We start from the raw sequence: 72,089 nt of genomic DNA on the forward strand, positions 1-72,089 counted from the left end.
GAAATTTAACGTCCACTGTTCAAAGTGCCGTCGATGTGCACAAGAGGTGATCGAGACGTGTAACCAGTGGCACCCCGTACCATCACGCCGGGTGATACGCCAGTATGGCGTTGACGAATACACGCTTCCAATGTACGTTCAACGCGATGTCGCTAAATACGGATGCGACCATCATGATGCTGTAAACAGAACCTGGATTCGTCCAAAAAAAGGACGTTTTGCCATTCGTGCACCAAGGTTCGTCGTCGAGTACACCATCGCAGGCGCTCATGTCTGTGATGCAGCGGCAAGGGTAACCGCCGCCATGGTCTCCGAGATGATTGTCCGTGCTGCTGCAAACGTCGTCGAACTGTTCGTGCAGATGGTTGTTGTCTTGTAAACGTCCCCATCTGTTGACTCAGGGATCGAGACGTGGCTGCACGATCCGTTACAGCCATATGGATAAGATGCCTGTCGTCTCGACTGCTAGTGATACGAGGCCGTTGGGATCCAGCACAGCGTTCCGTATTACCCTGCTGAACCCACCGATTCCATATTCTGCTAACAGTCATTGGATCTCGACCAACGCGAGCAGCAATGTCGCGATACGATAAACCGCAATCGCGATAGGCTACAATCCGACCTTTATAAAAGTCGGAAACGTGATGGTACGCATTTCTCCTCCTTATAGGAGGCATCGCAACAACGTTTCACCAGGCAACGCCGGTCAACTGGTGTTTGTGTATGAGAAATCGGTTGGAAACTTTCCTCATGTCAGCACGTTGTAGGTGTCGCCACCGGCGCCAACCTTGTGTGAATGCTCTGAAAAGCTAATCATTTGCATATCACAGCATCTTCTTCCTGTCGGTTAAATTTCGCGTCTGTAGCACCTCATCTTCGTGGTGTAGCAATTTTAATGTCAGTAGTGTCAGACGAGTGGAAAAACTGGTAGCAGCCGACCTCGGCGAGGATCAGTTTGGATTCCGCAGAAATGTTGGAACACGTGAGGCAATACTGACCCTACGACTTATCTTAGAAAATAGATTAAGGAAAGGCAAACCTACGTTTCTAGCATTTGTAGACTTAGAGAAAGCTTTTGACAGTCTTGACTGGAATACTCTCTTTCAAATTCTAAAGGTGGCAGGGGTAAAATACAGGGAGCGAAAGGCTATTTACAACTTGTACAGAAACCAGATGGCAGTTATAAGAGTCGAGGGGTATGAAAGGAAAGTAGTGGTTGGGCAGGGAGTGAGACAGGGTTGTAGTCTCTCCCCGATGTTATTCAATCTGTATATTGAGCAAGCAGTAAGGGAAACAAAAGAAAAATTCGGAGTAGGTATTAAAATCCATGGAGAAGAAATAAAAACGTTGAGGTTCGCCGATGACATTGTAATTCTGTCAGAGACAGCAAAGGACTTGGAAGAGCAGTTGAACGGAATGGACAGTGTCTTGAAAGGAGGATATAAGATGAACATCAACAAAAGCAAAACGAGGATAATGGAATGTAGTCAAATTAAGTCGGGTGATGCTGAGGGAATTAGATTAGGAAATGAGACACTTAAAGTAGTAAAGGAGTTTTGCTATTTGGGGAGCAAAATAACTGAGGATCGTCGAAGTAGAGAGGATATAAAATGTAGACTGGCAATGGCAAGGAAATCGTTTCTGAAGAAGAGAAATTTGTTAACATCGAGTATAGATTTAAGTGTCAGGAAGTCGTTTTTGAAGGTATTTGTATGGAGTGTAGCCATGTATGGAAGTGAAAGATGGATGATAAATAGTTTGGACAAAAAGAGAATAGAAGCTTTCGAAATGTGGTGCTACAGAAGAATGCTGAAGATTAGATGGGTAGATCACATAACTAATGAGGAGGTATTGAATAGGATTGGGGAGGAGTTTGTGTCACAGCTAGACTAGAAGAAGGGATCGGTTGGTAGGACATGTTCTGAGGCATCAAGGGATCACCAATTTAGTATTGGAGGGCAGCGTGGAGGGTAAAAATCGTAGAGGGAGACCAAGAGATGAATACACTAAGCAGATTCAGAAGGATGTAGGCTGCATCAGGTACTGGGAGATGAAGAAGCTTGCACAGGATAGAGTAGCATGGAGAGCTGCATCAAACCAGTCTCAGGACTGAAGACAACAACAACAACAGTGTAATAAAAGCAGCACAGTTCCCATTTTGTGTCTTCAACCATAATGGTTTAACATGTTTAATGTCAAATATTTAACGCTGTAACTACTTTGGAATATAATCAGCTGTTTAAAGTGCGATTACAGTTCTATAAAGAATCGTGGTAATCATCTAGTGGTGCCACAGTTCTTTTTATTTCCGTGCTCGCTAAGAAAATTGGATGTGTAATTCCGCCTTACGCAAGATAGCTTTGGAGTTTTGTTTTACTCAGACTTGTTTCAGCACTTTTTATACTACCTTCCGTGGGTTTCATTCCATTCTCTAAAATTGTTGTTACATCTTAACGTTTAGAAAAAACATTTGGTATAAAATATTTACATTTGACAATGAGGTGATTGTTGTCAATTATTATACATTATTTGTTTACAGTTCACAGTTGAGATACGTTTTACTGGGCTGATGCATTGTACGTTGTTTATTACAATATCTCTAAAGTTGTGGTATCATAGCTTATTTGGAAAAGGGTGGACATATGCATTAGTTTACATACCTTCCATGAAACTACTGAATGTTTGTGCTGGTAGGTGTGAGTCTGCTACACAATCTACAACTTTTCATCTGCAAACAGCAAAACGTAATTTTTATTTTTGTTTATAATGCATTTTCGAACAAAAATGAGTATGTATCGCGTTGTTCTGCACGTTACTTCCATACTCATTTTCGTTCGGAAATGCATATTAAACCAAAAAAAAAAATTACGTTTTGCTGTTTGCAGATGACAAGTTGTAGATGGTGTAGCAGTCTCAGATCTACCAACATAAACATTCAGTAACTTCTTGCCCGCCGTTGTGGCCGAGAGGTTCTAGGCGCTTCAGTCTCGAACCGCGCGACTGCTACGGTCGTAGGTTCTAATCCTGCCGCGGTCATGGATGTGTGTGTTGTCCTTAGGTTAGTTAGGTTTATTAAGTAGTTCTAAGTTCTAGGGGACTGATGACCTCAGAAACCTCAGAAGTTAAGTCCCATAGTGCTAAGAGCCGTTTCAACCATTCAGTAACTTCATGCAGGGAATGTAAACTAATGCATATATCCACCCTACTCCAAATAAGCTAAAAACTGGAACTTTAGACATATTGTAATAAGCAACATACAATGCACCGTCCCAGTATTACAAATCTCGACTGTGAACTGTAAACAAACCATGTATAATATTTGACAACAATCACTTCATTCACAAATGTAAATATTTTGTAAGAAATGTTTTCTCTAGACGTTAATATGTAATAACAATTTTACAGAAACGAAATAAAGTAATCCATTGAAGATGGCACAAAAAGTGCTGAAACAAGTCTGGTTGGAACAAAACTCCAAAAGTGTCTTGTATAAGGCGGAATTCCTCATCTAAAGAGTCGTGGATGAGGGTGGGGAGAGAGGCGGGGAATGTAGTGATGGTTAGCGAGACTGGCGTTCCCCACGATTGGCAAAGCTTTCCCGTTCGAGTTCCTGTTTGGCACACAGCTTTAATCTTCCAGAAAGTTTCAAATCAGCGCACACTATCATCATTCTGGAATGAAGTACACGCATTTTAAGAATGAGCAGAATGAAAGTAAAGCACTATGACTTACAGGGTGTTTCAAAAATGACCGGTATATTTGAAACGGCAATAAAAACTAAACGAGCAGCGATAGAAATACACCGTTTGTTGCAATATGCTTGGGACAACAGTACATTTTCAGGCAGACAAACTTTCGAAATTACAGTAGTTACAATTTTCAACAACAGATGGCGCTGCGGTCTGGGAAACTCTGTAGTACGATATTTTCCACATATCCACCATGCGTAGCAATAATATGGCGTAGTCTCTGAATGAAATTACCCGAAACCTTTGACAACGTGTCTGGCGGAATGGCTTCACATGCAGATGAGATGTACTGCTTCAGCTGTTCAATTGTTTCTGGATTCTGGCGGTACACCTGGTCTTTCAAGTGTCCCCACAGAAAGAAGTCACAGGGGTTCATGTCTGGCGAATAGGGAGGCCAATCCACGCCGCCTCCTGTATGTTTCGGATAGCCCAAAGCAATCACACGATCATCGAAATATTCATTCAGGAAATTAAAGACGTCGGCCGTGCGATGTGGCCGGGCACCATCTTGCATAAACCACGAGGTGTTCGCAGTGTCGTCTAAGCCAGTTTGTACCGCCACAAATTCACGAAGATTGTCCAGATAGCGTGATGCAGTAATCGTTTCGGATCTGAAAAATGGGCCAATGATTCCTTCCTTTGGAAGAAATGGCGGCCCAGACCAGTACTTTTTGAGGATGCAGGGACGATGGGACTGCAACATGGGGCTTTTCGGTTCCCCATATGCGCCAGTTCTGTTTATTGACGAAGCCGTCCAGGTAAAAATAAGCTTCGTCAGTAAACCAAACGCTGCCCACATGCATATCGCCGTCATCAATCCTGTGCACAATATCGTTAGCGAATGTCTCTCGTGCAGCAATGGTAGCGGCGCTGAGGGGTTGCCGTGTTTGAATTTTGTATGGATAGAGGTGTAAACTCTGGCGCATGAGACGATACGTGGACGTTGGCGTCATTTGGACCGCAGCTGCAACACGGCGAACGGAAACCCGAGGCCGCTGTTGGATCACCTGCTGCACTAGCTGCGCGTTGCCCTCTGTGGTTGCCGTACGCGGTCGCCCTACCTTTCCAGCACGTTCATCCGTCACGTTTCCAGTCCGTTGAAATTTTTCAAACAGATCCTTTATTGTATCGCTTTTCGGTCCTTTGGTTACATTAAACCTCCGTTGAAAACTTCGTCTTGTTGCAACAACACTGTGTTCTAGGCGGTGGAATTCCAACACCAGAAAAATCCTCTGTTCTAAGGAATAAACCATGTTGTCTACAGCACACTTGCACGTTGTGAACAGCACACGCTTACAGCAGAAAGACGACGTACAGATTGGCGCACCCACAGACTGCGTTGTCTTCTATATCTTTCACATCACTTGCAGCGCCATCTGTTGTTGAAAATTGTAACTACTGTAATTTCGAAAGTTTGTCTGCCTGAAAATGTACTGTTGTCCCAAGCATATTGCAACAAACGGTGTATTTCTATCGCTGCTCGTTTAGTTTTTATTGCCGTTTCAAATATACCGGTCATTTTTGAAACACCCTGTATTTTTCTTATATTTAGGTTGTGTTGCCCATAAAGGTGTCACTGATCTATGAAGATGTATCAGCAATGTGGTGTCGTCCGAAGAAAGAGGTATGAGTTAAAGTTGGTATCCCATGCTAAGCAAAGTGCCACAAACTAAGTCACAGTCGTAGCCAGACTCTGCCACGTATAAGAGGTGTCGACAAAGACACGCCCTCATGAGGTTCCGTATTGTAATATTAATATCTATTTCGATAGCTCAAATAAACTTACATTCGATAATCTAACCATGCAGGTTCATAAAACCCATCTGTGTTAAAATTTCTTAGATCGTCGCTGAGCAGCGACCACCTGATATTTCAAAGAATACCTTACGCGCCACGACGCGGAATACGAATTGTTCATAAACTGTATCGATAGAGATATTTTGTGTTCCTTATTTTTTGACAGTTGAAGAATTGTAAGCCTCTTCTGTTAACACAGTCGTGATATTTTTTAAAGACGGCGGACGCGTATATGGCGTGGTCCGCAAATACTAATTAGTTATTATAAAATATTACTATTGTTCAGTGCTATGTAAGAATTTGTGTGTGCATCTAAGATGAAATCTCTAAGATGTTAAAGGACTTTATTTAAGGAAACAGCCAGACAGATAGAAACTTGAAATTGTACGGAGTCTATTGTTATCAATACTGACTGAGGTAATTATGTAAGTTATTGTGCTCTCAAATGCAGTAGTGCCTGCTCATTACTTAAAGTATTTCTATGCTATCCATCTCCTATTAATAGCAACAGAAAAACGGTATTTTTACAGTTTTCATACGGCTACCAGGGACCGACTGCATGTCGGCAAACGTAGTTAAGGCAGAAGGCGCATTGCCATTTACCTTGTTTGTGATTTGAATCCAACTTCTTTTAACGTGTGGTGTAGTATAGCAAAGAAAATTTCCAGCTCTGTCTGGTCCCTTAGGTTTCTCTGTTCGTAGTTGCTATGTCTCATATCCGGTCGTGATCGAACATCATCGCGACACAAATAAATTAAGTGGCAATGCGAACTCTGTTCTTGATCTTGAGAACGCTACTCCTTCTGCAAACGATTTCAGGTGACATATAAACTATGACATACAGTACTTAATTTTTTTGAAAAGTCTTTGCTCTTCCCGCCAAGAAGTGGTACAAAACTCACAACAGATTTCTAAATCTTCACAAGAGAATAATAATTTGATCAAAATATAAATATCTTTTTTAAAAAAGAAATGCACCACACTTTCGTATGCCGCCGCTTCTGGAAGTCTACTTACGTCAGAGCACAGTCCCACTCTTTGACAGCCGAGTATCATAGCAGCGTTATCGCAACTCAGACCTAGAAGCGAGCTAGTGTCATTATATAGAACAGCGTGCCAACGTTTATACCTAAATGCAAAGCGATATTTGACTGTCATTCAGTACTGTACAAAATAATAAACAGTTATCATTGTGGCAAATGGTTCAAATGGCTCTGAGCACTATGGGACTTGTGATAAACCTTTTGCATTTCCTTTATGTTTTCGTCTTCCTTAAAGGCAAAGAGACAAGATGAAGCGGTAGCCCATCATAGAGCCTATGTCTACCGTCATGTATTTTTTGACTTTCAGTTGTTAATAAACAGAGGATTTTTTCTGGTACCGGTAGGAGGAAGGAGGGATTCGCGCTCAGCTAGTGAAAGAGTGAGAAGCACGTCAATTTTTTAGCGAGTAATTGTAGACCGCCATTTTGGGGTCGCTATGAATAAGTGAGGAGTGTGGATTTCATATGTGCACCGTTTAGAAAAATACAGTATTGTTTTATTAACAGAAAGGTCGTGTGAGTTGTTATTTCAAATAGTACAATAATTACAATAACTGAAGCCTACCTGTGTACTTTGGAAAATTACGAAGATCCGATAAGCTTAATAGGAACACGGTCAAGACTTCAAAGGTGAACGCGGCGACCAAACGTAGTATTATAAAGAATGGTAAGCACAAATCTACAGCGGAGAAAGAAACTACTCCGCCCTGCAAAATAATATGAACTAATACGGACTTATTTCCAGGCATAGCTCAGCTTATTGTGCTTGTCATTCACGCCGAAAAATTAATCTCATTAATTCAATACATTTTAAAAAGCCACGCATTTTATTATCATCTATTCCATTATTTTATTATACTATAGACTCAACTTCTGTGGTCATAAGTCCCCTAGAACTTAGAACTACTTAAACCTACCTAACCTAAGGACATCACACACATCCATGCCCGACGCAGTCGCGCGGTTCCATACTGTAGCGCCTAGAACCGCGCGGCCACTCCGGCCGGCTAGTTATCATTGTGTTCTGTGACAAAATATATTGTGGTATTACCCAAAGACTGCAGTGCCACAACGAAGTCGGCAATACACATTGATACCACAGACATAAGCGATGTCATGCAGTGACGAATGGAAGGCGCACGTAGACACGCCCCCCATCTCAGTACTGCAGCGCCATCACATGGAGGTCAATATGGAGCCCAACATGGGCACATCCTGCCCAGCTTGTGACCTGATGTAGCAGTCAACAGCATCAAGTTAGGACACCAGTGCTTCATGAGTCTCAGGTGGAACTGTACTTTTGTGAATGTTGAACAAGTACTTCAAAAGAAAAGTTAGTAACTGCGTTCATAAACTGGTGCTCAACTGCTCAAATACCGTTGTAAATTTTTGGCTGATTAATAGCAATGGATTCTATAAAGTTTTTTACATCATTTTATCGTTCTTGTAATAAAATGAACTTACGTTTAATATGTTTTGGTTCCTATCAGCCTTCTCCCAGAGTTATCAAAGAGCCCACAGTTATGACCAGATGATGGTTGTTTAGTCAGACCATAACATGTATGTTATGCTTCCAACTTAAGTATTCTGTATTTAAGAGTTCTTCTGAACTGATCTAATATTCTTTTTATGTAACATATAAGAAGCTATCAGCCTCGTTGCAGTACTTATGTACCGCATTTTTAAAATGTGACTATGCCTATTCAGGCTCTTTTAGTTTTATTTCTAGACCATGCCCTCTTAGAAGAATTGTAGATTCAGTATATCTTCTGAAGAAGGCTCAATTATTTGGGCTGAAACCTAGGTAAAGGTTGGTTTCATTACTGCAATCGAGGCTGATAACTTCTTATATATTAGATTATCACGACTGCTGACTGTGCTTCAATGTAGAAAGTACAATTTTTTTTTTGGCAATCGAGGCTGATAGTTTCTTATATACTAGGTTATCACGATTGCTGACTGTGCTGCAATGTTGAAAGTACAATTTTTTTTAGCAATCGAGGCTGATAGCTTCTTGTACGGTCTATTAGATTATCACGAGTGTTGAAAGTACAAATTTTTTTCGCAATCGAGGCTGATAGCTTCTTGTACGGTATATTAGATTATCACGATTGCTGACTGCGCTGCAGTGTTGAAAGTACAATTTTTTTTCGCAATCGAGGCTGATAGCTTCTTATATATTAGATTATCACAATTGCTGACTGTGCTGCGATGTTGAAAGTTCTTTATATATGTCGTAGTAACCGCATGACCTCCTTCAGAAGTAAAACTAGCGAACTGTCATTTAGGCTCGGTTAGCATATACGACAAGCGCAGAAAAACGTAACTATTCTGCGAAGTGTAATAAAAAAGTAATGGGAATTTCTTTAATTTCACAGGCTTTATACGTCCGATCTTCAAAAATTCTTTTTTATCTTGTTGGTATAAATGTACCTCATCTACGCTTGCGTTTTCAGCTGTTTTGGATATTTGGTTTATTTTTGACGGTCGAAAAGGCTATACGTGTTTTCCAGTGCTCGGTGAACTTTTGTTTTCGAAAAGAATGGATCAAATAATTTTCATTAAATTTTGCTTGAAAAATGGAATAAAGGGCGCCACCGCATTAGAAATTTTGACAGTGGCTTTTGGCGAATGTACTATGAGTATGACAAGACTCTACGAGTGGTATAAATGTTCTACACAGCATCGAGAAGGCGTTGAAGATGGCGAACGTCTTCGACGCCCTAGCACATCAGTTACTGACGACAGTGTGGGAGAAGTAGGGAAAATAGCAATGGAAAATTGCCGAATTACCATCTCAGAGGTTGCTGATGATGTCAGCATGTCCTTTGGCTCATGGCAAGCAATTTTATCGGTTGTTTTTGCCTTGAAACATGTACCAGCGAAGTTTGTTCCGAAACTGTTGAATTTCGACCAAAAACGACGTCACGTAGACAGGAATTGCTGAATGAAGTAGAAACGATCCAGAACTGCCAAAAAAGCTTGTAACAGGTGGCGAAACATGGGTATGCAGGTATGACGTCGAAACCGAGGCCCAATCGTTCCAATAGAAACTGCCTTAAGTGCATCCCCACTCTGTCGATCTGCTGTCGTCGACTTCTGTGAGGTAAGATATTGATGTTGTTATCTATTGTATATGCCCAACTTTTCGTTGGAGCTGCCACAAACATTTTCACTGTAACGGCGAATAAATTTCGGGTTTTCAAACTAATAACTAATGTTGACTTTTTTTTCAGTCGATCACTCTTGATTTGTTGGAAATTTGTGATAAGTTTCTATGGAACCAAACTGCTGAGTTCATCGGTCCCTAGACTAACACATTACTTAATCTAACTTAAACTAACTTACGCTAAGGACAACACACAGACCCATGCCCGAGGGAGGGCTCGAGATCCGTCACAAAGTGCCCTATACCGCGCGGATATGCCGCGCGGCCTTCATTTGTTGCTGCTTTACCGAAGACAAGATAGTTAATAATGTCTTGGGATGTAAGTTATTATTCCAACTTCCTATTTCCGACGTTACTACTTACCCGCACTGTTTCTAATGATTATATTACACTACCGGCCATTAAAATTGCTACACCAAGAAGAAATGCAGATGATAAACCGGTACTCATTGGACAAATATATTATACTACAACTGACATGTGATCACATTTTCACGCAGTTTAGGTGCATAGATCCTGAAAAATCAGTTCCCAGAACAACCACCTCTTGCCGTTATAACGGCCTTGATAGACATGGGCATTGATTCAAACAGAACTTGGATGGCGTGTACAGGTACAGTTGCTCATGCAACTACAACACGATACCTCAATTCACCAAGAGTAGTGACTGACGCATTTTGACGGGCCAGTTGCTCGGCCACCATTGACCAGACATTTTCAATTGGTGAGAGATCTGGAGAATGTGCTGGCCAGGGCAGCAGTCGAACATTTTCTGTATCCACAAAGGCCCGTACAGGGCCTGCAACATGCGGTCGTGCATTATCCTGCTGAAATGTAGGGTTTCGCAGGGATCGAATGAAGGGTAAAGCCACGGGTCGTAACACATCTCAAATATAACGTCCACTGTTCAAAGTGCCGTCAATGCGAACAAGAGGTGACCGAGACGTGTAACCAATGGCACCCCATACCATCACGCCGGGTGATACGCCAGTATGGCGATGACGAATACACGCTTCCAATCTTCGTTCACCGCGATGTCGCCAAACACGGATGCGACCATCGTGATGCTGTAAAAAGAACCTGGATTCATCCGAAAAAATTGCGTTTTGCCATTCGTGCACCCAGGTTCGTCGTTGAGTACACCATCGCAGGCGCTCCTGTCTGTGATACAGCGTCAAGGGTAACCGCAGCCATGGTCTCTGAGCTGATAGTCCATGCTGCTGCAAACGTCGTCGAACTGTTCGTGCAGATAGTTGTTCTTGCAAACGTCCGCAACTGTTGACTCAGGAATCGAGACGTGGCTGCACGATCCATTACAGCCATGCGGATAAGATGCCTGTCATCTCGACTGCTAGTAATACGAGGCCGTTGGGATCCAGCACGGCGTTCCGTATTACCCTCCTGAACCCACCGATTCCATATTCTGCTAACAGTCATTGGATCTTGACCAACGCGAGCAGCAATATCGCTATACGATAACTCGCAATCGCGATAGGCTCTTTATCAAAGTCGGAAACGTGATGGCACGTATTTCTCCTCCTTACACGAGGCACCACAACAACGTTTCACCAGGCAACGCCGGTCAACTGGTGTTTGTGTATGAGAAATCGGTTGGAAACTTTCCTCATGTCAGCACGTTGTAGGTGTCACCACCTGCTCCATCCTTGTGTGAATGCCCTGAAAAGCTAATCAGTTGCATGTCACAGCATCTTCTTCCTGTCGGTTAAATTTCGCGTCTGTAGCACGTCATCTTCGTGGTGTAGCAATTTTAATGGCCAGTACCGTATTTCTGTCCGGTTGGAAATGAAATGTTAAATAGCTTTTCAGTCACCATTTGCGCTTCGTAATACACTCCTGGAAATTGAAATAAGAACACCGTGAATTCATTGTCCCAGGAAGGGCAAACTTTATTGACACATTCCTGGGGTCAGATACATCACATGATCACACTGACAGAACCACAGGCACATAGACACAGGCAACAGAGCATGCACAATGTCGGCACTAGTACAGTATATATCCACCTTTCGCAGCAATGCAGGCTGCTATTCTCCCATGGAGACGATCGTAGAGATGCTGGATGTAGTCCTGTGGAACGGCTTGCCATGCCATTTCCACCTGGCGCCTCAGTTGGACCAGCGTTCGTGCTGGACGTGCAGACCGCGTGAGACGACGCTTCATCCAGTCCCAAACATGCTCAATGGGGGACAGATCCGGAGATCTTGCTGGCCAGGGTAGATTACTTACACCTTCTAGAGCACGGTGGGTGGCACGGGATACATGCGGACGTGCATTGTCCTGTTGGAACAGCAAGTTCCCTTGCCGGTCTAGGAATGGTAGAACGATGGGTTCGATGACGGTTTGGATGTACCGTGCACTATTCAGTGTCCCCTCGACGATCACCAGTGGTGTACGGCCAGTGTAGGAGATCGCTCCCCGCACCATGATGCCGGGTGTTGGCCCTGTGTGCCTCGGTCGTATGCAGTCCTGATTGTGGCGCTCACCTGCACGGCGCCAAACACGCATACGACCATCATTGGCACCAAGGCAGAAGCGACTCTCATCGCTGAAGACGACACGTCTCCATTCGTCCCTCCATTCACGCCTGTCGCGACACCACTGGAGGCGGGCTGCACGATGTTGGGGCGTGAGCGGAAGACGGCCTAACGGTGTGCGGGACCGTAGCCCAGCTTCGTGGAGACGGCTGCGAATGGTCCTCGCCGATACCCCAGGAGCAACAGTGTCCCTAATTTGCTGGGAAGTGGCGGTGCGGTCCCCTACAGCACTGCGTAGGATCCTACGGTCTTGGCGTGCATCCGTGCGTCGCTGCGGCCCGGTCCCAGGTCGACGGGCACGTGCACCTTCCGCCGACCACTGGCGACAACATCGATGTACTGTGGAGACCTCACGCCCCACGTGTTGAGCAATTCGGCGGTACGTCCACCCGGCCTCCCGCATGCCCACTATACGCCCTCTCTCAAAGTCCGTCAACTGCACATACGGTTCACGTCCACGCTGTCGCGGCATGCTACCAGTGTTAAAGACTGCGATGGAGCTCCGTATGCCACGGCAAACTGGCTGACACTGACGGCGGCGGTGCACAAATGCTGCGCAGCTAGCGCCATTCGACGGCCAACACCGCGGTTCCTGGTGTGTCCGCTGTGCCGTGCATCTGATCATTGCTTGTACAGCCCTCTCGCAGTGTCCGGAGCAAGTATGGTGGGTCTGACACACCGGTGTCAATGTGTTCTTTTTTCCATTTCCAGGAGTGTATTTCATAATCGAATCTTCCGTCATCCAGAGATGCAGCTTGCAGCTTTCTTATGGTTATCGTTGACAAATGCAAACGCTATTGTGGAAATACCTTTAGTTTTTTTATTAAAAACATTTAATAATAATTAAATGATCATGGATGATTGCATTTTGTATATAGAGAACAGGAGAGCTAATCCTACAACTACACTCAGCATTTACGGCAAGTAAAATGTCCGTGATATTCATAGTTCGTCACTCAGAGATATTATATAGCAAGGACTATGGCCCACTACTATACTTCGATACAGTCATTCAAGCTTCGAATGCTTTTACTTTCACAAAGCTAAGTGTCGAATTCCGTTCTTATGTTCAATTTAATGTCAAGAATAAGATTTTTACTCTGCAGCGGAGTGTGCGCTGATATGAAACTTCCAGGCAGATTAAAACTGTGCTGGACCCAGACTCGAACTCGGGATCTTTGCCTTTCGCGGGCAAGTGCTCTACCATTTGAGCTATCCAAGCACGACTCACGCCCCGTCCTCACAGCTTTATTTCTGCCAGTACCTCGTCTCCTACTTTCCAAACTTGACACAAGCTCTCCTGAGAATCTGCAGAACTTGCGCCCCTGGAAGAAAGGATATAGTGGAGACACGGCTAAGCCATAGTCTCGGGGATATTTCGAGAATGAGATTTTCACTCTGCAACGGAGTGTGTGCTGATGTGAAACTGGCAGGAATAAAGCTGTGAGGACGGGGCGTGAGTCGTGCTTGGGTAGCTGAGATGGTAGAGCACTTGCCCGCGAAAGGCAAAGGTCACGAGTTCGAGTCTCGATCCAGCACACGGGTTTAATCTGCCAGGAAGTTTCATATCAGAGCACACTCCGCTGCAGAGTGAAAATCTCATTCTGGAAACATCCCCCAGGCTGTGGCTAAGCCATGTCTCCGCTATATCATTTCTTCCAGGAGTGCAAGTTCTGCAAGGTTCGCAGAAGAGCTTCTGTCAAGTTTGGAAAGTACGAGACGAGGTACTGGCAGAAATACAGCTGTAAGGACGGGGCGTGAGTCGTGCTTGGGTAGCTCAGATGGTTGAGCACTTGCTCGCGAAAGGCAAAGGTCCCGATATCGAGTCTGGGTCCAGCACACAGTTTTAATCTGCCAGGAAGTTTCAATTTAATGTCCCTTCGTAAAGTCCACAGATCCAAATACCGGTTATTCGACATGTAATAAAGTTTAATACCGAGCGCTTATTTCTCTTGCGCACAAATTCCTCAGATATTCTTAGACCGTGGCCTTACAGCAAAGATCTACCTAGACCTCGATATAAGTGTCAACGTTAAGTCTCTCCCGTTTAAATTATCTATAGCCACTTTTCTTTCAGTTTAACAGAAGTGCCATGATCCCTTCCGTAGCATATCACAGGGAAATGCCAGCTATCTCGCACGTCGCAGCTACGTAGACTTACTCAGAGCGCAGAAAACAATACAAGAGAACAAACAATACCCGCGCATGATAACAAAAGTAGCCGCGTTGAACCCTCTTTGGCTTCCCTGAGGCACTACTTTGCTGCGATTACAAAGTAACGTGCAGCGGACAGTAGAAGGAGCAGAGTGGTGGGGGGCGCGTCGTTAAGTAGCTGCCTACGTGCCGTTTTCAGTGTACGCCATGGCGTGGTCTGGTGTACATCGTGCCTTCGTAGTGGAAGATTTTATTCAAAATGGCGAATCGCCTATTAATACTCAACGTGCTTTTCGCGTTCGCTTTGCGCTCGGACGACGGGACCCTGTTCCCGATAAGAAAACAATTTATTCTTGGGTTGCTAACTTTCGTGAGACAGGTTCCGCATTAAAAAGGAAACCACCTGGACGACCACGGACTGCAACAGGCCCCGGAAATGTTGATGCAGTTAGAGCTTCAGTTCAACAATCTCCTCGACGATCCGCTAAAAAGCATGCGGCAGCATTACGGATATCTGATCGAAGTGTGAGAAGAATCTTGCATCGAGATCTTAAAATGCATCCTTACAAAATTGTAACTACGCAGGAACTGAGTGAACGAGACTGTGGTGTCCGTGTAAGTTTGTGCCAAGACCTTCTTCGGAACATTCGTCCCAACGATATTGTGATTTTTTCTGATGAAGCACACTTTCACCTTGCCGGAACAGTGAACAGCCAAAATTGCAGGTACTGGTGTGAACACAATCCCCAAGAACTTCATCAACGACCACTTCATAGCCCTAAAGTAACAGTATGGTGTGCTGTTTACAATTCCGGAGTGATCGGTCCTTACTTTTTCGAAGAAAATGACAGGAATTTAACCGTGAACAGTGAACGCTATTGTGCCATGCTCCGCGACTTTCTCCAACCGCAACTAAGGGAGCTTTTTGGTGAAATAGAGAACGTGTGGTTCCAGCAAGATGGTGCTACTGCCCACACAGCGCGGCAGTCACTGGCATTGGTGAAGGAAATGTTTCCTGGACATGTGATCTCGTTGCGTGGAGACATTGGCTGGCCCCCACGATCGCCGGACTTAACGCCCTGTGATTTCTTTCTTTGGGGCTATTTAAAAGCAAAAGTTTATGAACAACGTCCACAATCTTTACGAGCCCTGAAAGAAGCAATTACACAAGAGGTTGAAGCTATTCCACCTGAAATGACTCAAAGAGTAATGAATAACTTCAGGGAAAGACTCAAACAGTGTGTCGACAGTGCAGGAAGCCATTTAAGGGATGTTTTATTTAAAAAGTAAGACCATAAGAGTATTTTCTAAAATGGCATAATATGTACTTTTATTTAGTATAAATAAAATTGTTCTACCTTATTTGGTTTTGTTTTTATTAGCTTTCCTTAAAGGGGAGGTTTTTCTGCCGGACCTTGTATATCCATAATTTTAATTAAAACTTTTTCAATGCTATTAATTATTTCCGATATTATCGATCACCTCTCCCCTGTATGGGAATAAGCCTGATAATATTGTTCTCAATTAAAAGAACGGTTATAAGAGCTAAGACCGAAAAACATTCGAACACATATGAAGGCTCCTCCCACTGTTTACTTCGATTACAGTGGGATAATGCCTCATGAGTTGTCGCCTTATGGTCGTACAGTCAGTAAGGAATACTACCAGGAAGGACATTATGTGTACATTAAGCCAAAATGCTGCTTTGTGTAGCTGTTGTTATTATTGTGAGTTTATTTTCATTGGCTATAGTCCTATTTCGGCTCAAAGGACATTTTCAAGCACTCTGCAACATATAGTAAGGTATTTAGATCATATATGTGTGAGTTTTCGTAATAAATAATTATTTTGTACATTTGGCGTAAGACTTACTTCCATATTACGTCGTTGACGCTCTTGCAGTCAGATGCGTTACTTGTTCCGTTTTTAAGCAAAGCACAGGCGAAATAATAAACTACTCGCTAAGTAATGTCTCAGAAGTGCAGTTTTTCTATGTTGGCCAGTATCGTTAAGATCTTGTTATCATTTTGTAAGTTTGACAGCTTCGAGTTATGTCAGGGATTTACATTGTTACAGATTTTGTTTATAAATCTATGGAGTTATGTGATAGTAATATCTTTGCAACTGTATATTGGTGTTCGTTTTATGAAATTATACGTGGTCAATAATTTCAATAAAATTATCAAAACAGTTTTTATGTTTTAAATCGGTTTGTTCGTTTAAAATTTTTTCTGGATATTTGTGGGTGTGTGTATAGATTTCTATCTCTTCCAGAAAGTCCAGTATTGGGCCTTTTGGTGTTATGTGGAGAATGTGTTGTGATTTTCAGTTTTTATATGGTTAAATAATGTAGATGGGTTTGTGTCACTGTTTCTGGTGTGTTCTCGGTATCTAACTTGGAAATTTCTGCCTGTTTGGCCTATATAGAATTTCCCGAAGTCATTACAATTAATTCTGTATACGCCAGGGTATGAATGCACTAGTAGTTTCGTATTTCCGGAGTTAATTTGTGTCTTTAGGTTGTGTGCAGTGCGATATGCAAATCTGACAGTGGCCTTCTTCAGTAAAGCGTTAAGTTTGCTGGATATATTGCCTACATATGTTTGTGGTCTGTATGTTATTTTTTGTTTCGTTGGTAGCTCTCTACATAATTTTATGTCGCTATGAATCTTAGTGTGAAACGGTTTGTTGTGCTTATTCCAGATTTTTTTGCCTATGTTTGGGATGAAGTTGTTTTGTTGTGCTATATATATGAGGATTTTTAGCTGTTTTTGTCTTGCAGATTGGTAGGTTTTTCAGTCTGTTTATCATCGTATGAAAGTGTGCGTGTTTGTGTGTTCGAGAATGACAAGAATTTGCATTAATTACGTTATCTGATGTATGTTTTCCGTAGATTTCAAATTGATGTACAGTATTAATGTTTTTTATTGTAACGTCAAGGAAGTTGATCGTTGGATCGTTCTCTGGTTCCATTGTAAATTTCAAGTTGGGGTGAAGTTCGTTTAGTAGTTTGTGTATCTGTTGAATTTTTTTGTCAGAACCGTCTATTAGGAGCAGCGTGTCATCTGCATAACGGAAATAATACACCATTTTCTTTGTAAGTGTGTTTGTTGGGCTAAAAGATTTTTGTTTTAAAGTGTTTCTAAATATATGAGCTATGGAGCCAGCTATGCTACATCCCATGGCTACTCCATTCTTTTGGGTGTATATTGCGTTGTCATTTTCAAAGTAGTTTTGGTTTAGTATTAATTCTAGCATTTCAATGATCTCTTGTATCCCGGTAATGGGTAATTTTCTATATTGTAGGAAGTTGTGATCTATAATATCAATTGTTTCATGTATAGGAAACATTGGTGTATAGACTAATGATATCAAAGGATACGAATTTTCCATTATCTACAATTATTGTATCTTTTACGCTGTTTGCTAACATCCTTGAGTTTTTTATTGTGAACCGTTTTTTATATGTATAGTATTTTGAAAGGAGGGTGTTTAGTTTTCTACTAATGAAGTAGGTTGGACTATCTACAAAGTTAACCACTGGGGTATTGGGATTTGAGCTCTATGGAACTCTAGTTGTCCACACAGTTTAGGTGTCCTTACAAGACGTATATAACGCTACGGCCCAGAAGAATTTAAAATATTGACTACCTGGAAGCTCCCGCGTCCGGCCATCCTGATTTAGGTTTTCCGTGATTTTCCTAAATCGCTCCAGGCAAATGTCGGGATTGTTCCCTTGAAAGGACACGGTCGACATCCTTCCCTAATCTGATGAGACCGATGACCTCGCTGTCTGGTGTCCTTTCCCAAACCACCCAACCCAACTACCTGGAAGCTTTGCACCGTTTGCGTGAAGCAGACCGGGGAAAACGAGGAGAATTGTGGCAAAATGACTAGCGGAAACTGCATCACGATAATGCTTCCGCTCATACCTCAAGGCTTGCTAGTGCTTAATTGATAAAAAACAAAACCTTGCATGTAGCCTCATCCACTACAGTCACTGGACGTGGCCCCAGGTGACTTCTTTCTATTCTCAAAACTGAAAAGAACCGTAAAAAAGTCGTTTTGTCATAACTGATGAGATAAAAACAGAATCTTTGTAGGAGCTGAATACCATAACGAAAAGTGAGTTCCAAAATTGCTTCCAAGATTGAAGAAAGCTCAGGCACAAGTGTTTTATATCTGAAAGTGACTATTTTGTAGGGGACAAAGTTGATTTTGATAAATAAATGAAAATTCTGTAAGAAAAACAAAAATTCCTGTTACTTTTTGCTCACACCTCGTATAAGTAGTTCCTCAAGCGAGGGTCTTTCGACGTCCGAAAATCCTCAACAGCTCAATACGGTGACACTTTTCACAAGAAAGTAAAATGTGAGGCACTGTCTTCTACCATCAGGTTTTATTTTTAAGTGCTTGTCCTGCAATTTAAAATTCTTAGATGGCATCCCTAACACTGGATGATTCAGTGTTTTTGTCCAGCATGTGCACCTATAAAAGCAAAGGAAAGCTCAGGAATTTCGGCGTTTTTAATACTGTTAGATCTGTTCAGTCTTCAGCGCATCACTCTCGCTCTGTACGGCTGGATCATCAGCTAGGATGGCACCAGGCCGCGGGGCGCCGTCCTCTGGTGAGACGTTAGTTCGCGCTTCCGCCTTCGACCCTGTAACAAAAGTGGCACGGCGTCACATCTCGTTGCACTCCGGCTCAATGTAAGTGTTTGGAAAATATGACCATCAAGTAACACTGACTGCAGTTGATGACTCAAATGAGAATGTGAGACGAGTTCGTAACTGCACTGCTGGTCATTAAAATAGAATCAGAAAGGATAGGAAATGACTAATTTTTACTTGTGAGTATATAGTGAAAAGGGAGATTAGATTATTAAATCTGTTGGTGCACCAGGCCACACAACAAAGTTAAACATCGTGGCTGTATTTTGACATACGAGTACGAGGGGCGTTTGCAAAGTCTGCGCAAAAATAAAAACTACTTACGTGTTTGGGGTGAACCTTTTTTATTTTTCGACATAGTTTCCATTTATACTTATACACTTCGTCCAATGCTGTTCTAATTTGTTGATCCCTTCCGTTCAGAATAATAGGAATTGTCCAAGTCTGCAAAATAGCTATTAATTGCTGCAATCACCTTCGCGTTTGAGTAAAATCTTTGTCCCGCCAGCCATTTCTTCAAATTAGGGAACAAATAGTAGTCCGAGGGAGCCAAGTCTGTAGAACATGGGGGATGTGAAACGAGTTGGAATCCTATTTCCATTAATTTTACGACCACAACTGGTGAAGTATGTGCTGGTGCATTGTCCTGATGGAAAATGACTTTTTTGCGGTCCAATCGCCGGCGCTTTTCTTGCAGCTCGGTTTTCAAATGGTCCAATAACGATGAATAATATGCACCTGTTATAGTTTAACCCTTTTCCAGATAGTCGATGAGGATTATCCCTTGCAAATCCCAAAAGGCAGTCGCCATAACCTTTCCGGCCGAACGAATGGTCACCGCCTTTTTTGGTGCAGAATCTCCTTTGGTAAACCATTGTTTAGATTGGTCTTTGGTCTCAGGAGTATAGTAATGTATCCATGTTTCATCCACAGTGACGAAACGACGCTTAAAGTCCAGCGGATTCTTCCTCAACAGCTGCAAACTATCCTTGCAACACTCCACACGATTCCGTTTTTGGTCAAGCATGAGTAATCGCGGAACCAATCTTGCGGATAGCTTTCTCATATCCAAATGTTATGCAAAATATTATGTCCCCATTCATTCGAGATGCCAACAGCACTAGCAAACTCACGCACCTTAACTCTTCTGTCATCCACCATCATATCATGGATTTTATCAATGATTTCTGGAGTTATAGCCTCCATAGGGCGTCCAGAACGTTCAGCATCACTTTTACCCATATGACCTCTCCGAGAATTTTGAAACCACTTATTAACTGTTCTAACCGAAGGTGCAGAATCACCGTAATGTTTATCAAGCTTCTCTTTAATCTCCTGAGCCGTTTTGCCTTTCATAAAGTAATGTTTAATCACCACACGAAATTCTTTATCGTCCATTTTTTGACAATCACTCGACTTCCTTGATTCACATGAATGCCAGACACAAAGAAATAGACAAATTGCCTTAAACTTGGTGTGCGTTCTTTCCAAAGATGCTGCTAACTAAACATGATCTCGATACGCGCCGGTGGTGCCATCTCTCGGACTTTGTACAGACTTTTCAAACGCCCCTCGTATAAATGAAGCAGTTTGGATTACGAAACATTCTGCATCTGGAGACCAATCGCGTAACAGCTTCAACCTCTAATCACAAGTTATCAAAAAAAAAAATAACCACGTATCAAAAAGAAAGGCATTTCTCTGGTCAGACAGGTTGTCAAATCCCTCTTTAAGAAAGGTGATGGGAGGGATGTCACTAACTATCGACCTGTTTCACTGCTAACATTATTTCCCAAAATTTTTGAGAAGCCAATGTATTCTAGAATAGTATCTCACCTTAGCAACAATAATATCCTGAGCAAATCCCAGTTTGGATTTCATAAGAGTTATTCTACTGAGAGTGCCATTTACATGTTCGCTCACCACATTTTACAAGGATTAAATAATAAAATATCACCGGCAGGTATTTTCTGTGGCCTATCTAAGGGTTGTGACTGAGTGAGTGGCAGTGTTCTCCAAGATAAATTGAAGTTTGGTGGGATCGACAATGTAGCCAAAAAATGGATAATGTCATATTTAATCAAAAGAGTGCAGAAAATTGCACTTAGTAATTCAACCAATAGAGTCTGGGGAGAAATCGTGTATGTGGCTTCCCAAGGCTCAATCTTAGGCCCTCTATTGTTCCTCGTAAATTAAAACGGTCTTCCGTGTAATATACAACAAGCAGAATTAGTTCTTTTTGCAGATTACACTAGTAGTGCAATCAATGCAAGCATATACACAGAAAAAAATGAAACAGTAAACAAAGTTCTTAGAAATATCGCATCTGTGAATGGTCTCACTCTCAATTAAATAAAAAAAAGGGAAAGCAGATTCAGCTCTGCACATCAAGGAGTATTGCATCAATGATTTGTGTGACATATCGTAAGGAAATAATAAATAGGATCGAAACTTCAAAATTCTTAGGTGTCCATAGTGACAAGAATTTAAACTGGGAAAAGAACATTTTTTGAACTCCCTAAAACACCTTAGTTCAGCCACACCTGCACTAAGAGTCATTACAAATCTTTGGGAGAGACAAAACATTAAGCTGATTTATTGTGCATATTTTCGTTCAATAATGTCATATAGAATAATGTTCTGGGGTAAGTCATCTTTAAGGAATGAAGTCTTCAATGCTCAAAAATGTGCTGTAATAATAATATGTGGTCCTCGCTGACCATCTGCTTGCAGACATCTGTTTAAGGAGCTAGGCATTCTGATTACTGCTTCACAGTATGTTTATTGTCTCATGAAGTTTGTTGCAAATAATCCACTACAGCTCAAAAGCAACAGTGATGTATACGATTACAATATCAGAAAGAAAAATAATAATTATTATTCCACATTAAGGTTGTGTTTAGTATAAAAAGGGGTGCACAACGCTACACCGAAAATCGTTGATCACTTACCCAGTTATATACAATGTCTGACAGACAGCAAAGCAAAATTCGAAAAGAAATCGAAAAACTTTCTTCTTGGCATCTCCTTCTATTCCATAAAAGAATTTCTATCATTGTAGTGTGTAAAAGGTGGTGGGTAGGAGTTACTAACTCACACCTGTATATTTAAAAAAACAACTTATGTCGTATGTAGCCATATTTACAAATTAATTCGCAATGTGAATATAAAGTGACTCATTCCACATCATTAGTTTTATCATGCAAAATGATACATAGAACGTGAAACTAGCTATTTAAACTGCTTCAAACGTCTCAAGAAGTTGTAATGGTAAAATAGAGACAACAGTATTTGGTAGGGACTAACAAATCATTTATGGCAATGAAATTAAAGCCAGTATCACAAAATAAACTATAGCTATACATGTATAAATGAAGTATATATATATATATATATATATATATATATATATATATATATATTGTGAATGTATTGTGAAATTGTATGTACACTGTCCAACTTCCTTAACGCTGAGTTTTGTTTTTTCCAGTTTAACATGAATAATAAAAGCAGATTATCTGTCACATTCATACAGTGTCAGTTAATGTTATTACCATCATTTTTCCAAAATTAAATTCTCTACAACTACTGTTGAAAACATTGTGCAATTGTCTGAAATTTAAAAAAACATATTGGGCCAAGTAGTTAACAAATTAAAAAATTTACAAAATTATGTCTTTGCTTGTCTGGATGTTCTGGGAAAACTACAGCAGATACACGTCTGGGACATATTTGATTAGACTCACCAGATTAATAACAACAAAATAAATGGAAATCGTGCTTTACTTTAACCTCCTACAGTTTTGCGATGGCTTCATATTAGCGAACTTGCAGGCAAAATCTTTTATTAGCCGTAACTCCATAACATTTGCGGACCTATGTTTATATGAACTTTTTTCTTTAGCTTTACTTCATATTAAAATATTTGCATACATTTTCGAAACACCCTATATATATATATATATATATATATATATATATATATATATATATATATATATATATATATATATATATATATATATATACTCCTGGAAATTGAAATAAGAACACCGTGAATTCATTGTCCCAGGAAGGGGAAACTTTATTGACACATTCCTGGGGTCAGATACATCACATGATCACACTGACAGAACCACAGGCACATAGACACAGGCAACAGAGCATGCACAATGTCGGCACTAGTACAGTGTATATCCACCTTTCGCAGCAATGCAGGCTGCTATTCTCCCATGGAGACGATCGTAGAGATGCTGGATGTAGTCCTGTGGAACGGCTTGCCATGCCATTTCCACCTGGCGCCTCAGTTGGACCAGCGTTCGTGCTGGACGTGCAGACCGCGTGAGACGACGCTTCATCCAGTCCCAAACATGCTCAATGGGGGACAGATCCGGAGATCTTGCTGGCCATGGTAGTTGACTTACACCTTCTAGAGCACGTTGGGTGACACGGGATACATGCGGACGTGCATTGTCCTGTTGGAACAGCAAGTTCCCTTGCCGGTCTAGGAATGGTAGAACGATGGGTTCGATGGCGGTTTGGATGTACCGTGCACTATTCAGTGTCCCCTCGACGATCACCAGTGGTGTACGGCCAGTGTAGGAGATCGCTCCCCACACCATGATGCCGGGTGTTGGCCCTGTGTGCCTCGGTCGTATGCAGTCCTGATTGTGGCGCTCACCTGCACGGCGCCAAACACGCATACGGCCATCATTGGCACCAAGGCAGAAGCGACTCTCATCGCTGTAGACGACACGTCTCCATTCGTCCCTCCATTCACGCCTGTCGCGACACCACTGGAGGCGGGCTGCACGATGTTGGGGCGTGAGCGGAAGACGGCCTAACGGTGTGCGGGACCGTAGCCCAGCTTCATGGAGACGGTTGCGAATGGTCCTCGCCGATACCCCAGGAGCAACAGTGTCCCTAATTTGTGGGAAGTGGCGGTGCGGTCCCCTATGGCACTGCGTAGGATCCTACGGTCTTGGCGTGCATCCGTGCGTCGCTGCGGTCCGGTGCCAGGTCGACGGGCACGTGCACCTTCCGCCGACCACTGGCGACAACATCGATGTACTGTGGAGACCTCACGCCCCACGTGTTGAGCAATTCGGCGGTACGTCCACCCGGCCTCCAGCATGCCCACTATATGCCCTCGCTCAAAGTCCGTCAACTGCACATACGGTTCACGTCCACGCTGTCGCGGCATGCTACCAGTGTTAAAGACTGCGATGGAGCTCCGTATGCCACGGCAAACTGGCTGACACTGACGGCGGCGGTGCACAAATGCTGCGCAGCTAGCGCCATTCGACGGCCAACACCGCGGTTCCTGGTGTGTCCGCTGTGCCGTGCGTGTGATCATTGCTTGTACAGCCCTCTCGCAGTGTCCGGAGCAAGTATGGTGGGTCTGACACACCGGTGTCAATGTGTTCTTTTTTCTATTTCCAGGAGTATATATATAGTCATTTGACTTTCTAATCTTATTAATCGACCTCAGAAAAGTGAAACAAACACCCTGGATTTCACTATCAATGCCCATAGGCTTTTAAAAATATTTCCAGACTGACTGGCGAAACAGCGCAGTATTTTCATTCTGACACGCAGCACAGATTAAAAACATAATTTGTTTCAACGCCAGCGAAAGTATGAAGACGAACAACATTTTAAAGAAATACAATTCATAATACATGACAGCAGACAGTAACATGTTCCTACGTTATCCAAAAGAGACACTATCACGCGCCTTGTTTGTAATTGCCAACTTTCCTACTAGTAAGAAGGAATTCGTGATTCCTGGAGTTGACTAAACACATGGCCAAACTTCGGTGACATAGTGCATATGTGACAGAAGATGAAAATGCCATAGCGATATAAAGTAATAGCACTGTTGATTGTTGCATAGCATAGCTCACTGTGCTAATTACTTTTGCGTAGCTGTTGTACCTCGTCCTTGTATGACCATATTCAAAATATGAAGCCTGTCAAAGGTATCAGCTAAATAGCTCACTCTTGATAATCACTGATCATCAGCGAAAAAATTATTGTCATTGTTTCTCACGGAGAAACACAGAAACCTCGAACCTCACTTCATATACTTGGTTAAATACGTTGCCGCCAGAGAGGCAGCGTAATTCGGTATGAAAATGTGAACTTTTGAATTTGTCTCCCATATCTTCCCACAACAGCGTGAATAGCAATGAGTTTAGGCACTTGCCTTGATAAAGTTTATAACATTTACATTGTCCATTAAAAAAAATGAAGCGATGGAAGCCAACACTTCTCGGTGTGTTACACAGTGTATGCTTCATCAATCAGGTGTGTCTTTCTTCGTTTTTGCTGCTACCCCTCTTATGTGACCATACACCGCCTTAGCCCTGTCTGTAAAAATACCAACATATTTTTGACAATATCTACTTTTAACAAAATATAAATGTAAACCACACTGCAAGTGTTTTCTGCTGCTACATTCGACTCAAAACGGATTGCAAAACAAAAACTCTAATGTCTTTTCATGACTGAACGTACAAAAATTAGTAACTGCTCCGAATTTGTGACATCTGTAGTCTCGTCTATTTGAAAAGTGAAATAAGAGACTCTTGCTGTTGTTACAACACCATTTCTTTAAAATAAGAAGACACATCTTCAATTCTCCTTTTTTACTGTATGATTTGATAACGGAACGTCTTGTACTTCTTTGACCGCTTTTACCCCCAAAACAGCGTGGTTCATGTTTCTAGTCGCGAGCAGTCCGACTCACCATCTGTGTGAGATTTTTCTCCTTTTGCAAGTGTAAAACTTGCGAGGCATGAGTCTTTCCTCAAATTTGTACCAGCACTAGAAAAATTTGCCATGCATTTGGTCATGGTTAACTTAAAACACAGTCACGTACAAGTCACAAATCAAATTAAACTTCACATCACAATTATAGTAATCAAGTAATGCCCAACAAAGCGATAATAACAGCAATATATAGTTCACTGCGTGATCACTACTGCAGCGTCACAGATTGGTACGGCTCATAAGTTGGCAGCAGTTGCAAAGCGTCACGAAAACAACCGACAAGACCCAATCAAAGTATCGCCAGCGTCAAAACATGATTAATCATTCACGGTCAAGGCGCCGACGACTAACGAAAGAAGCGGTGGGGAGAGTACAATCCGGCTTCCTATGTCCTGCAACAAACACTTCCTGTAACATTATACACATGCGACTTCTATCAGTCAGTATGAGAATATGCTAATTTTACTTATATTAGTAAGTGTTTTGTTTACTTATATGTGTACCATCTCAGATTACTTTGCGTAGTGGTACGTACACCAGCGTCTGGGATTCCCTGGTAGAGTATAGTTTAAGAATTTGAAGTACATCGGTCAAAAACTTCTCGAGGTTTTCGTTAACAACGTTGCTTCTTTATATATTAATACGTATATTTACTTATGTACCATATATATTGAAAAATGTATAGGTATGTCTGTGCGAATGTCTATTACAGTATCGTGTAAAATTTGAAGTAAATTTATCACAAATTTTTCGAGATCTTTGCTAACATCGTTACACATCGACTTCTCTTTGTGTGATAGTATAGACTTTAAATATGTATTTATACCGTATATGTTAAAAATATGTAGCCTATGTCCGTCTGAAGGTTTGTTAGAGTACCCCGAAAAAACTTGTTAATTTACTGGGATAACATTTTATTTTCTTCGTCTCAGTCAGGTCTCCAAAATGTAAAACAAGAGTCCGCAGTAAGATGAGCAACAAAAAGACGCCGGCCGGGGAGTGGCCGAGCGATTCTACGCGCTACAGTCTGGAACCGCGCGACCAATACGGTCGCAGATTCGAATCATGCCTCGGGCATGGATGTATGTGATGTCCTTCGGTTAATTAGCTTTAAAGTAGTTCTACGTTCTAGGGGACTGATGACCTCAGAAGTTAAGCCCCAAAGTGCTCAGATCCATTTGAACCATTTGAACAAAAAGACGTTCTTGATAAACTTTTGACGCTGTTGGCATTTCAAAACGTTTCAACACATCTCTAAGAGGATTATACTGCTACGTGCCCATTAAACGTGATCTGGCCGATTTGTAGGGCAGCTCGACCGCAGTTTCTGCTCTCGTTTATAGGCTGGAAATACTAGAGACAGTGCAAAACCATTCGACGAAATTTGAACGTGACCCGTGGCAGGAAATGGTACTTACGCATTTTCATCCCTCATTTATCGACACCCCCATGGTGTGATCACGGGGTGTGGCGGGATGATGGTGGTGGTGGGGGGGGGGGGGGGGGGGGAAGGTTCAACATCAAGTAGTGCCCGAGAGGTCTGTCTAAGACCCGCAGTTCGGCAGTACCCTGGGTACCACCTAGCCACCTTAGATGAGCAAGTTTGGAATGTTCCTTAAAACTACCTCTTTAATTAATTTAATAAACACTGACCTACAGAATTTTTCCTGACAAAGAAAACCCCTATCCATTTATCATCCACAATTATCAAGCCCAACGCAATCTGACTGATCTACATTGACAACATGGCTTCCAATATCTCACAAAAAAGAATGGCCCTGGATTGCGAGAAATCCTAACAATAATACAAACCCAAAGAAATGTAAAATTAAAGAAATATGAAACTACCTCCAACTCTGTTAATTGCCTAAACTCATTTCAGTCACGAATTCCAACAGTGCAAACCCCATTCTCTTTTATAAGTCACTTACATCACAGAAAATCTTCGTAACACCAACTACAGCAAGTAACAACTACAGCCAACTAAATAAAAAGATTCTAACTACTAGGAGACATACAGTTAGTAAAAGAAAGCTTTTGTTGAAGGACAAACAACGTATTACGAAAATTTTACCTTATTCATGTAACATCCAGTTCCAAAACTTATATAGTTGTCGATAATTCCACTGCCCAAACATTATCAACCAAACATCCACTTAAATACATTTCCTTGAGCATTTTCTTTTAAACACATCATTACATCTCACTTTACAATGCATTTTCTACCAACACAGAGTCTCCACTAAGAGTATCATGTCCATACACTTCCCTATCCACTCGCTAACTCGCAGTCTGTCGAACCACAGAATCTCTTGCCGAGGGCGCAGAGTGCTTTCAGCGATATTAACACTGTCTATAGCGCTACCAACATACAAACAGACTACTTACAAACTGTCTGAAACTTCGACAAAGATTAAGGGGAGTTTTCTGGTCTAGAAGTGACAAAAAATCGATTTTTTATTGCATGGAAATGAATGCTCCAAACCAGCTGCAATATATATATATATATATATATATATATATAATGAGAGAAAATATGGAGAAAGGAGGAGTTGCCATATATGTCAAAAGTTATCATATATATATATATATATATATATATATATATATATATATATATATATATATACGAGAGGCCAGTTTCGGCCTACTGCAGCTATCAAGTGACGTCTAGTTCGAAGCTACGACCGTATTGCATCTATAGTGAAGTCTTTCTGTCATGTCTCCGAAAGTAGGTGGGACTATACCAGGCACGGCCTACATCTCAACAGGAAAGGGAAGGGGAAACTGGCTGGGGTAATAGCAGGAAATTTAAGGGGGGGAGGCACTGCCATGAATGGTAAAATACCAGTGGTTACAGGTGTTGGAGCAGCACCTTTTTTAGGATAGGTAAGACAGAAAGATGTCAAGTGCTACGAGAGGTCAGGATTGAAACAAATCTTCAGTTTAGGAAAGAAATTAAACAGCATAATTCTAGCACATTGGATCACCAATCACAGCTACCAATTATAAATTTTCACCAATCACCAGAAATTTTATCTCCACCAAGTTGTATATCAGTCCTAGGTAATTGCATTGATGAATTAAAGTCACCCAACCCAGTTGACATAATCTGCCTCTCTGAACACCATGTGACCACTGGTATAGGAACTAGGCCTAAGCCCAATGAGAAACTCAGACAGGAGAGTACTGCAAATGTTAGAATAAGGAAAGGTTCTCATAAAAGTATAATTAAAAATAATGTAAGTATATTTCATCAAAATATTGGGAGATTAAAGAATAAAGTAGATGAGCTTCTGGTTTGTTTAGAAGATTTAGAAGCTGAGAATGAAATAGATATACTATGCCTGTCTGAACATCACATTGTTACTGATATGGATAAGGTAAATGTAAGTGGTTATAAGCTCTCTGCACATGTAATGAGAGAAAATATGGAGAAAGGAGGAGTTGCCATATATGTCAAAAGTTATCATTGTGCAAAAAGTATAGAAACAAAAAAGTTTTGTGTAGAGAAACATATAGAAGCATGTGCCTTTGAGCTTAAATTAAATAAAGGCACATTTATAATTGTAACTGTATATAGGTCCCCATCAGGAAATTTTCATCTATTTCTGAAAAATTTGGACTCCTTGTTGTGCTACCTGTCAGACAGGGGGAAGCAAATTATTATTTGTGGGGACTTCAATGTAGATTCTCTGAAAGAGGGTAATAGGAAAAATGACCTTGAAGTATTACTCGGTTCTTTCAATTTGACACCCGTTATTGATTTTCCTACTCGGGTGGTAAAGGATAGCAGCTCACTGATAGATAACTTCTTTATAGACCAAGATAAGTTTAACCAGATAAATGCTCAGCCTGTTGAGAATGGTCTTTCTGATCATGGTGCACAGCTAGTTACAATATATGACATAGCTCCATTCAGCAATACTAAACAGTCCTCCAAAGTAGTACGTTCAGTCAACGATTTAACAATTGCAAATTTCAGGGAAAGCCTACAGCACTGAGACTGGGATGAGGTGTACCGTGAACCTGATGCCAATTTAAAATATAATTTATTTCATGACATTTTTGTAAATGCATTTGAAAACTGCTTCCCCAAGAAAATAGTTAAATATACTCGTAAGAAACCTTGTAACAAACCATGGCTTACTAAGGGTATAAAAATATCTTGTAACCAGAAAAGGGAAATGTATCTGACAGCAAGAAAGAGTAGTGACCCAGAAACTATCAAAAATTATAAAAACTACTGTGTTATATTAAGAAAAGTTATTAAAAAATCCAGGAGTATGTGTATCATGTCTGAAATCAGCAACTCTGATAATAAAATTAAAACAATCTGGAATATTATTAAAAGAGAAACAGGTCAACCAAGAGAAGAGGAAGACAGTATTACCATCAAATTGAATGAAAGCTTTATGAACAAAAAGTCAGAAGTTGAAAATATTTTTAATAATCATTTTCTAAATGTTGTAGATATAGTAGGATCCAGGTGTTCATTAGAAGATGCTAGGCTGTTAATGGAAGAGGCCATACCTATGCAATTTGATACAATTGAAATCTCACCCACTTCTCCCTCTGAAATTAGGAAAATAATAAACTTGCTTAAAAGCAAAAACTCACATGGAATTGATGGCATTTCCAGCAAAATACTAAAAGCTTGTTCTCAACAGATAAGTAAGATTCTCAGCCACCTGTGTAATAGCTCTCTGGAACAGGGCATTTTCCCTGATAGACTGAAATATGCTATTGTTATACCTTTGCATAAAAAGGGGGATAGATCTGATGTCAACAATTACCGTCCAATCTCCCTTCTAACAGCTTTATCCAAAATTTTTGAGAAAGTAATGTATTCAAGAGTAGCTTTACATATCTGTAAAAATGAAGTACTAACAAAATGTCAGTTTGGTTTCCAGAAAGGTTTTTCAACAGAAAATGCCATATATGGTTTCACCAGTCAAATTTTGAATGATCTGAATAACTGAACACCACCCATTGGGATTTTTTGTGATCTCTCAAAGGCTTTTGAATGTGTAAATCATGAAATTCTGCTAGACAAGCTCAAGTATTGTGGCATGAGTGGGACAGTGCACAAATGGTTTAATTTGTACCTAACTGGAAGAGTGCAGAAAGTTGAAATAAGTAGTTCTCGTAACATGCAAAAATCAGCACATTCCTCAAACTGGGGAACTATCAAGAATGGGGTTCCACAAGGGTCAGTCTTGGGTCCTTTGTTGTTCTTATTATATATTAATCACTTGCCATTCTATTTTCATGAAGAGGCAAAGTTAGTTCTCTTTGCTGATGATACAAGTATAGTAATCACACCTGAGAAACAAGAATTAACTGATGAAATTGTCAATACTGTCTTTCAGAAAATTACCAAGTGGTTCCTTGTAAACGGACTCTCACTGAATTTTGATAAGACACAGTACATACAGTTCCGTACAGTGAATGGTATGACGCCATTAATAAATATAGACCTTAATCAGAAGCATATAGCTAAGGTAGAATATTCCAAATTTTTAGGTATGTCCATTGATGAGAGATTAAATTGGAAGAAACACATTGATGATCTGCTGAAACGTTTGAGTTCAGCTACTTATGCAATAAGGGTCATTGCAAATTTTGGTGATAAACATCTTAGTAAATTAGCTTACTACGCCTATTTTCACTCATTGCTTTCATATGGCATCATATTTTGGGGTAATTCATCACTGAGGAATAAAGTATTTATTGCACAAAAGCGTGTAATCAGAATAATAGCTGGAGTCCACCCAAGATCATCCTGCAGACATTTATTTAAGGATCTAGGGATATTCACAGTAGCTTCTCAGTATATATACTCTCTTATGAAATTTGTTATTAACAACCAAACCCAATTCAAAAGTAATAGCAGTGTGCACAACTACAATACTAGGAGAAAGGACGATCTTCACTATTCAAGATTAAATCTAACTTTGGCACAGAAAGGGGTGAATTATACTGGCACTAAAGTCTTTGGTCACTTACCAAATAGTATCAAAAGTCTGACAGATAACCAACAAGTATTTAAGAAGAAATTAAAAGAATTTCTGAATGACAACTCCTTCTACTCCATAGAGGAATTTTTAGATATAAATTAAGAAAAAAAAATCAAAACAAAAATATTAAAAAATAAAAATAAAAAATAAAGAAAAACAAAAAAACACAAAAAAATAAAGTTGTTATATTAACTTAAGTATGTTGGTAAATTAACCTAATTATGTCATGTATTGGAAAATTCGACTCATTTCACATCATTACGAAATATCGTATTCATGATCCATGGAGCTAGTATTAATCTAATCTAATCTAATCTCTAATCTAAGTTCTTGTATTTACGAAACATAAAAATACGTTTTTACCAGATACTTTGACAATTCAGTTTTGACACTTCTACTTACCGAGACATGACAAAAAGACTTCACTATAGATGCAATATGGCCGTAACTTCAAACTAGACGTTACTTAACAATGGCAATAAGCCAAAACAGGCCTGTCGTGTAAAATATTAGAAAACAAATTACCTTATTGCCGCTGGTTTGGAGTATTTATTTTCCATAATGTCTTACACCAACAATTACTATGGTGCGGGCCCAACAGAACGTAAAATTTTTATTGCATATTTCGATACCTCATATTATGGAGAACAGTGGGCGAAACCGCTTTTCCCGTAAACTACTGCATATAGTCGAAGTACACGATCATGCGACCGGCAGTCCCCCGTCATCGAGCGCCTACGGGCGACTCTCGGAGGCAATCAGACCTGTATACGAAGACCCATCGAATGACAATTTGCTGGAAAGGTGATTTGGCGCGAATACTCAAAACTTTAATGAGTCGATAAATTCGATCATTTGGACGCGTTCCCCAAAACACATATATTCCGGTAAAGAAGTAGTCGAAATTGCCAACAATTTGTCTACAATTATCTTCAACGATGGCTTCACGGGAGTTGCACAGATAATGAATGTAATGGGCATTCGACTAACCTAAGGACATCACACACATCCATGCCCGAGGCAGAATTCGAACCTGCGACCCCTCGGCCACTACGGCCGCCAATTTTTTTCCACCACTGTATTATAAGCTACCAGAATGAACGTGAAACTGACAACAAACTGCGGAAATATCAAATGATGTGCGAAAAAATCAATATAACATTGAGGAAGGACAAAAAAATCAAGTTTTATAAGTTAATGACCGTCCTCGCAGTGCTATTTGAAAGTGATACTTGAACAACCAAAACGGCTAAGCAGGGATGGCTAGAGGACAAATGTAAGGATGTAGAGGCTTATCTCACTAGGGGTAAGATAGATACTGCCTACAGAAAAATTAAAGAGACCTTTGGAGAAAAGAGAAGCACTTGCATGAATATCAAGAGCTCAGATGGAAACCCAGTTATAAGCATAGAAGGGAAAGCAGAAAGGTGCAAGGAATATATAGAGGTTCTCTACAAGGGCGATGTACTTGAGGACAATATTATGGAAATGGAAGAGGATGTAGATGAAGATGAAATGGGAGATACGATACTGCGTGAAGAGTTTGACAGAGCGCTGAAAGACCTGAGTCAAAACAAGGCCCCGGGACTAGACAACATTCCATTAGAACTACTGACGGCCTTGGGCGAGCCAGTCCTGACAAAACTCTACCATCCAGTGAGCAAGATTTATGAGACAGTCGAAATACCCTCAGACTTCAAGAAGAATATAATAATTCCAATCTCAAAGAAAGCAGGTGCTGACAGATGTGAAAATTACAGAACTATCAGTTTAGTAAGTCACAGCTGCAAAATACTAACGCGAATTCTTTACAGACGAATGGAAAAACTGGTAGAAGCCGACCTCGGGGAAGATCAGTTTGGAATCCGTAGAAATATTGGAACACGTGAGGCAATACTGACCCTACGACTTACCTTAGAAGAAAGATTAAGGAAAGGCAAACCTACGTTTCTAGCATTTGTAGACTTAGAGAAAGCTTTTGACAGTGGAACACTATCTTTCAAATTCTAAATGTGGCAGGGGTAAAATACAAGGAGCGAAAGGCTATTTACAATTTGTGCAGAAACCAGTTGGCAGTTATAAGAGTTGAGGGACATGAAAGGGAAGCAGTGGTTGGGACGGGAGTGAGACAGGGTTGTAGCCTCTCCCCGATGTTATTCAATCTGTATATTGAGCAAGCAGTAAAGGAAACAAAAGAAAAATTCGGAGTAGGAATTAAAATCCATGGAGAAGAAATAAAAACTTTGACGTTCGCCGATGACATTGTAATTCTGTCAGAGACAGCAAAGGACCTGGAAGAGCAGTTGAACGGAACGGATAGTGTCTTGAAAGGAGGATATAAGATGAACATCAACAAAAGCAAAACGAGTATAATGGAATGTAGTCGAATTAAATCGGGTGATGCTGCGGGAATTAGATTAGGAAATGAGACGCTTAAAGTAGTAAACGAGTTTTGCTATTTGGGGAGCAAAATAACTGATGATGGTCGAAGTAGAGGGGATATAAAATGTAGGCTGGCTATGGCAAGGAAAGTGTTTCTGAAGAAGAGAAATTTGTTAACATCGAGTATAGATTTAAGTGTCAGGAAGTCGTTTCTGAAAGTATTTGTATGGAGCGTAGGCATGTATGGAAGTGAAACATGGACGATAACTAGTTTGGACAAGAAGGGAATAGAAGCTTTCGAAATGTGGTGCTACAGAAGAATGCTGAAGCTTAGATGGGTAGATCATATAATTAATGATGAGGTATTGAATAGAATTGGGGAGAAGAGAAGTTTGTGGCAGAACTTGACTAGAAGAAGGGATCGGTTGGTGGGACATGTTCTGAGGCATCAAGGGATCATCAATTTAGTATTGGAGTGAAGCATAGAGGGTAAAAATCGTAGAGGGAGACCAAGAGATGAATACACTAAACAGATTCAGAAGGATGTAGGTTGCAGTAGGTACTGGGAGATGAAAAAGCTTGCACAGGATAGAGTAGCATGGAGAGCTGCATCAAACCAGTCTCAGGACTGAAGACCACAACAACAACAACTTGAATAACTACTAAAAAGCAAGAAAGCAGAATCGAAGCGGAAGAAATTTAATTTCTAAGATGAGTGAAGAGCTACACAAGATTAGCCAGACTAAGAAGCGAAGACATAAAAGTAGGGCTTGGGACGTACGCTATAAATGAGAAGGTCAAGTCTAAATCTTGCTGAAACATCTGCACAGAATGTCACATTCAAGCCTGCCGAAACGAGCCTTAAATTTCAGACCTGTAGGTACAGGATCCATAGAAAGACCAAGAAAAAGATACCTGGATACTGAGAAGACGGAACAGACCTATAGTCTAGACTAGAAGTGTCCAGCCTTTTAGCTTACCTGGACCACACTGGAAGAAGACGAGTATTTTTGTACCGCATATACGGATTTTTTTCTTTTTTTTTTACTGATCGTTTTATAGGGTAAAGGCACCTAATTTGGTGATAAAGCCAGTAATTCTATAATTAATTAGCTGACTAACCATGCATCCCTGCGGAAAATTCTTATGTAACTTAGGCTTGTATAAATAATTAGATGACTAACCATGCATCTCTGCGGAAAATTCTTATGTAACTTAGGGTTATATGCGTACGATATAATAATAGCATTTTCATAGCGTTAGGATTCGTTTTGGTAGAGTTGAGGATATTTAAACTAAAACACAACGATAGTACTTAACTTGGTGATATGAGTAGCCAGTTTTGTGATACAGATTCCTAATTTGGTGTTACGTTAATGTAAGTTTTAAATATGATTAAATTATTTATGTAACTTTTAACTTTTTTTACACAGTTAAGAGAAACATACTGAACCACCAAGGTTAGAAAATATTACATAGTATAATAAAAATAACCTTTATAAAATAGCTTCCCTTCAAATACCAAGTAAATTGTACACATTAAAGTTAACATCAAATAAAGATGTAAGCTGTTCCCGCTTTCTTTGTAATGCCGGAATTTTCTGACTGTCAAAAGTGATCATTTTCAAATTTTTCTCTTCCACCGTATGGCGTTTGTATTTTCACAACATTACCCATTCCTTTTACCTGCGTCATATTTTCTTGTATTCGTACTACGACATTTGGTTCTTGAGCTGACAAATTTATGTCCCATTTAGCATCATATCTACGCAGTGGTGTGCAATTGTCTACACTGTACCGCTCCTCGTGCATCGGACAGAAAGAGTCATTTACATTTCCCATTACTAGTTCCGTGGTGGACCTTTCCATGTATCGCACTCGCTGGATGAAATGCGTCACTGGCTTTTGTTCGTATCGAGTTGGAATTCCGAAACACAGCTTTCTGAAACTTTTTCTCAGTCCCTTGTGCAGATGTGCCACTACACGCGTCCTCTGACCTGAATGACCTGGCCTGGGGTCGCTGACCTTCCTCCTGCCACCCCTTTAAGTGGATTCCGTCGTAACCCCCACAGCACGCCTTCACTACACCATTGTACAGCTGGCTTTTCAAAACTAAAAGCAACTCGATTTGCCTGTTCCATCTTCCGCTCAAAGACATGCATTGTATAGGAACAGTGTGTTAATTACTGCCGATTGGCTGTCATCCCTTTTTGCATTCTATACTGATAGGCAAATGTTCTCATAACCACCAAATTACGTTAGGTATCTTCACCATCTCGTTGCAATGTATAATGGTGTCATCTAAGGTGCAATTCTATTTATTCTGCCACCTTACACATTGATGGAACTGCAGAGGTCACACATGAAAATGTGTACCACTGCAGATTCGCTATGGTAGAGTTCATGATAGGCAGTGAGGCAGAATGAGCATTGCATCCATTTTCTTCCATTTTTTTCTCTTCCCTGCGTTGAATACTGACCTCAACGGGTGTCGCAAGTCCACTTGTTATCACTGGAAATGTTATTTTTTGTAACATGTCTACCTTTTGTTTTCCTTGTTAGCCAAAACTAATCAGAATACAAAACAGCGCTTCCTTTTCCTTTGCTAGTTCGTGGACTACTCAATGCCAGAGCTCTTAGTTCGTAACCACTTGTGACCATAACCCTTGTGCAAATCCCATCTCCTGCATTGTAACTGTGCACTTCAGTAACTTTGGTTCTAATTCTGACTCTAAGGCGAATGGGTGATCTAATTTCTTCAAACCCCTCGGCCCCTTCAGAACCGCGATTTTCTGTCAGATATCTTTTTAATAAGCTCCGAGGCAGCCATTTCTCTTTTGCAGCCTTGTAAATGCTCATATGAGTTTGCTGAACCATTCCTGCCGTCTCCAGTACTGCACTAGCGCTGCAGATACGATAAATTCTACTTCCTACAGGTGATACCGCATTTTTACGTTTACCGCCCGTCGTTTCCAGCTTGAAGTAAAAGATTAAATAAATTATTTATGCCTATGCTGATCATACCATCTAAATTGGTAATAGGCTGTGTAAAAAATTTTCACTGGAAGAGCATAGTTACATGCAAGTACTAACAAGGGAACCTCCCCATCGCACCCCCCTCAGATTTAGTTATAAGTTGGCACAGTGGATAGGCCTTGAAAAACTGAACACAGATCAATTGAGAAAACAGGAAGAAGTTATGTGGAACTGTGAAAAAAATAAGCAAAATGTACAAACTAAGTAGTTCATGGCGAGATAAGCAGCATCTAGGACACTGTGAACGCAGGAGCGCTGTGGTCTGGTAGTAACGTGAGCAGCTGCGGAACGAAAGGTCTTTGGTTCAAATCTTCCATCGAGCGAAAACTTTAATTTTTTATTTTCAGTTTATGTGACAAACTCTTATGTTTTCATCACTTTTTTGGGAGTGATTATCACATCCACAAGAAAACCTAAATCGGGCAAGGTAGAAGAATCTTTTTACCCATTCGCCAAGTGTACAAGTTAGGTGGGTCGACAACATATTCCTGTCATGTGAAGCGCATGCCGTCACCAGTGTCGTATAGAATATATCAGATGTGTTTTCCTGTGGAGGAATCGGTTGACCTATGACCTTGCGATCAAATGTTTTCGGTTCCGATTGGAGAGGCACATCCTTTCGTCTACTAATCGCACGGTTTTGCGATGCGGTCACCTAACACAGACACTAAACTTTTTACAGTGAACAGAGACGTCAATGAACGAACGGACAGATAATAACTATGCAAAAATAAAGAAAGGTAAATTTTCATTCGAGGGAAGACTTGAACCAAGGACCTCTTCTTCTGCAGCTGCTCACGCTACCACGGGACCACAGCAATCCTCAGCTCACGTTCTCCTTGATGTTGCCTATGTGGCCCATGGACTACTCAGTTTGTATATTTTGCTATTTTTTCGCAGTTCCACACAACTTCTTCCTGTTTTCTCAATTGATCTGTGTTCAGTTTATCAAGGCCTATCCACTGTGCTAAGTTATAACTAAATCTGAGGGGGGTGCGATGGGGAGGTTCCCTTGTAAGATACAAGTCCGCACCTCGTGGTCGTGTGGTAGCATTCTCGCTTCCCACTCCCGGGTTCGATTCCCGGCGGGTTCAGGGATTTTCTCTGCCCCGTGATGACTGGGTGTTGTGTGATGTCCTTAGGTTCGTTACGTTTAATTAGTTCTAAGTTCTAGGGGACTGATGACCATAGATGTTAAGTCCCATAGTGCTCAGAGCCGAGCCTAAGATACAAAAGCGATAAAAACTACAGATAAAAATTTAAATACTTTTTTTAAATTTATGCCTGTACGATCACTTTATAAACATGCTTGAGGAATCTTATTTTTTCACGAAAATGCTAAGACAATACAAAGAATCAAAAGTCATGGGATAGCGATTTGCACATAATACAAGTGGTGGTAGTATCGCGTACACAAGGTACAAAATGGCAGTGCGGAGCTGCTATTTGTACTGTCGTGATCCACATGGAAAGGTTTCCGACGTGATGGAAATGTGTGGCTAGGGCCTCCCGTCGTGTAGACCAGTCGGCTGGTGCAAGTCTTTCGAGTTGACGCAACTTCGGCGACTTGCGTGTCGATGGGGATAAGATGATGATGATAAAGACAATACAACACCCGGTCCCTAAGTGGACAAAAATCTCCGACCCAGCCGGGAATCGAACCCGGGCCCCTTCGCATGACAGTCCATCGCGCTGACAGCTCAGCTACTTTTTTATTTTTAATTTTTTTCATAGTTGATCGTTGTGTTTGGTCGCTGCAGATGTCACATGACATCCGTTAAAGGTCGTTTGTTGATCCTTCCACTCAGTTTTTTTTTTTTTATTACAGAGACCAACCAGCTCTCTGACCGAACACGCTGAGCTACCGTGCTGTCGTTATCGGAGCGGACTCCGACATGATTATGGACGCATAACGGGAATTAATAGACTGTGAACGCGGAATGGTGGTTGGAGCTAGACGTATGGGACATCCAATTCTGAAAATCGTTAAGGAATCCAACATTCCGAGTGACAGAGTCAAGAGTGTGCCGAGAATACCACCACGGACAACACAGTGCCCGACATCCTTCACTTAGAGACGGAAAACGACGCGTTTGTGTAGATCTGTCAGTGCTAACAGACAAGCAACACTGCATGAAATAAATGCAGAAACCAATGTGGGGCCACGACAAACGTATCCGTTAGGACAGTTCGGCGAAATATGGAATTAATGGGCTATGGCTGCAGAAGTCCGAAGCGAGCGCTTTAGGTACCAGCACGACGTCGCCTCTCGTGGGCTCGTAACCATATCGGCTGGTCCCTACACAATTGTAAAATCGTGGCCTGGGGTCAGATAAGTCCCGGTTTCAGTCAGTTAGAGCTGATGGTAGGCTTCTAGTGTAGCGCAGACCCCACAAAGCCGTGTATCCAGGTTGTCAACAAGGAACTGTGCAAGCTAGTGGTGGCCCAATAACGGTGTGCGCTGTGTTTACATGGAACTGACTGGGACCTCTAGTCCAGCTGAACCGATCACTGACCGAAAACAGTTATGTTCCGCTACCTGCAGACCGTTTTCTGTCGTTCATGGACTTCGCGTTCCCAAACAACGATGCGCCATGTTATCAGGTCACAATTGTTCGTAATTAGTTTGAAGAACATCTACATATACATTTATACTCCGCAAACCACCCAACGGTGTGTGGCGGAGGGCACTTTACGTGCCACTGTCATTACCTCCCTTTCCTGTTCCAGTCGCGTATGGTTCGCGGGAAGAACGACTGCCGGAAAGCCGCCGTGCGCGCTCGAATCTCTCTAATTTTACATTCGTGATCTCCTCGGGCGGTATAAGTAGGGGGAAGCAATATACTCGATACCTCATCCAGACACGCACCCTCTCGAAACCTGGACAGCAAGCTACACCGCGATGCAGAGCGCCTCTCTTGCAGAGTCTGCCACTTGGGTTTGCTAAACATCTCCGTAACGCTATCACGCTTACCAAATAACCCTGTGACGAAACGCGCCACTCTTCTTTGGATCTTCTCTATCTCCTCTGTCAACCCGACCTGGTACGGATTCCATACTGATGAGCAATACACAAGTATAGGTCGAACGAGTGTTTTGTAAGCTACCTCTTTTGTTGATGGACTACATTTTCTAAGGACTCTCCAAATGAATCTCAACCTGGCACCCGCCATACCAACTATTAATTTTATATGATCATTCCACTTCCAATCGTTCCGTACGCATAGTCCCAGATATTTTACAGAAGTAGCTGCTACCAGTGTTTGTTCCGCTATCATATAATCATACAATAAAGGATCCTTCTTTCTATGTATTCGCAATACATTACATTTGTCTATGTTAAGGGTCAGTTGCCACTCCCTGCACCAAGTGCCTATCCGCTGCAGATCTTCCTGCATTTCGCTGCAATTTTCTAATGCTGCAACTTCTCTGTATACTACAGCATCATCCGCGAAAAGCTGCATGGAATTTCCGACACTATCTACTAGGTCATTTATGTATATTGTGAAAAGCAATGGTCCCATAACACTCCCCTGTGGCACGCCAGAGGTTACTTTAACGTCTGTGGACGTCTCTCCATTGAGAACAACATGCTGTGTTCTGTTTGCTAAAAACTCTTCAATCGAGCCACACAGCTGGTCTGATATTCCGTAGGCTCTTACTTTTTTTTTTATCAGGCGACAGTGTGGAACTGTATCGAGCGCCTTCCGGAAGTCAAGGAAAATGGCATCTACCTGGGAGCCTGTATCTAATATTTTCTGCGTCTCATGAACAAATAAAGCGAGTTGGGTCTCTGTTTCCGGAATCGATGTTGATTCCTACAGAGTAGATTCTGGGTTTCCAGAAATGACATGATACGCGAGCAAAAAACATGTGCCGGCTGGAGTGGCCGTGCGGTTCTAGGCGCTACAGTCTGGAGCCGAGCGACCGCTACGGTCGCAGGTTCGAATCCTGCCTCGGGCATGGATGTGTGTGATGTCCTTAGGTTAGTTAGGTTTAATTAGTTCTAAGTTCTAGGCGACTGATGACCTCAGAAGTTAAGTCGCATAGTGCTCAGAGCCATTTGAAAAAACATGTTCTACAATTCTGCAACAGCTCGATGTCAGAGATATAGGCCTATAGTTTTGCCCATCTGCTCGACGACCCTTCTCGAAATCTGGAACTACCTGTGTTCTTTTCCAATCATTTAGAACCTTCCGCTCCTCTAGAGACTTGCGGTACACGGCTGTTAGAAGGGGGGCAAGTTCTTTCGTGTACTCTGTGTAAAATCGAATTGGTATCCCGTCAGGTCCAGTGGACTTTCCTCTGTTGAGTGATTTCAGTTGTTTTTCTATTCCTTGGACACTTATTTCGATGTCAGCCATACTGGACAAGTCGAGCGAATGGCTTGGCCACCCAGATCGCCCGACATGAATCCCGTTAAACATTTATCGGACGCAATGGAGAGATCAGTTCGTGCACAAAATCTTGCACCGGCAATTATGGACAGCTATAGAGGCAGCGTGGCTCAATATTTACGCAGGGGACTTCCAAAGACGTGTTGAGTCCACTTCACGTCGATTTGCTATACTACCCCGTGCAAGAAGATGTCCGGCGCCATTTTGGCAGGTATCACATAACTTTTGTGAAAAAATGGTACAAATGGCTCTAAGCACTATGGGACTTAACACCTGAGTTCATCAGTCCCCTACACTTAGAACTACTTAAACCTAACTAACCTAAGGACATCACACACATCAATGCCCGACCGTAGCAGCTGCGCGGTTCCGGACCAAAGCGCCTAGAACCGAACGGCCACAGAGGCCAGCTAACTTTAGTCACTTCAGTGTAAAGTGAGCAAAAAATATGCTTCACGTAAGTTTCTGTAAAGCTTTTAGAGCGGAATATACTTCGCCGATTCCCTTTATATCAGTTAAAAGATGAACTAAAGTATAAATTTAGTCACAAAGTAAAATTACTGCTGCGATACCGCGCTATCCTTTCATGTCTGCTGCAATACACAAACGATGATAAATCGGTGTTTCTGCGTGAGCAGCACAAAGAGGACATCTACGATCTTCAATTATTAGAGTCACTCCTAAGTTCACGAGCTTAGGTGTATCACCAGCTAAGGTTACTACCTCATCCTAGATGCTCACTTATTAGGTTGGCGTTGGAGACTCGTGGCCTAGACTATGATGAAAGAAGGAGAAGAAGAAGAAGAAGAAGTGGTTTAGGGGGAAGGGCGGGTACGGCTGTCTGGTAGTTGGGGTAACTGAAGAGTGGGATACAACCCGTCGGTTTTGCCCAATGACGTCATAGTTTACTCATAGATATTACTGTCTTTATTTTCAAGCGATAGATAATAAATCGGTTATCTTCTGGCAAGGTGCCATCATAGTAAATTGAAATAAATGAATGTGTTTTTAAACGGCGGCAACGGCCTTGCCGCAGTGGATACACCGGTTCCCGTGAGCTCACCGAAGTTAAGCGCTATCGGGCGTGGCCGGCACTTGGATGGGTGACCATCCAGGCCGCCATGTGCTGTTGCCATTTTTAGGGGCGCACTCAGCCTCGTGATGCCAATTGAGGAGCTACTCGACCGATTAGCAGCGGCGCCGGTCAAAGAAAACCATCACAACGACCGGGAGAGCGGTGTACTGGCCACACACGCCCCTCCTATCCGCATCCCCAACTGAGGATGACACGGCGGTCGGATGGTCCCGATGGGCCAATTGTGGCCTGAAGACAGAGTGCTTTTTAAAAGACAGAGCAGTTGTCGCTTTTTTTCACCTTCGCTAGCACTAGTATTACTGCGATATTTTTCAGTCGATAGTAGTACTACAGAATGCGAAAAGACCAATATACGAAATACATAGTTCAACTGAGGTACAGGATGCCTATGTTACATATGTCGCTTTCTTCGTCTTTGCTAGCGACTAGTATCCTATTCTTAGTTGATTTATAAAGGTCGACTGAATTGATTTATGTAGGTCGACTGAAGTACGGGCTACAAACTTTTCGTGTGTCGGTCTTTTCGCCTTCCATATTACTAGTACAGACTGAAAAATGTCGTAGTAATAGTAGTGCTAGCCGAGGCGATAAAAAGTGACAACTGTAAAATTTGTATTCCGCACTGCAGTTGACGAATCCTGCTTCAAGTCTTCCTCATTCATAGGAATAGGTAAGTCCATACTTACAAATACCGCGCGGGTTTAGCCGAGCGGGCTTGGGCGCTGCAGTCATGGACTGTGCGGCTGGTCCCGGCGGAGGTTCGAGTCCTCCCTCGGGCATGAGTGTGGGTGTCTGTCCTTAGGATAATTTAGGTTAAGTAGTGTGCAAGCGTAGGGACTGATGACCTTAGCAGCTAAGTCCCATAAGATTTCACACACAAAAAATCTTACAAATGAAAATAAAAAAATAAAAATTGTCCAGAATGAAAAAAGTCCTTCGAAAATATCTCAAACTCACTAAGAATGAAAATAAGTACCGACTGAATTGGAACGAACAAATGATTTAATACAAGCGACAAAAATCGCGCACAATATGCGTCTGTCTTTTAATTTAAAAATTTGTGGTAAATTCCCATGGGACCAAACTGCAGAGGTAATCACGCTACTTAATCTAACTTAAACTAACTCACGCTAAGGACAACGCGCACACACACACACACACACACACATGCCCGACGGAGGACTCGAACCTCCGACGTGGGGAGTCGCGTGGACCGTGGGAAGGCGGCCTAAACCGCGCGGATATTCCGCGCGGCATCATGGTCTTTTCAAATCACATTTATTTATTTCAACTTACAATGATGAAGCTACGCCACAGAAGGAAAACCGATTTGTTATCTACAGCTCGAAAACAAAGACATTAATATCTGTGAGTAAACTATGACGTCATTGGTCAAAGCCGACGGATTGTTTCCCATTCTTCAGTTGACCCCGGTCGGCTGGCCAAAACTCCTACACACGTTCAATCTGTCAGACTGAAAGTCGGCTGGTTGGTGCGTGTGGGGCCCTTTAACATCATTCTTATCGTAAACTCTTGACTCCACACACGTCATGGTTCAAAGCGGAGAACTGGAACTTAAATGTATCACCAGATAAGTTTACTACTTCGCCCTACATGCTCATTTGGGCTGTGCGTTGCACACTCGTCGCCTAGACTATGATAAAAAGAAGAAGTGATTTTGGAGGGGGACTGCCCCAGTCGGAATCGCTGTCTGTTCGTCAAACCCAAGCGACCCCCCAACAAGAAATGTCGGTTGGCCAAAACTCCTACACACGTATAATTTGTCGGGCAGTCGGTCGGTTGGTTGGTTGGCGCCTGTGTAGGCACTTTAACACCCTTCTTATAGTAAACTCTTCATGTCCCACACGTCGTCGTGGCTCAAAGCTGAGAACTGGAATCACATATTAGAAACGGACCCAAAAACCTACGACACTGAAGGAGCAGAGAAACTGATGACAGGCATGCGTATTCAAATACAGCGATGTGTAAACACGCAGAAAACGGTGCAGCAGTCGGCAACAACTGTATAGGACAAGTGCCTGGCGCAGTTGTTACATCGGTTGCTACTGCTGCAATGGCATGTTATGAAGATTTAAATGAGTGTGAACGTGGTGTTACAGTCGGCGATCGAGCAATGCTACACAGCACTCCAAGGTAGCAATGAAGTGCGGATTTTCCTGTACGATCATTTCACGAGTGTACCATGAATATCAGGAATCTGGTACAACATCAAATGTCCGACATCGCTGCGGCCTGAAAAAGATCCTGCAAGAACGGGACCAACGACGACTGAAGAAAATCGTTCAACGTGGCAGAAATGTAGCCCTTCTGGAAATTGCTGCAGATTTCAGTGCTGGTCTATCAAGAAGTGTCAGCGTGCGAACCATTCAACGAAATATCATCGAACTGGGCTTTCGGGGCTGAAGGCCCGCTCGTGTGTCCTTGATGACTGCACAACACAAAGCTTGGTAATTTCCAAGAATGTTTGCCTATCGAAGCCGCGGGCTGCAAACGACAGATATCGAACGTGCGATTCTAAATCGATCACGCGACTGTGGTGGCGGGCGTTATGGTAAATTGTTTGTGAGTTGCTAGGGAATCCCAGAGATTTATGTCGGCGGCCGCAGTGGCCGAGCGGTTCTAGGCGCCTCAGTCTGGAACCGCGAGACCGGTACGGTCGCAGGCTCGAATCCTGCCTCGGGCATGGATGTATGTGATGTCCTTAGGTTAGTCAGATTTAAGTAGGTCTAAGTCTAGGGGACTGATGACCTCAGATCTTAAGTCCCATAGTGCTCAGAGTCACTTGAACGATTTATGTCGGTAGTGAGTGGGATGTCTGGTATTGTAGATGTTTCTTCGGCTGATTGCCTCACGTGGAAGAATCTAATTCCATGTTATGCAATCTAGAAAAAAAAAGTCAGGAAGAATGCATGGTTTCATTATTTCAAATTATCGATTCAGACCAGCATAATTCTTGTATCCTTGTGGATTAGGGACTACATCCTGCAAGCAAAAGCATCGCAAACTGACTTATCTATTAATACCGTGTGCGACTATTTAGGGTTTTGCGGAGAAGTGTGTTATGTAATCGTGACGAACGACAGTGTACCGGTCGGAGGACCAAATAAAATTATTGAAGTGGATGGTTCAAATGGCTCTAAGCACTACGGGACTTAACACCTGAGGTCATCAGTCCCCTAGACTTAGAACTACTTAAACCTAACTAACCTAAGGACATCACACACATCCATGCCCGAGGCAGTATTCGAACCTGCGACCGTAGCAGCAGCGCGGTTCCGGACTGAGCGCCGAGAACCACTCGGCCACAGCGGACGGCTATTGAAGTGGAAGAATCGCACATAGCAAGAAGGAAAAACCAGAGAGTGCGTCCTTTAAAGTATGAAATCAAACGTATTTGGGTATTCGGTGATATGGAACGAGAGTCCCGGCAGTGCCCTGTGGTAAGGGTGTTGTCCAGACACAAGGCAACTTTAGTCAGTTTGATAAAGCACTTTATACTGCTTGGTAGCAAAGTGATTGCATGCGGCCTTCAACCACGAGTTCATCAATCACTTCGCAAAGTTCGTGTCTTCCGATGATCCCAGTGTGCACACGCAAAACATCAAGCGGCTCTGGAAATCAGTGAAATCTTCCATTAAAAGGGAAGGACGTCCAGGAGAAAGAGATGAACTCTATTTGTTTCAGTATCTGTTTTTCCATAACTTGCGGATGCAAGGAAAAGTTGACGCACGTGACACCCTACCCACATTTCTGCGTGACACTGGTAGAGTCTACCCACGTTACGGCAAAAAGGCAATGCTTCCCGTAGCATACACATTATTAAATGGACATTCACATGACGAAAATGAGTGAAGTAAGTCGTTTCCTTGGTACTTGCAACATGCTCATATCGCAAGCCACCACAGTCGCGTGATCGATTTAAAATCGCATGTTCGATATCTATCGTTTGCAGCCCGCGGCTTCGATACGCAAACATACTTGGAAATTACCCAAAGCTTTACGCCTCGCCTGCGCCCGGCAACAGCGAAATTAGACTGTTGGGGTCAGTTCTAGTGTCTGATCCCACACTTCGGCTTTGAGCAGTGACGTCATAACTAAGGCAGAGAAGCTAGATAGAGGCAATCTCTGAAAGCGACTGATCACATTCATAAACAAACGAATGTAGCGTACGATAAAATTACACAGTTCACGTGATTAGCCACAAATTGTACCGACAAGAATTAAAGGTAACGAAAATAAAAAAGAATAGCAAAAGAGGAGTATACATGTCTGAAAAAAAAATCATCCTAACTTATGGTAGTAAGAAAAGCTCCTACATATCCAGTACAGTATAGCGCGTGCTGAAGTCATAATATTATGAATCAGCGTTAATTATTAAATTCACACAAGCTAATGAAATTTGACAAAAAGTAGGGTCTAACAAATACTGAAATCGATAATTGGAACTGACCTATATAGGTTAATTCTAGTTACTGATTTCAATCATTCCACGGTTCATTATTTACATCGTTTTAACAACAAGTGTGTACACTTAAGTATTACAGGATTTATGCATATGGTAGTACTATCTTCATTACTATGAAAAACAGAAAAATTTGGAAGCTGTACTTAGAATACTTATTAGTTTTCGTAGTAGTTCTAAGATCAATAAGAAATCCTATAAAAACATAGTCCACAGATTTACTGCAAAAATGTCCAGAATTATGAACCATTGAATCGGTAACGAGAACTGACCCCCTATAAAGGCCAATTCTAATTATCGATTCCAGCCAGTCGATGATTCATTAACTATATCGTTTTTTCAACACGTGTGTGTATTAAAATGTAGGCTTATATGATTTCTGCATTTGTAATTGCCATCTAAACTACTGCAAAAAAAGTTACTAATATTGGAATCAGTAACTAGAATTGACCTATACAGAAGCTCAGTTCTAGTTACCCAATGCAGTTTTTGTTATACACCGCAGTAGTTTTAAGAGAGCAATTACAAATGTAGAAATGGTATTACGTTTCACTGTATATAACTGCAAAAATAATTTACATGTGAATCATAGAGCGGTTGGAATCTGTAACTAGAATTTACCTACAGAGGTTAATTCTAGTTATCGATGCCAATATTCTTTATTTTTTGTAGATATTCGTTTCTGATGTACTGGCTTTTTTTAATTAAGTGTGTCGGTTTCTCCACATTTTATGCTACTCTTTCGTATTTGTTGTGATTCGTTTAATTTTCCCGTTTCTCTGGTACATTCTAGTTTCTCCCCACTCGAAACCCGAACTTTCCTGCGCTTGTCCCTTTAGATTCAATAATTGGTACAAAATTAAAGCTATTTTATAACAGTATGACTTGACCATGTGCTTTACTGTAATGCAATTTAAAGGTTCTTTGTGCTTTTCTAGTCGCATAAATTAAGAGATTACTTCTTACCAGAAATGAAAATTTGCTTTTAATTCTTGTTCTTAATTATTTTCGTCATCTTCAGTTCGTTTCGATGTAACTTATGACTAGGTAAATAACTGCGAGAATGTGATTATAATTTTATCGTATGCTACATTTGTTTGTTTACGAATATGAGCCGTTTCTTTCATTGACTGATTATACGTAGCGTCTTTGTCTTAGGCATGACGTCATTGCTCAAAGCCGATGAGTGGAATCGGGCACTAGAATTCATCCTTTGACTGGAAGCATGTTGCCTGGTCGGACGAGTCTAGTTTCAAATTGTATCACGCGGATGGACGTGTACGGTTATAGAGACAACCTCACGAATCCATGGATTCTGCATGTCAGCAGGGGACTGTTCAAGCTAGTGCCCGCTCTTTAATAGTGTCGGGCGTGTGCAGCTGGAGTGATATGGGGGCCCTGATACGTCTAGATACGACTCTGACAGGTGACACGGACGTAAGCAGCCTGTCTGATCACTTGCATCCATTCATGTCAATTGTGTATCCCGACGGACTTGGGCGATTCCAGAAGGACCATGCGACACCCCACACCTACAGAATTGCTACAGAGTGGGCCCAGGAAAACTCTTCTGAGTTTAAACACTAACGGATAATTTCCAAGAATGATTGCCTCTCGAAGTCGCGGTGTCCAAACGATACATATCGAACGCGCGATCCTAAATCGATCACGTGACTGCTGGCAGCGTTATGGGTATGTTTATGGTGGTCACTACAGCAACGACAAAAGAAGAGCGTAACAAAAATACTTGTAATTACAAAGGAGACCACTTATCTTACTTGTCCTCGATGTTGGAATCATGTGAAAGTCCATTACGGTGGTCTGGATGGATAATTTGGAAGAGTCGAACCATGTATTCTTCCTGATGCTCGTTCGTTTTCCGCACTGTTCACAATGAAATTGTAACGGTATTTCAGCATCGAAACTGTTGTTACGGCGTTTTACACACTTCGCACTGCCACCGTCTACACAGTCCCTTCTTTCCTTGTCCAGTAGTACTCCATATTTGCGACAAAAAGATGAACAATTTTCTATGCTGGATAAACATGGAATTGCCGGCCGGAGTGGCCGTGACGTTCTAGGCGCTACAGTCTGGAACCGAGCGACCGCTACGGCCTCGGGCATGGATGTGTGTGATGTCCTTAGGTTAGTTAGGTTTAATTAGTTCTAAGTTCTAGGCGACTGATGACCTCAGAAGTTAAGTCGCATAGTGCTCAGAGCCAAACATGGAATTAGATTTTTCCATGTGAGAGAATCCGCCGAAGAAACATCAAGAATGCCAGACATCCCACTCACTAACCATATAAATCGTCTGGGATTCCCTAGCGAATCACAAATAATTCGCGGAGGTATGTAATACACAGCAACTAAGGGAACGACGGGAAACAGATAAAAATGACGATCACAAATAACTGATCACAACGCCCGCCGCCAGAGTCTCATGATCGATTTACGATCGCACGTTATATATGTATCGTTTGGACACCGCAACTTCGATAGGCAATCATTCTTCGAAATTACCGGCCGCTCTTTAATAGTGTGGGGCGTGTGCAGCTGGAGTGATATGGGGGCCCTGATACGTCTAGATACGACTCTGACAGGTGACACGGACGTAAGCATCTTGTCTGATCACCTGCATCTATTCATGTCCACTGTGCAATCCGTTGCACTTGGGCGTTTCCAGCAGGACAATGCGACACACCACACGTCCAGAATTGCTACAGAGTGGTCCCAGGAAACCTCTTCTGAGTTTAAACACTTCCGCTGGCCACAAAACTCCCCAGACATGAAAATTTTGAGCATATCAGGGATGCCTTTGCAACGTGATGTTGGGACGAGATCTCTACTCCCAGTAATTTCCAAGAATGATTACCTATAGAACGGTTGGGCTCCTAACAATATATATCGAACGTGCGATTCGATGTCGAACATACGATTTTCGTGGCGCGAATTATGGTGAACGTGTAGTGCGTTGCCAGGGGAACATATTTTATCGTTTTCGGCGTGAATAGCAATAGGCGAAAACGTTGCAGTTTCGAGTGCCGCGAGCCTCACATGACGAAATCTAATTCCCCGTAATATGTAGCGCGGGAAGTTATACCTCTTCCGATATCTATATTTCTACAACTTGAGGTTGCCTGGAAAAATTGACCCTACTCATACTCGCATGCTATCTCTAACTGACATAGGGAGAGGGTACCCAGGTTACGGGAAAAAGAATTACTGCTGGCAGCTTACACAACGCGAGCACTTGTGCACGAATAAGACGTGGCTGACGAGCAAAGTAAGAAAAGTTACTACTCGTACTTTCATTTGTTATTGACTATAACTTAGTAAACGTTCGTCTTTTGTCGTTGCTCTAGTGAATATCCATAACTCGGGCACCAGAATCGTATAATCGAACCCCTCGTACTCTTACGGTTTTATGGACAGCCCTGCAGGATTCATGGTGTCAGTTCCCTCCAGCACTGCTTCAGACATTTGTCTAATACATGTCACGTCGTGTTCCGGAACTTTTGCGTGCTCGCGGAGGCCCTACGCGGTAATTACCAAGAATGATTGCCTATCGAAGTTGGAGCGCTCCAAACGATACATATCGAAATTGCGATAGTAAATCGATTGTGGAGGTCTCGTGGCGCGCGTTACGAGTATGTTTGAAGGTGTCACTAGAGAACGACAAAAGGAAAGCGTTAGAGAAGCACTGGTAAATTGAAAGGAGACGACTTACCTTAGTCGTCGTCGGTGTCTGTCTTGTGACAGTTCGCGCGATGTATAAGCTGCAGGGACAAGTCCTTTTTTGCCATACACGAGGTAAACTATACCAATATCGCGTAGGAATATCGGCAGAGTGTCGCATGCGTCGACTTTCCGCTGCAGACGCAAGTTGTGAAAGTATAGGTACTGGAACGAATAGAGTTCGTCCCTCTGTCCTGGACGGCCTTCTCCTTTTATGGTTGACTTGACAGACTTCCACAGGCGTTCTATGTTCTGGGTATGGACACTGGCGTCATCTGAAGATACAAACTCGACAGAGTGGTTCACAAATTCGTGCTCGAACCCTTCAGCTTTGAGACTTGTGGTATGACTGAAACCCGTCTGTGATAACATTTGTTCCTGGCAGTATGAAATGCTTTATAAGACCCACTAGAGTCACCTTGTCTCGCGACAATACCCTGACAACCAAACACTTGCGTGACTCCCTTTCTATGCCACCAAAAACCCAAATATGATCTACTTCAGTTTTAGTAGGCCGCCCTCTCTGATTCTTTCGCCTAGCAATGCGAGACTCGTCTACTTCCACTACTTTATTCGGTCCACCAATTGGCACACTGTCGTAGCACACTTCTCGGCAAAACCCGAAGTAATCACAGACGGTATTCGCCGATAGCTTAGTTTCTGATGCTGTGGCTTGCAGAGTGTAATCACGAATCCAGCACGACACAAGAATTATACTCACCTCAATCGATAATTTAGAGGACTCGAACCACTTATTTTTCCTGATGCTGGTTCGCTTTCTACAAAGTCCGCAATGAAATTGCAATGGAATGTCAGTGTCCGCACTGCTCTTACGCAGTTTCACAGACTTGGCAGCACCACCGTCAATACAGTCTCTCGTGTCGTCGTCGAGCAGAAGTCCATATTTCCGGGAAAAAGTCAAATATTTGTCTACACTGCATATGCATGGAATGAGAGTCCTCCATGTGAGGCAATCCGCAGACGAAACTTGAGAAGCAGCACTCATTGCACTCGCTATGAAGGGAAAATGTCACAAACAATTATGGCCGGAAAGTAATGTACTGAAACTAAAGAAACAACGCAAAACTGATACAAATGACGATCACAAATAATTTATCATAACGCGCGCATCGAGACCTCCGTAATCGATTTACTTTCGTAACATCGATATGTATCGTTTGGAGCGCTCCAACTTCGATAGGCAATCATTCTTGGAAATTACCCTTACGGGAAATGTCAACTTAGTGGGCGTGAGTAATGAGTGGATGGGCATACCAGAGTCTCAAAGCTGAAGGGTTCGAGCACGAATTTGTGAACCACTCTGTCGAGTTTGTATCTTCAGATGACGCCAGTGTCCATACCCAGAACATAGAACGCCTGTGGAAGTCTGTCCAGTCAACCATAAAAAGAGAAGGCCGTCCAGGACAGAGGGACGAATTCTATTTGTTCCAGTACTTATACTTTCACAACTTTCGTCTGCAGGGGAAAGTCGATGCATGCGACACTCTGCCGATATTCCTACGCGATATTGGCAGAGTTTACCCCGGGTGTGGCAAAAAAGGACTTGTCCCTGTAGCTTATACATCGCGCGGACTGTCACAAGACAGACACCGACGGCGACTAAGGTAAGTCGTCTCCTTTCAATTTACCAGTGCTTCTCTAACGCTTTTCTTCTGTCGTTCTCTACTGACACTTTCAAACATACTCGTAACGCGCGCCACGAGACCTCCATAATCGATTTACTACCACAACTTCGATATGTATCGTTTGGAGCGCACCAATCATTCTTGGAAATTACCCCCGTAAGAGTTCAGGCAACCTGAGCGCATTCGCACAGATTGTGGACAGCTGGGAATGTGGGTCTCACGGTCGGGACACACATTTTCAGCTGTCCCCATGGAGGTATATCAACATCTGTCGGCAGCTGAGGGTTTCAGTTAATGGGTCTAGTGAAGCAGGGGATACAACCCGTCGGCTTTGACCAATGACGTCATACATTAGTCATAGATAGTAATGTCTTCACTTCGAGGCATAGATAATAAAATAGTCCTGTGTTCCGGATAAGCGCTATCATTGTACATTAAAATAATTATTCGTAATGATATTGAGGTAATTTGAAGTATTAGTTTGTTATTGTAGAACAATTTTTAGTGTCTTATTTTCGTTCATAGAAATGGATTTGTCTGATTGTGGGTATGTAATTTTCGTTACTGTCTGTCTAGGCGAGCTTCGGTTATTCCTCGATATTTCCGTGTGGTAAGCTCACTTTTCCATTTGCTTCTTTCACTGTATTTCACAATTTTGACATATTTCACTGTTTTATTCCACCAATATGTGTATTTTCGTGTTGTGAAGTATGTAATAGAAATTTCTCAGCTGTCGATCTTCTTTCGTTTCCCAGCACTAGCATCAGTACGACATTTTCGAATGTATACTTGCTATATTACAGGCGAAACCCCCGACACAACTAAAATTTGTATCCCGTCCTTCACTTCGCCTTTACACTGACGACAGAACTAAAATTTGTACCCCGTCCTTCACTTCGCCTTTACACTGACATTATATATGTCAATTGGCGAGCAAGACACAAATGTTGCGTATAGCTATATAGCTCAAGTAATGCATGGGATACTATTAGAGTCCAAGGCAACAAGAAAACTGTACCCCATAGTGAAGTACGGGATGCAAATTGTTCATGTGTCGTCATCTTGTCTCCATGTAGTTCAATTGAGGTACAGGTTGCAAATGTAACGTACGTCTATTTCCACCTTTTCGTTGCCAGTGTACATATATCGAGGTCAACGGAAGTCTGGTATACATATATTACATACATAGGTCCTTCTGTCATCAGTAATACTGATATGTACGTAAGAAAAGACTGTTAGTAATAGCGGAGAAGAAATAAACAACACATCGACAATTTGTACCCCGTGTTCCACTTAGGGTTTACTGAAGCGGAGGATACATCGTCCAAGTGAAGAACAGGACAGTAATGCTAGTGAAAACGAAGAAATCGACTTACGACAAACTCGTATTCCGGACTGTACTTAAGCAACATACTTCGAATGAGCTTTTAATTTGTATCGGGTGTTTCATTTACGGCTTAGTGAAGCAGGGGATACATAGTTCAAGTGAAAAACAGGACATCAATGCTAGTTGATACTAAGATATCGACTTCGCTGAACTTGTATCCCAAAATGGGGTCTAGTGCAGCAGGGGATACAACCCGTCGGCTTTGAACAATGACGTCACAAGTCGCCAGAGACCATGTATTACAAAGATGAAAGAGCTGAGGAGAATGTTGAGAAACAAAGGAATGCGAGAGACATAAACATTGACCTTGTCAAAAGCCGAGAAGCGATTCTTGTTAGTGTTGTAGCTCCCTTCAGTAGCTAATAAGTGTTTTTTGGCTTTTTAAAAAAAAAAAATCTCACGAGATATAATAAACTGATCCTACTTTATTAAGCAATATCTTGTCAAAAGCCGAGAAGCGATTCTTCTTAGTGTTGTAGCTCCCTTCAGTAGCTGATAAGTGTTTTTTGGCTTTTTAAAAAAAAATCTCACGAGATAGAATAAACTGATCTTACTTTATTAAGCAATCAATAAAAAAACTAAACTAAAACATAACAGCTTTTAGTTTAGTTTTTTTATTCTATCTCGTGAGATTTTTTTAAGAAAAAAGCCAAAAATACACTTATCAGCTACTGTGAGATTTTTTTTAAAAAAAGGCAAAAAACACTTATCAGCTACTGCTAAAACAAACAGAAAAGCTGTTATGTTTTAGTTTAGTTTTTTTATTGATTGCTTCATAAAGTAGGATCAGTTTATTCTATCTCGTGAGATTTTTTTTAAAAAAATGCCAAAAACCACTTATCAGCCACTGAAGCATCTGTGTCTGTATCCGTAACAAACAATTAAGTTAATTAAATCACACGTTTAATGATGTACTGAATATCAAGCGTCCGCTTTTAGATTAACATTCAATTATTTTAATGATAGTGCTTATTAGAACACAGAACTGCTTTATTATCTATGCCTCGAAGTGAAGACATTACGATCTATGACTAAGGAACGACGTCATTGTTCAAAGCCGACGGGTTGTATCCCCTGCTGCACTAGACCCCCAAAATGCACTTAAGCAATACAGTTCGAAAGACTTTCGAGATACAACTGACATACATGTAACGTGATGTATTCTTTGCTAGTAATATATTTCATTCATTTCTTTCCATTGTATTTTGCGGAGAAATACTAAGATACAAACACGCGATATCGTTAACGTGAAAATACTACTGGCCCTTATATATGTGAAGTACAGTTTTTCTCTCTTGCATTCCTCTGTTTCTGAACATTCTTCTCAGCTCTTTCATCTTTGTAATACACGCTCTCTGGCGAATTCTGACGTCATTGGTCAAAGCCGACGGGTTGTATCCTCTGCTAAACTAGACCCCAATTAATTATCATTTATTCTAGAGAAGCTGCACTGTCAACAATGGCATCTTTCGAGAACAGCTACTATCTTTATATTAGTCGAGTACATGTCACGTCGTGTAGCGGCACTTCCGCGATATTAGACAGGTGTACCAGTTTCTATGGCTCTTCAGTGATCTGGGTGTATCGAGAGTTGCACAAGACGTGGTACCGACCTGCTGTGCGGCTGCGGGCGTGCTGTCGGCCGCTTTCCAATAGCGCCGGGTCCTGTCGAGGGCGGTCCAGAACTCGGGCAGCGAAGCGACGCCGACGGTGAGCACGGCCGTGGCGCACCAGTACACCAGCTCCGCAGCGCGCCGCAGCTCCGGGTCCGGCTCGTCGCAGAAGGGACTCCGGACGCCGGCAGTGGCATCTGGCGGCGGCAGAGACCGCGCCACCACGTACGTCATGAGCACCGCCACCGGCACCAATAACAGGCTGCAGCACAGCATCGCGCCCTCTGCTCTCTGTCCAGTTTGTCACTGTTTACACGTTGCCGTGGCAACCACAGATCACAAAACTATCGGAAATGCAACGCCCGTATTACGATACGGAAACGGGTAACACACTTTTCACAACACTTCCCGCAAGCGTAATGTCATTTTATCGTCACGTGCTGTAACTATGACCACAGGAACCGCGCGTCAACTAAAGAATACTCGTAGATATTAATGTATTTATTTTCGACCCATAGATAATAAATCGGTTATCTTCTGTGTTGAAGCGTTATCATTGTAAATTCAAACAAATAAATGTCTTTAAAAGTCGGGGGTAGACATTGTGTACGATTTTTGGGTCTAGTGAAGAAGGGGATACAACCCGTTGGCTTTGACCAATGACGTCATACATTACTCATAGATAATAATGGGGTCAACTGAAATACGGGATACAAATACTATGTATGTAGGTCTTTTCGCATTCGCTAGTAATAGTGTCTACGTAAGAATAGAATGCTAGTAGTAGCGGAGGCGAAAGTACCAACACCTATAAAATTTGTGTCCTGTACTTCAATTGACCTAAATAGGTCTACTGAAGAGTAAGTTACTAATGCTGTTGTTGTTGTTGTGGTCTTCAATCCTGAGACTGGTTTGATGCAGCTCTCCATGCTACTCTATCCTGTGCAAGCTGCTTCATCTCCCAGTACCTACTGCAACCTACATCCTTCTGAATCTGCTTAGTGTATTCATCTCTTGGTCTCCCCCTACGATTTTTATTATCCACGCTGCCCTCCAATACTAAATTGGTGATCCCTTGATGCCTCAGAACATGTCCTACCAACCGATCCCTTCTTCTGGTCAAGTTGTGCCACAAACTCCTCTTCTCCCCAATCCTATTCAGTACCTCCTCATTAGTTATGTGATCTACCCATCTAATCTTCAGCATTCTTCTGTAGCACCACATTTCGAAAGCTTCTATTCTCTTCTTGTCCAAACTACTTACCGTCCATGTTTCACTTCCATGGCTACTCTCCATACAAATACTTTCAGAAATGACTTCCTGACACTTAAATCTATAATCGATGTTAACAAATTTCTCTTCTTCAGAAACGCTTTCCTTGCCATTGCCAGTCTACATTTTATATCCTCTCTACTTCGACCATCATAAGTTATTTTGCTCCCCAAATAGCAAAACTCCTTTACTACTTTAAGTGTCTCATTTCCTAATCTAATACCCTCAACATCACCCGACTTAATTCGACTACATTCCATTATCCTCGTTTTGCTTTTGTTGATGTTCATCTTATATCCTCCCTTCAAGACACCATCCATTCCGTTCAACTGCTCTTCCAAGTCCTTTGCTGTCTCTGACAGAATTACAATGTCATCGGCGAACCTCAAAGTTTTTATTTCTTCTCCATGGATTTTAATACCTACTCCGAATTTTTCTTTTGTTTCCTTTACTGCTTGCTCAATATACAGATTGAATAACATCGGGGAGAGGCTACAACCCTGTCTTACTCCCTTCCCAACCACTGCTTCCCTTTCATGTCCCTCGACTCTTATAACTGCCATCTGGTTTCTGTACAAATTGTAAATAGCCTTTCGCTCCCTGTATTTTACCCCTTCCACTTTTAGAATTTGAAAGATAGTATTCCAGTCAACATTGTCAAAAGCTTTCTCTAAGTCTACAAATGCTAGAAACGTAGGTTTGCTATTGCTAATGCTAATGAAAACGAATAAATCGACCTAAGTTAAATTTGTTTCCCGTACTGCAGTTAACCTATACAGATCGACTGAAGTTTCGGATACAACTCATATATATGTCAACGGAAGTATTCCATGCTAATGTTACTTCTATCCTTTTTTTCTTTATTTTGCACAGGAGTATTAGGACTGAAACAAGCGATATACTTAACATAATGTTAGAAATATTAATGGACGTGATATAGTCTATCATCTGTTTCCTCTCTGCTGCATTCCTTTGTTTAGGGACACTCGTCTTTCTTGTTAAATCTGTGTAATAAATCATCTCTGGCAAATTCTGACGTCACTGGTCAAAGCCGACGAGTTATCCCGGTCTTCAGTAGTCTCGCGACAAAAAATCGGGGTCTAGTGAATCAGGGGATATAACCAGTCGGCTTTCACCAACGACGTCAGGATTTGCCAGAGATCATTTATTACACAGATGTAATAGCTGAAAAGAGTGTTCAGAAACAAAGGAATACGAGAAACAAAAAATATGGTTGACATATATCAAGGCAAGTAGTATTTTCACGCTAAAGATATCGCGTGTTTGTATCGTATTATTTCTGTGGAAAATGAAGGGGGAAAATGGATGGAAATATTGGTAGCATATAATACTTCACGTCACATATATATGGGATGTATCTCGAACCTCATTCGAACTGTATCCCCTGCTTCACTAGACCCAACTCGTCGGCTTTGACCAATGACGTCAGAATTTGCCAGATATGATTTATTGCATAGATTTAACAGAAAAGAGGAGTGTTCGTAAACAAAGGAATGCAGCAGAGAGAAATGGCGCTGAGCACTATGAGACTTAACATCTAAGGTCATCAGTCCCCTAGAACTTAGAACTACTTAAACCTAACTAACCTAAAGACATCACACACATCCATGCCCGAGACAGTATTCGAACCTGCGACCGTAGCCGTCGCGCTGTTCCAGACGGAAGCACCTAGAACCGGCCGGGCGCAGCAGAGAGAAAACAGATGATAGACGTATATCACGTCCATTAATATTTCGAACATAATGTTAAGTACATAGCTTGTTTCAGTTTTAGTAATCCTGCAAAAAATAAAGAAAAAAGGGATAGAAGTAACATTAGCATGGAATACTTCAGTTGACGTATATATGAGTTGCATCTGAAACATCAGTCGATCTGTATAGGTTAACTGCAGTACGGGAAACAAATTTGACTCACATCGATTTATTCGTTTTTATTAGCGTTAGTACCTTATTCTTCAGTTGACCTATATAGATCAATTCAAGTACGGGATACAAATTTTACAGGTTTCGCCTCCGCTACTACCAGCATTCTGTTCTTAAGTAGATACTATTACTAGCGAAGGCGAAAAGACCTACAAACATAATATTTGTATCGCATACTTCAGTTGATCCGAGGATACATTTGCCCAACACGTTTAAGGAAACACTTAAACGGGCAATATGTAATGGGTACACTATGCCCCCATGAGTATTCATCTAAATGGATCTGTAGTGTCGAAACGCGTCGATTCCCTCTCCCTACAACATATTTCATGGCTGACCAATAACCTTCTATACAAATACCTATATGAAGGAAAACCATCGGAAATAGCTACAGAACCCTCTGCAACATGATCTTCAATTAATTTAACCAACACTTTTTTTCGTTCGATTAGGAACTACTTAAAAAAAAAGACATTATCACTTTCTAGACCTGAAATTACAGCCCCCAAACCCACAATCCCACCGCAAATCCCCCCCCCCCCCCCCCCGGTTGTACTTGGTTTTGACCCCCCCCCCCCCCACCGTGCAAGGGCCGCCTATACGATAAGTATTCCCCACAAACTTCCCTACAAAACGAGTAGCACTCTAAAACGGCACGACGCTCACTCACACGACATTCATGCACATACCACCACACAGGATACCTCAAACATCAACAATGTATAATTTTTATTATATCCCTCACGGCCAGCTTCGATTACGCAATGTTCCTAGTCTAACTGAGCGCCACAGTCGATCCTTGCTACACCTCCATATGAATAAATCGTGAGTACGACGAGCAGACACACTTACCAGGCGCATGTGTTCGCCGCACTCACATCTCTTCAGTATCGTAGTACTCCTTCAAGGCTTATATAGTTGGTGCATTATTAATTGACATTTAATTATAATGGTGACGTGTTGGTGATGGTGGTGCGACGTCATCTTGAAACAACATATTACAAATCATAATACAACGTGATTCATGCTTAATTTGTAAATTATTGATGACGTCACTTCCAATATCGAAAATCGATGCAGCGGACGTAACAGACACGACACTTTGTCTCATTTTTATTACCCAAAGCGACAACACTAAACTATGTGGCCAGCAAGTGACACTTCTCAATGCACTATTCGATGAGTGGAAATACTAATGTTTACACTGATTTGCAACACTGCTTTTACAATAAGGTGTGCATACAGAGCCTTAAAAATCGACAATAACTAAAATATCACACCACATTGGTCTTTCATTAGTTTTCTAATGACCTTGGGACATAACGAAACGTTACATAACGTGACAGATTATTTACGATTCTGTCGTAAGGTGCTGATATTTACTGAATAATATCGTTTTCCTTTAATTACAAAAGACTGCTAGTCAACACGAGTAGACTTGACCTTTAGCAGAAATACGTCGTGTTTCTACCCAACAAAGGGGAGTTTCCTTCGCTTCACTTTCTGCCAAATTTATGAATGTGAAACGTAGGAAACCTGTTTGGTATGTATTAAATACTCTATTTACGTACAAAGTTAAGTCATCACACTTGTAGCTGAATGTAAAACCACCCAGAGACGTGGTAATAAAATACCAAAAACAATAAAACTTCCCCAACAAAGATGAAACTGATTCCACAATTGTCGGTACATCTAAAGCACAAACGGCTAGTATCTTCAACACATTCGCATTAAAGTCAAAAGAAATTGCATTTTCAAAAATTTCGTGTATTATAATGTGTAAGAATGAGCTACTCACTAGACACCGTAAATAATTTCTTAGTGACGAAGAAAGTGCCTATCGTTAACAAGGACAGAAAACAAAAGAGATACACTACTGGCCACTAAAATTGCACCACGAAGATGACGTGCTACATACGCGAAATTTAACCTACAGGAAGAAGATGCTGTGATATGCAAATGATTAGCTTTTCAGAGCATTCACACGAGGCTGGCGCTGGTGGCTACACTTAACAACGTGCTGAGATGAGGAAAGTTTCCAACCGATATCTCATACACAAGCAGCAGTTCATCAGCGCTACCTGGTGAAACATTGTTGTGATGCCTCGTGTAAGGAGGAGAAATACGTACCATCACGTTTCCGACTTTGATAAAGGTCGGATTGTAGCCTATAGCGATTGCGGTTTATCGTATCGCGACATTGGTGCTCGCGTTGGTCGAGATCCAATGACTGTTTAGCAGAATATGGAATCGTTGGGTTCAGGAGGGTAATACGGAACGCCGTGCTGGATCCCAACTGCCTCGTATCACTAGCAGTCGAGATGACAGGCATCTTACCCGCATGGCTGTAACGGATCGTGCAGCCACGTCTCGATCCCTGAGTCAACAGATGGGGACATTTGCAAGACAACAACCATCTGCACGAACAGTTCGACGATGTTTGCAACCGCATAGACCGTCAGCTCGGAGACCATGGCTACGGTTACTCTTGACGTTGCATCACAGACAGGAGCGCCTGCGATGGTGAACTGAACAACGAACCTGGGTGCACGAATGGCAAAACGTCATATTTTCGGATGAATCCAGGTTCTGTTTACAGCATCATGATGGTCGCAGACGTGTTTGGAAACATCGCGGTGAACGCACATTGGAAGCGTGTATTCGTCATCGCCATACTGGCGTATCACCCGTCGTGATGGTATGGGGTGCCTTTGGTTACTGTGGTGTCACCGCCAGACACCACACTTGCTGGGTGGTAGCCTTTAAATCGGCCGCGGTCCGTTAGTATACGGCGGACCCGCGTGTCGCCACTGTCAGTGATAGCAGACCGAGCGCCACCACACGGCAGGTCTAGAGAGACGTCCTGGCACTCGCCCCAGTTGTACAGCCGACTTTGCTAGGAAAGGTTCACTGACAACTACGCTCTCATTTGCCGAGACGATAGTTAGCATAGCCTTCAGCTACGTCATTTGCTACAACGTATTCAATTGATATTTATTATGTGAAGCATGTATCATCAAGAGAGATGTTCTACAATTGTGGATTAAAGTTAAGTATTACATCATCTACGTACTTTATTTGCAATTCTCAAGATATCGTCCTGTTCCAGACCTCACGCCAGTCAGCGTGTAATTAAACGCGTGCATTTCGGCCTCCTCTAGAAAAACAGTGTTGGCTCTTCTGCCAACACTACAGTTACACGTCTCGGTCACCTCTTGTTCGCATTGACGGCACTCTGAATAGTGGATGTTACATTTCAGATGTTGTACGATCCGTGGCTCTACCCTTCGTTCGATCCCTGTGAAACCCTACATTTCAGCAGGATATTGCACGACCGCATGTTGCATGTCCTGTACGAGCCTTTCTGGATACAGAAAATGTTAGACTGCTGCCCTGGCCAGCACATTCTCCAGATATCTCACCAATTGAAAACGTCTGGTCAATGGTGGTCGAGCAACTGGCTCGTCACAATACGCCAGTCACTACTCTTTATGAACTGTAGTATCGTGTTGAAGCTGCATGGGCAGCTGTACCTGTACACGCCATCCAAGCTCTGTTTGACTCAATGCCCAGGCGTATCAAGGCCGTTATTACGGCCAGAGATGGTTGTTCTGGGTACTGATTTCTCAGGATCTATGCACCAAAATTGCGTGAAAATGTAATCACATGTCAGTTCTAGTATAATATATCTGTCCAATGAACGCCCGTTTATCATCTGCATTTCTTCGGTGTAGCAATTTTAATAGTCAGAAGTGTATATGGCTCTCATGCTTGATATATGTATTTATATTCTCTTGCTTTCAGCGGAGTGAGGTGCTGTTATACACATACTCGAAAGTATTTCTTCATGAATAAGTTGCAGCTTATGTCAGTGAATCAGTGAGAGTCGGTTGTCTTTACTTTTATTTCACGATAATTCATGACTCCCGGTAATTTATTAATGCATAGTACGCTAAATATAACAACTATTTTATCAGTTAAATACGAAAATAAATAAAAAGAAGCATATAATGCGTAACACTAATCGCTTCCTTACCGCTTGGAGCGTTAGTGTCGCTCCAGTTATCAAACGGTAACAACCTTTGTTGTGTCGCTAGCTGGGCCGACACCGTGAAGTTGAGATGGCTGAAAATGCACGCTAGACTAAAGCAAACGGGCGTGAAGTACTGGAACAGGATACGTAATTAATGTTAGGAAGAAAAGTACGGAGCAGGTTTAATACTTAACTTTAATTAATCCTTGTGGTACATCGATCTTGACGATACACAGGAGACTTTAAGTACAATCACTGTAGGCTAATGGCGCCTTGCTAGTTCGTAGCCATTAACTTAGCTGATGGCTATTCTGTCTCTCGGCTAATGAGAGAGAAAGGCTTCGTACATCTGGTCGGTAGCTAGGTTCTCGTACAACTGGGGCGAGTGCTCTCTCGTATCACGAGACCTGCCTTGGTGGTGGCGCTAGGTCTGCGATTACACAGTGGCGACACGCGGGTCCGACATGTACTAAATGGACCGCGGCCGATTTAAGCTACCACCTAGCAAGTGTGGTGTCTGGCGGTGACACCACAACCTTCGCCACAGAGAGTTCCTTGGCTGCGTTTACTCGTATTTCACTGTTGCAGACGTAATATTCAGTTTAGCATATTTAGCTGTTTTGTATTATAACTTCTAGTATGCCGTTGGATAACACTTGTTTCAAAACATTTCCCGGGTACATGACTTCATTTTGACGTCACGCGCAATATCGACAACAGCAGGAGCTGCTATCGACTTTCGTTAGCGTCCGATACGGGCCTCCTAGAAGATTTCATGCAACATATCGGATATTTATAAGAAACATGTCATTTTTGGAATGATTTATTTATTTAATCGTTGGGGACATCTAGGATCTCTTTCAGTCCTCTCACACTTAGCACTGAGTCTAGCTTTTATCTGAGCCCAAATTCCCCTCATTCGTTATGAGTGGTCCTGCTTGCGGTCTTCTGTCCAAAGAACACCGTGTCTTCTTTTCGGTTGCTCGTCCGGTTTGTTCCGTTTGTCACTATCTTCTTTCGGAAAATAAATCTGTCAAAAGCATCTTCGGGTTTGATATGTAGTATCTGGAGGTCTTCTTTGGTGTTTTTCAACCATGGCATGGTAGTTTTTTGTTTTAAATCAAAAAAGAGAAATATATTTTTGATTAATCTATTTCTGTCCATTCGTTTGAGGTGACCATAAAATCGTGCCTGTCTTTCAAGGATTGTGTCTGTATTTTTTTTTTTTTTTTTTCTACGAGGCCTGTTCAGAAAGTAAGTTCCGATTGATTGCCAAATTTAAACCACAGTGAACATCAGAAATGTTTTACTTGTAACAATTAGCTACACCTTTCAGCTACTTCTCTACGTAGTCGCCGTTCTGACTTAGACTTTTGTCATAGAGTGGTACCAACTTTTCAATAGCCTCATCATAGAAGGCAGCCGCCAGTGCTTTCCGCCAATTCTCCACGCTGGCCTACACCTCGTTGTCTGTGTCAAAATGTTGTCTTCAAAGACAGCGGTTCATGTGACCAGAGATGAAACTCAGGGGGAGACAATTGCGGACTGTATTGTGGGTAATCTAACATTTCCATTTGAAAACGATGCAGGAGCATCTTCATTGCCCCTGCAGAATGCGGCTGAGAATTGTCTTGAAGAAGAAACAGCACGACAGTTATGTAATGTTAGCTGCATAGCTTCAGGCGAAATTTCTCACCAGGCCCTCGTACTTGGCGGCAGACACTATTTTCTAGACATCTTTACGCACTCACTGCGAGCTCAGAAATGAGAAGAGCGACGTGATGCTAACTGGGGTTATACTAGAGACACTACCCAACACATCAGTGCAAAGCTTTATCGGATTTTCATAGTCGTTTCCATTTCGCGACCGATCGCAGCTAACTTTCTGAACGCCCCTCGTATTTTACTGTAGGCTTCCTCATTGGATCTGCTTTGATGGATGCCATTTTTGTACTTGGATCCCAGGATTCTTGCAATGATTTCGCGCTCTTTTTTCTCCAGTTCTTCGAGGAGTCTTTTATCAGTGTTTAGGGATAATAAACTGAAGCGCCAAAGAAACTGGTATAGGCGTGCGTATTCAAATACAGAGATATGAAAACAGGCAACACACGCCGCTGCAGTCTGCAACGCCTATATAATACAAGTGTCTGGTGCAGTTGTTAGATTGGTTACTGCTGATACAGTGGCAGGTTATCAAGATTTTAAGTCAGTCTGAACGCATGAGCGATGGGACACAGCATCACCGGGGTAGCGATTTAGTGGGAATTTTCCCGTGCAACTATTTCACGATTGTACCGTGAATATCAGGAATCCGGTAGAACACCAAATCTCCGACGTCGCTGCGGTTGGAAAAAGATCTTGCAAGAATAGGATTAATGACGACTGAAGAGAATCGATCAACGTGACAGAAGTGCGGCCCTTCTGCAAATCTCTGCAGACTTCAATGCTGGGCCATCAACAAGCGTCAGCGTGCGAACTATTCAAAAAATGGTTCAAATGGCTCTGAGCACTATGGGACTTAACTTCTATGGTCATCAGTTCCCTAGAACTTAGAACTACTTAAACCTAACTAACCTAAGGACATCACACACATCCATGCCCGAGGCAGGATTCGAACCTGCGACCGCAGTGGTCGCGCGGTTCCAGACTGTAGCGCCTTTAACCGCTTGGCCACCCCGGCCGGCACGAACTTTTCAACGAAACATCATCTGTATGGGCTTTCGAAACCAAAGGCCCACTCGTGTACCATTGATGACTGTACGAAACAAAGCATTACGCCTCGCCTGTGTCCGCCAGCACCCACATTGAACTGTTGATGACTTGAAACATGTTGCCTCGTCGAACGAGTCGTTTCAGATTTTATCGAACTTATGGACACGTACAGGTATGGGGACAACCTCATGAATCCACGGACCCTGAATGTCATCAGGGGACTGTTAAGATGGTACAGGTATGGGGACAAGCTCATGAATCCACGGACCCTGGATGTCATCAGGGGACTGTTAAGATGGTGGAGGCTCTGTAACGATGTAGGGCAGGTGCAGCTGGAGGGATGTGGGACCTCTGATACCTCTAGATAAGCTTCTGACAGGTGACACACACGTAAGCATCCTGTCTGGTCACCTGCATCCATTCATGTCAATTGTTCATTCCGACGGATTTGGGCGGTTCCAGCAGGACAATGCGACACTCTACACGTGCAGAATTGCTATTGAGTGGCTCCAGGAACACTCTTCTGACTTTGAACACTTCCGCCGGCCACCAAACTTCCTAGACATGAACGTTATTGAGCATATCTGGGAAACCTTGCAACGTGCCGTTCAGAGGAGATCTGCACCCCCTCGTACTCTTTTTATGGACAGTCCTGCAGGATTCATGGTGTCAGTTCCCTCCAGCACTACTTCAGACATTAGTCGAGTCCATGCCACGTCGTGTTGCGGCACTTCTGCGTGCTCGCGGGGGCCCTACACGATATTAGACAGGTGTAGCAGTTTCTTTGGCTCTTCAGTGTATATTGAATTATTCTTTAAACTTGGAAGGATACAGCTGCCTGTCTCCAGTCACAAGAAAATGGAATGTATTTAAAGCGCTCTGTCACGAACTCGTGCGTCAGTAAAAAGCTAGAATGAAATATTCATAAATTCTTCGTATCTTATAAATGTTTTGAGATATCGAAACAAGATTCTGGCAAATGATAGCACCCAAAGACGAGAGTGTTTTGTCATATGATCAATATGCGAAACTTCCAGATCCACCACTATATTAAAGAGACTACAGATTTTTTTCAATTAAATAATGTAATTATTGAGGGCCATCGATAGCTGGTGAAGCGAGAACTGCTGTGAATTTTGTAGCAATATAAATGATGAAGTTACATGTTTAATTTTGTACTGATAATGGTATGTTTCGTAAACTGTTGACCTGACTTGCACTCAGTTGTTAGTTTGTATTGTATGTTAACAAGGGGCCTAGAAACGACGGAGAGGCTCCGTCCCCGCCGCAGCCGCAGTGGTCCACAACCCCACGACGACTACCGCAGTCCACTTCACCCCTCTGCCGCCCCACACCGAACCCAGGGTTATTGTGCGGTTCGGCCCCCGGTGGACCCTCCCCCCCCCCCCCCCCCCCCCAGGGAACGTCTCATACCAGACGAGTGTAACTCCTATGTTTGCGTGGAAGAGTAATGGTGATGTACGCATACATGGAGAACTTGTTTGCGCAGTAATCGCCGACATAGTGTAACTGAGGTGGAAGAATGGGAACCAGCCCGCATACGCCGTGGCAGATGGAAAACCACCTAAAACCCGTCCACAGACTGGCCGACTCACTGGACCTCGACACAAGTCCGCCGGGCGTATTCGTGCCGGGGACCAGGCGCTCCTTCCTATCCGCAAAGCCTGAAACACGTATGTAACATAGCAGCGATGGCGAGGCATTGTAGCATCTGTGACCAGAGAGTATGCGCTTGACCGCGCGAGTGTTGCGAGCGGTTCTGAGTCTGTCAGTCAGTCGTTGCGAGTCTGTAGCTCTGTCTAGTTGGATACAGTAGTCTGTCGGTCAGTCGTTGCGAGTCTGTAGCTCTGTCTAGTTGAGGGCAGTACTCTGTCAGTAGTCGTCGCGTGCAGTACGCTAGTAGTCGTCATGCAGAGCAGTCGGTCAGTGGTAGCAGCCCAGTGGGGTTGCGTGATGTGGTCTGGCGACAACACTGGTCAAGATGCTGAATGAGGTATACTGTTAATTAAGATAATCATCGGATAATGTAAAGTTTAATTATTGTAACTAATTTTCAACAAGTGCCCCCAATAATAACTTTGATTTCAAAAGCAATTTTACATAAAATTTTCATTTAATTGAAGTAACTATTTCGTTCCACTTCCCCTAAACAAAAGTTTCAGTTTTCAATTAGATTACAAAAAAAAAAAAAAAAAAAAAAGGGAATATTATTATTTGCAATGCAGTTCCTCCAAGCGGTGCGCAACAACAGGAGCAGAAATTTGATTAGGTGTTGCAATGAGGTAAGAATTTAATTTTGATTTTGTTGCACAGGGCCAAAGACCGATATTTCAGTTTAATTGAATCATTATTATCACTGAGATTTTCTTATCACTGAATGGACTTTAATTTTTCATGAAGAACTTATACTTGAGTCAGATTGCGATTATCACTTTTATTGTCATTAAATTTAATTGCTGGGAGGTTACGTCTGGCTCCTATTCATTTATTATTTCTGTCTTTAAAATCTTTGTGGGGAGGTTACACTTGGCGACACCCAGTCCAGGATCGAATTTCGTTGAGAGTCTTTTGAACAACAATCAGATATCTGCTCTTGTTTGCTTAGATATAATTAGGATTTGGCGCAACGCTTTTATTAGCTTGTGACTTTCTTTCTACAGGTCAACGGCAATTTGTTGCGTTGTTGTATTTGTGTGTTGCTTTTGCATTGTGCTTATTTATTTTGTGAATAATTTTGAATATTGTTAAAATGCCGCGAAAGACTGTGAATAGTGTATCGCGAGGTATTATGAATGAAATTACCGACCCAAACAACTTTACCGATAGGACATGTGACACGCAGTGTAATGATGACAATCCTGCGTGCACTAACAATCAGTGCATTCCAACCACTAATGATGACTTTCACCTTAATGATGAACAAACGAACTCAATTGTCTCGTCTGTTAACTTGACGACAATTGATGACGCGGAGCGGTCTATAGTAATGAGCGCTGCCGAGCTTAACACACCCGATTTAGAAAATCCAAGTAATGTACAGACAAATTTGTCTAATGAAAATGAACAGGATACTGAAAGTACGACGGATTTATTTAATTCCGAAATAATGTCTGACAGTGTACATCCGACTGATAAACCTTTCTGTAAATTACAGAATGACCAAATGGTCACGCAAAACAAGACAATTTCAGATCCACCATTAAATAGCACGGAGAATAGAAATGCTAATTTTGTGTCGGATCCACTTAAGGCATTGTTGCTACAAATTCTTGAATCAAACAAACAACAGAATGAAAAATTAGACAAACAGAGTGAAAATTTCAAACAACTTAGGGAACAGTACAAACAGCGGAATGAAATGATGAATAATTATTTCAAACAACTAAATGAAAGTGTCGACAACCATTACAAACAACTTAGCGAAACAATTAATGAAAGTTTCAAACTGACGAACGAAAAACAAGACAACCTTAACGAACGGAGCAGACAAGTTAGTGAAGAGAATACAGCTATTACCGTGCAATGCCTGGACATTAAAGAACAATTACGTGAGGATGCTGAGGCTTGTGCTAAAAACAGTAATAAAGAAGTTGGCACTGTTGCACAAGAATTAAATAGCACACGTGTAGGCACAACAGAATCACATATAGACGAAGTTAATGCAGTCACTGAACAATGTTCAGCAAACGCAACAGTGATACACGAAATTAATGCAGTCACTGAAGAATGCCCTAAAAACGAAGTACAGATTCGCGACGAAATTAATTTAGAGTCAGTGGAAGTTTCACACACTCCGAATACGGAAGATGACGAGAAATTTGCACGACAGATCAACCAAATTGACGAAAGTATTACAGTAACAGAGTTAAAAACTATTTCAGTCACCAATACGTCACAGAATCCGCCACTTTGCGAACATTTGTCAGACTCGCGCAGCGTGTATAATGTGAGCAATTTACAGCAACTACACGACTTAAAATCCGAAAAGCCACGCGACTTAAAATCTGAAAAGCTACGCAACTTGAAATCCGAAATGACACAGACGAACAGATCCACACACAAACCTGAACGTGTTATCAAACTGAGTGACGAGAACGTAGATTTCGAGCAATTTGCATTTGTAAGAAAATCTAAGGAATTTAATAATGACAGGACACAGGTACACGCTTTGAGCTGTATACGACAATTTATCTTTGTACATTCACCGCTATTACCTGTAATGCAGAAGCTAGCTTTGAACCAGATGCGACAATTTATTTTTGTATTTACAACAGCATTGCCTATAATGCAGAAACTGGAATTAGCAAGAATACAGCGATTTACTTTTGGAATTTTACCGCTATTGCTTGCAACGCCAAAGCTAAAATTTATTTGCAGTGCGTAAAAGACCTCAGGGGATTCATTACGCTTTAATGAATATGTGCCGTAGCGAGCATAGGGCCCCGAGCTGTAGTAGTGCTATTTCATCTTTAGTTTTCTGCACTGCTGCCTTTTCTTCTACTATCCTTTATATCTATCAAAACTGCTCTTCAACTATTGCTCTATCTAGGATTAAGAATATGTAAAGAAAACCCGATGTGACAAACTTTTACCGAATGTGACAATTTTTAGCAGGCACTCCCGTAATGACAACTACCGCCGTAACTTTATTAACAGATAAAATCGTAATCATCAGTATGTACAAAATTTTCGGCAGTCGCAACCACATTTTTGTAACAATAGATGTTTTTCACCACAATAGCATGAAAGTCAACCGCTTAGCATACCTAACCAACAATGCAGTCTACAAGGTCAACCAAACTTTAATGTTTCGCCGCGTGCATGTATAGTCCCAGCTCCAACAAATAGTAACGCATGGCAGCAAAGAAATAACTACGTACAGATAACACACTATTTCAACTCGTATCACAATGCGCCGTATAGAAATTACTATCATGACAGACGTAAAAAAAAGAAATGATGAGCACAATTTTCAGCGTACATTTTAATAACAGTCGATCTTATGAGCAGCAACAACATCAGCAACAACAAATAATCATGAATGAAACAGACAATAGGTGTCATCCATAGCGTAACACGTCAGTAAGAAATAACAAAGCAGTTCATATAGTGGATATGCCACAATATTCTCCCGTAAATAATAACGCATACGATAGTTTTTAACCAGATACAGCACAGATTGCATATTACAGTAACGCAAACATTACTTTTGACACGCAGAATTTTGCTCACGAGAATGTTATTTGAAGCATGCTTTGTTGAATGCTCCACTTTTATCGCACCCATATCTTACTAGAAATTTTTCCATTGCCACCGACAGTTCTAACACCGCTTTAGGCGTACACATTTTCCAGGAAATTGAAGAAGATGGTTCAACAGTTATTAAAAACATCGCATTTGCAAGCCGCATTCTGTCACCTGCTGAACGAAATTATTCCGTTACAGAATTGGAAACATTATGTGTTGTATGGGCTTTTACGAGATTTAGGCACTTTCTTTATGGCAGACATACCACCGTCTACACAGACCACAGAGCGATACAATTTTTACTTTCGGCTAAATTTACTCACGACAGGTTAAGTAGATGGAAACTATATTTACAAGAATTTAATTTTACGATTGTCCACATTCCCGGCACACAAAATGTTATAGCAGACGCACTATCGCGTTCTCTCGGCAACAATCAGCAAGACGTAGCAACCAACTTCTGCAAAACAAATTTCAGTGTCATGTACATTCAGCAAGTTGCATTTGAAAATTTTATTTCATCGTCATTACAGGACATAGCACAAGACCAAATAAGGACAATGTGTGGAAAGAAATTAAACACCTTTGGCAAGATAGGAAAAATGTTACGATTAGGAACCACTACACTGTACGCAATGACATTCTGTTTCGCCGCTCTCATCCTGACAGCAACAATTGGTTATTATGCATTCCTGACGAACTGGTTAACAAATTAATTTGGTACATTCATTTAAGTTACGCACATTACGGAGCACGAAAATGTTTTCTTATACTGAGACAGAACTCTTATTTTACTAACATGGAGAAACGTATACGACGAGTTTTAGCGTCTTGTAAAATTTGCCAGAAAGCTAAATCAGACACCACTTCACATATTCCTCCATTATATCCCATTATACCTGTTAAATTAAGACACATGGCCGCAGTAGATATTTTTGGTCCGATTCCGAGAACTAACAGAGGTTTTTGCTACATCTTTGTCGCTGTTGAGCTCACTTCAAAATTTGTTACTTTCACTCCATTACGCAAAGCTACTGCTAAAACTGTTTCGAAAGCATTTATAAAACATTTTCTATTTCATGTAGGGCATGTGATGAAAGTAATTTCTGACAATGGATCTCAATTTCGTAGTAGCGTATGGACACGCATGTTAAG

The 72,089-nt window shown here is 41.9% G+C and overlaps 1 protein-coding gene and 1 pseudogene across 1 annotated transcript; one reads left to right on the forward strand and one right to left on the reverse strand.

The window, feature by feature from the left end:
- Window positions 1-19,057: 19,057 nt before the first annotated feature.
- Window positions 19,058-55,981, reverse strand: LOC126427950 (uncharacterized). Its single transcript, XM_050089839.1, has 2 exons — window positions 55,706-55,981; window positions 19,058-19,126 (listed from the first exon to the last, which is right to left on the reverse strand). The coding sequence occupies exons 1-2, from the start codon at window positions 55,979-55,981 to the stop codon at window positions 19,058-19,060; spliced, it is 345 nt and encodes a 114-aa protein (XP_049945796.1).
- Window positions 42,763-42,880, forward strand: LOC126428604 (5S ribosomal RNA; annotated as a pseudogene).
- Window positions 55,982-72,089: the final 16,108 nt, after the last annotated feature.

Source organism: Schistocerca serialis, chromosome 12 (assembly GCF_023864345.2).
Source record: "Schistocerca serialis cubense isolate TAMUIC-IGC-003099 chromosome 12, iqSchSeri2.2, whole genome shotgun sequence".
Taxonomy (NCBI): Eukaryota; Metazoa; Arthropoda; class Insecta; order Orthoptera; family Acrididae; genus Schistocerca; species Schistocerca serialis.

What these genes read in the sequence shown, in the direction of transcription:
- LOC126427950 (XM_050089839.1), bottom strand. Translation starts at nt 55,981, where the DNA reads ATGCTGTGCTGCAGCCTGTTATTGGTGCCGGTGGCGGTGCTCATGACG. An exon ending in CGCCCGCAGCCGCACAGCAG is followed by an intron (nt 19,127 to 55,705) that starts GTCGGTACCACG and finishes CTTTTGTTACAG; the next exon opens with GGTCGAAGGCGGAAGCGCGA.